General features: G+C 38.5%; 6 protein-coding genes and 1 pseudogene across 11 annotated transcripts in view; 3 read left to right on the forward strand and 4 right to left on the reverse strand.

The window, feature by feature from the left end:
- The window catches only part of LOC126583772 (wall-associated receptor kinase-like 9), a 1,165-nt pseudogene extending 864 nt beyond the window's left edge, over positions 1-301 (forward strand).
- Positions 302-2,861: 2,560 nt separating this feature from the next.
- LOC126582342 (protein DETOXIFICATION 41-like) lies at positions 2,862-5,557 on the forward strand. The gene is made up of 7 exons (XM_050246467.1): positions 2,862-3,271; positions 3,625-4,169; positions 4,292-4,378; positions 4,493-4,788; positions 4,880-4,998; positions 5,088-5,174; positions 5,281-5,557. Exons 1-7 carry the CDS (start codon positions 2,960-2,962, stop codon positions 5,350-5,352), a joined length of 1,518 nt encoding a protein of 505 aa, XP_050102424.1. The 5' UTR covers positions 2,862-2,959; the 3' UTR covers positions 5,353-5,557.
- Positions 5,558-6,885: 1,328 nt separating this feature from the next.
- On the reverse strand, positions 6,886-11,815 carry LOC126582341 (pentatricopeptide repeat-containing protein At3g59040-like). Of its 2 annotated transcripts, none has more exons than XM_050246466.1 (7): positions 11,580-11,815; positions 10,538-10,847; positions 10,129-10,419; positions 9,681-9,929; positions 9,033-9,157; positions 8,796-8,894; positions 6,886-7,821 (listed from the first exon to the last, which is right to left on the reverse strand). In XM_050246466.1, the coding sequence occupies exons 1-7, from the start codon at positions 11,636-11,638 to the stop codon at positions 7,179-7,181; spliced, it is 1,776 nt and encodes a 591-aa protein (XP_050102423.1). In that variant the 5' UTR covers positions 11,639-11,815; the 3' UTR covers positions 6,886-7,178. The 2 variants fall into 2 exon arrangements, with proteins under 2 accessions (XP_050102423.1, XP_050102422.1); XM_050246465.1 differs by having other exon boundaries at positions 10,538-10,850; positions 11,580-11,814.
- Positions 11,816-29,401: 17,586 nt separating this feature from the next.
- LOC126582116 (protein NPG1-like) lies at positions 29,402-34,081 on the forward strand. The gene is made up of 6 exons (XM_050246124.1): positions 29,402-29,696; positions 30,586-30,822; positions 30,981-31,233; positions 31,336-32,546; positions 33,043-33,190; positions 33,453-34,081. Exons 2-6 carry the CDS (start codon positions 30,670-30,672, stop codon positions 33,770-33,772), a joined length of 2,085 nt encoding a protein of 694 aa, XP_050102081.1. The 5' UTR covers positions 29,402-29,696; positions 30,586-30,669; the 3' UTR covers positions 33,773-34,081.
- Positions 34,082-35,169: 1,088 nt separating this feature from the next.
- Positions 35,170-38,719, reverse strand: LOC126582117 (polyamine oxidase 2-like). 3 transcript variants are annotated; one of them, XM_050246127.1, is made up of 10 exons: positions 38,213-38,719; positions 37,961-38,079; positions 37,785-37,873; positions 37,561-37,674; positions 37,083-37,170; positions 36,845-36,930; positions 36,637-36,743; positions 36,385-36,478; positions 35,864-36,293; positions 35,170-35,762 (listed from the first exon to the last, which is right to left on the reverse strand). In XM_050246127.1, the coding sequence occupies exons 1-10, from the start codon at positions 38,250-38,252 to the stop codon at positions 35,457-35,459; spliced, it is 1,473 nt and encodes a 490-aa protein (XP_050102084.1). In that variant the 5' UTR covers positions 38,253-38,719; the 3' UTR covers positions 35,170-35,456. The 3 variants fall into 3 exon arrangements, with proteins under 3 accessions (XP_050102084.1, XP_050102083.1, XP_050102082.1); XM_050246126.1 differs by having other exon boundaries at positions 36,385-36,482; positions 36,641-36,743; positions 36,845-36,926; positions 37,079-37,170; XM_050246125.1 differs by having other exon boundaries at positions 36,385-36,482; positions 36,641-36,743; positions 38,213-38,718.
- Positions 38,720-59,447: 20,728 nt separating this feature from the next.
- LOC126583885 (transcription factor PIF4-like) lies at positions 59,448-63,716 on the reverse strand. 3 transcript variants are annotated; one of them, XM_050248423.1, is made up of 9 exons: positions 63,420-63,716; positions 62,748-62,840; positions 61,766-62,669; positions 61,573-61,677; positions 61,421-61,486; positions 61,264-61,329; positions 60,872-61,177; positions 60,621-60,747; positions 59,448-59,887 (listed from the first exon to the last, which is right to left on the reverse strand). In XM_050248423.1, exons 2-9 carry the CDS (start codon positions 62,816-62,818, stop codon positions 59,883-59,885), a joined length of 1,650 nt encoding a protein of 549 aa, XP_050104380.1. In that variant the 5' UTR covers positions 62,819-62,840; positions 63,420-63,716; the 3' UTR covers positions 59,448-59,882. The 3 variants fall into 3 exon arrangements, with proteins under 3 accessions (XP_050104380.1, XP_050104379.1, XP_050104381.1); XM_050248422.1 differs by having other exon boundaries at positions 63,375-63,716; XM_050248424.1 differs by lacking the exon at positions 63,420-63,716 and adding an exon at positions 63,103-63,364.
- A 4,630-nt stretch (positions 63,717-68,346) lies between these two features.
- LOC126583273 (uncharacterized oxidoreductase At1g06690, chloroplastic) overlaps positions 68,347-70,256 on the reverse strand; it is a 5,030-nt gene continuing 3,120 nt past the window's right edge. Inside the window, exons 7-10 of the mRNA XM_050247606.1 lie at positions 70,093-70,256; positions 69,129-69,211; positions 68,990-69,052; positions 68,347-68,629 (exon numbers count right to left, since the gene is read on the reverse strand). The exon at positions 70,093-70,256 is cut by the window's right edge and continues 4 nt beyond it. Coding sequence (XP_050103563.1) covers positions 68,444-68,629; positions 68,990-69,052; positions 69,129-69,211; positions 70,093-70,256 — 496 coding nt within the window. The 3' untranslated portion in view covers positions 68,347-68,443. The remainder of the gene's footprint in view (positions 68,630-68,989; positions 69,053-69,128; positions 69,212-70,092) is intronic.

Below are 70,256 nucleotides of genomic sequence, written 5' to 3' on the forward strand. Positions count from 1 at the left end.
TGGAAAGAGACGCCCCACGATGAATGAAGTTGCAATGGAGCTGGCGGAGATTCAAAATCCAGTTGATCGTTCTAGTGTGCAGCAAAATTATGAAGAGGTTGAATATGTTATAAAGGAAGTGACTGGTCCTTGGGATGATGTTTCTGCATCAACAGGATCAGCTGTCGACAATATATAGTGCTGCTTCATCAACTGATGTGCTTCCACTATTATCGTCGAATAACGATGAACATGGGCAGCTTTTGAATTACGTCCAAAGTGTCTGTCGTTCAGAAGTGCTTGCTAAAAGTCCAGAACCTACTGGCCCAAAGCTAAAGGACCACCAATCTGTTTTGATTGAGAAACCTGGTCCACCCTAGCTTTTAGCATTTGTGGAAAGCGAGATGACTTTCACAAATCCTTTTTAGCCTCTTTCTTATATTTGTACGTTAATTCTGTTTGACTTGGTGAATTTGGTGGTCAGAATTAAGAGTAAATTGTAATAATATTTCATCAACTTTAATCAAATTAGAGCAATGGTCCCTCAACTAAAAATTCATTACCATTGGTCCCTCAACTTATCAAAATGTGTAGTTATAGTCATTTTCATCAATTTCGTTAAAATTTTGTCAAAATAAGTTATGTTGGAATAACCATTTATATAATTAGGGTCCCTCAACTCATCAAGGTGTGTAATTATGGTCCTTTTTGTCAACTATATCAAAAATTTTGTCAAAACGAGTTATGTTAGAGAGACCATTGCTACAATTAGGTTAGAGTTAAGAGACCATTTCTCTAGTTCAATTAAAATTGAGGGGCCAATGGTAATGGATTTTTCGTTGAGGGATCATTGCTCCAATTAAGTTAAAGTTAAGGGACCATAGCTACAATTTATTCTAGAAATAAAGAGGGATATGTGAGTTCCTTGTATGAAAATCAGTTTCCTTGTGAATGCCCACAATTTTTCTCATCAAGCAAATTCTTTTAATTTTTTTCTGTATTTGTTTAAACTCTAAAGATGATGTTTTGTACCTGTTTTTAATTTTTTCTGTATTTGTTTATTTTTCTGTGGCTGTCCTGCTTATTTTATATCTGTTTCTATTGAACAATCTTTGATTGATCAGAATGAAAATTTTGAAGCCATTTTATAAATGAGGTTTCTTATACATATTTTCCTAATTTTATATTGGAGGCAGATTTGTTACAGTACTTTTTTACACAAAATTTGACACACATTTTGTAGGATCCACTTCGTAATGTATTTCAATAATCCAAACCGTTTATATTTTAGAACATCATTCATGGATCATCCTTGCAAAAAATTAGACATCCGAAGCTATTAAGACATTCATTTGTAGTGAAAAAAAGTGACGAATACAATTTTACAAAGAAACACAAAATTTAATCCAACAATCATATAATTTCAGGTCTGGTTGATTTTGAGTGCACATGATATTTGAAGGAAGACTTAAAAGATACGGCATGCATCATTGAAATATATTACAGAGTGGATCATACAAAAACTTGTGTAAAAAATTATGTAAAAAAAGTGATATCACGTATCTGCCGTTTGTGTGTGTGTGTGTGTAAGCATGATGTTGGATTTGTAAAACCCATTCAATTTGTAGTTATAAATGGAAAAGAAAAGAACATGGAGGTCCTTCCAAAAACTAGTTGGATTTGTAAAACCCATTCAATTTGTAGTTATAAATGGAAAAGAAAAGAACATGGAGGTCCTTCAAAAAACTAGTTGGATTTGGAAAACCCATTCAATTTAAGAATGGCTTGTGAGACCATAATTCAAATATAATTTCTACAAAAATGCTACGGTCAACATGGCATCTAAGATTTCAATGTACACAAGAGCTGTGAAGTGAAGGTGTTAAAGTTACGGCCCCCTTTAAAGCCCTGATCACAACTACTAATTGCCAAACCCTACCTAATCAGAAAGAAAACGCAGTTAAAAAAATTGGGTGCTGACCTTACCATGTACACGTGCTTACTTAACCCACCTTTGGATAGAAGCATCTTCACACCTTTCCTCCAAAAGTTCATTGTCCATCGACCTCCAACACAAATTCAATGCAGTATTCAAAATAAATGGATTTGACTTTAGTAACCCCTTTATTACAAAGTCATATAGTGAATTGCCCTGTTTCGCAATAGCTGGATTGTTTTAGTGGTTGTGTTTTTTCCTTCAATTTACTACGATCTGATTTTAAATTATCCTTTTTTCTTTTAATGTAGATCAATGTAGATATTTTAATAAAAATAAATAAAAAACTTGGTTCCAAATATAACATTTTTTTTACCAAAAATACCCTGTCTTATCGTGAATATTGTATCAATTACTATTAACTCGATACCATATATCAATATTGTATTTATATACTTTCAGTATTAGTGATAAAGTGCATATTAGTGCTCGAAAACAAGGCTAATTTAAAATTTTAGTTGGTGGTTTTGTAAACTAAAGCCAATTTCCCACCAAAAAAAAACTTCAAAAAATTGAAAAAAAAAATACAAGAAAATTGAAATGTCCAGTAACCTAAGGACACTTGTCCTTTCTAAAAAAAAACCTAGTGACACTGGGATCATCTGACAAGTCGCAATGAATTCAAGCTTGTGTTTATTGAACACTGCCTTCGAATGTGAATATTTGGCTTAGTTTAATCCAAAAAAACAAATATTTTTAACTTAGGTTTATGCATGGTTTGGTGTAACTAATTGACAAAAATTAGGTAACTTATTCGCAACTAAACTTCTCTTGCTAAGAAAACACATGTATAAACTGGTAGGCACCAAACAAACATATTGAACGGTAGTTCTACCCCAGTTTCTCCTCTCTCCCTTCTATTTTTCTACAAAATGTGACAGGACATAAATATACATAATCCCACTACTCCTCCCAGGTAAAACACACACTCTCTCTCTCACAGTGTCATAGCAAGTAGTGGTGGCTCAGCCGTCTGAGGTTACCATGGGATCGCAGGAGGAGTACCAACCGCTACTCATCCGGCTTGATTCGTACTCCCAGATACCTAACTTGTCGTCCAGTGCCATTGAAGAGTTTCTGGAGCACAAGCCCGTGGCGGTTCGATGGTGGCCTAAACTGGTGGCTTGGGAGTCGAGGCTCCTCTGGATTTTATCCGGTTCATCTATCGCTGTCTCTATATTCAACTACATGCTCAGCTTTGTGACTCTCATGTTTTGTGGGCACCTGGGTGCCTTGGAGCTTGCTGGGGCCTCTATAGCTAGCGTTGGAATTCAGGGTCTCGCTTATGGTATCATGGTAAGTCCTCTAGTTTAATGTACTTTATAAATAAGGATATTAGCACACTCCAGCATCTAATAATCCCGAAAATGCACTATGGTAACTATTATGTTGCGCAGATAATAGTTCTCTGACTAATTTATGTAGCAAAATTTCATCATGTTTTTTCATACGCTTCAGTATAGTATTTGTGTTTTCCCTTCGCGCATGAAAAACACACAAAGTATTCGATTAGGAGATATGACAGAAACTAAACCGAGAGTGCCCAACTCTCGCTATATTACTCGTGTGGCCGAATTTCATCTCCCTATATTTCTTGTGTGGTTGGATTAACACTTTTTGTGTTCTTAATTCTTGGTTTGGAATCGCAGTTGGGAATGGCAAGTGCTGTCCAAACAGTGTGTGGGCAAGCATATGGAGCCAAACAACTGCCAGCAATGGGAATCATATGCCAAAGGGCAATCATCCTGCATTTGGGAGCAGCAGTACTACTCACATTTGTGTACTGGTGGTCAGGACCAATCCTCATAGCCATCGGCCAAACAGAAGACATAGCAGAGCAGGGCCAAGTATTTGCCAGAGGAATAATCCCACAGCTCTATGCATTTGCCATAAACTGCCCCCAGCAGAGGTTTCTCCAAGCCCAGAACATTGTAAACCCTCTAGCTTACATGTCGTTCGGGGTCTTCCTCGTCCACATTCTGCTCACTTGGGTGGTCGTTTATGTGGTGGACTATGGGCTGATGGGGGCGGCTCTGACACTCAGCCTCTCTTGGTGGCTTCTTGTCATCACATATGGAATTTACATTCTTGTCAGCCCGATGTGTAAGGAGACTTGGACTGGCTTCTCATGGAAGGCTTTTAGGGGCATTTGGCCTTACTTTAAGTTGACTCTTGCCTCCGCTATCATGCTTTGGTAAGTATAAGATTTTGAGAAATATGCAAAAATAGAACCGGTTACACATTTTTTCCACTTTTCACTTTACCATTCACTTAAAATATTTTTTGCTTGCAATTAACTGTTGGGTTTTATGGTAGTTTGGAGATATGGTACAACCAAGGACTAGTGCTGATATCAGGGCTTCTCTCCAATCCTACAATCTCTCTAGACTCCATTTCTATTTGGTACACCTTTTGTTAAAGCAATCCATTTTTTAACCTTTTTACTTTTACCCTTCAACTTGATAATTTTTGTAACTGCTATTTAACTTTACATTTTCTCATGTGATACAATTCCAGCATGAACTACTTGAACTGGGACATGCAATTTATGTTAGGCCTATCCGCGGCAGCCAGTGTTCGTGTTAGTAATGAGCTCGGTGCCGGTCACCCGAAGGTGGCCAAGTTTTCAGTGTTTGTGGTGAACGGGACGAGCATATTGATTAGCATAGTCTTCAGTGCGATTATATTGATATTCCGAGTTGGATTGAGCAAGCTTTTTACAAGCGACGCTGAAGTTATCGCGGCAGTATCTGATTTAACCTCATTGCTCGCCATCTCTGTTTTCTTGAATGGCATTCAACCTATACTCTCAGGTATTGAAAAATGATGGAAGCCGTAGAGAAACAAACTAAGTTTGCAGGCACTATCAGCATCATTTCTAATTCATGTTGTGTGGAATTTTAGGTGTGGCAATCGGAAGCGGATGGCAAGCTGTTGTGGCGTATGTTAACCTGACTTGTTACTATATTATCGGTCTTCCGATTGGATGTGTTCTAGGCTTCAAAACTAGCATGGGAGTTGCAGTGAGTTGAATCTCATCTCACTTTTGCCGGTAAAGTGATTGCTTTGCTTTGTGAGTGATGGAAAATGATGAACTTTTGGTATTTTTCAGGGTATTTGGTGGGGAATGATCATTGGAGTTTTTCTACAAACAGTAACTTTAATTGTTCTCACTGCAAGAACAAACTGGGATTCTGAGGTAATTTAAATTTCAAATTTTGTGGGAAATATAATTATTAAATGAATATATATAGACATGAACTGCATTTGACCAAAACTTCTCACCATTGATCATGCTTTTGTAGGTTGTAAAAGCAGCTGAACGATTGAAGAAATCTGCAAGTGCTGAAAGATTAGACTTGTTGACCGATATATAAGGCTGCCGTGAAGGTTTCTGAACTTCATTTCACCTGCGATTCCTGTTCAAAATCCTTTGATTCGACAGTGCATTGCGGTTCAACGAGAACTAGCATAGATGTTTGTTACGTTTCTTTTTTACCCTGCACACAACTAAGCAGATTATTACCAATTTTGATGATTTAAGGGAAAGAAAAAAGTCCTACTTGTTTGGAGCAGTAAAAATTTCTACCAGGCATAATTTCAGTAGAAGCTGCACTACTCGAATCACATTGTGCTTGTAGTTAAACTGCTACAACATCAAACGGTTCCATTCTGTTCTCCATCCGTCTCACCCCGAATGGTAAAACGAAGGGTGGCCAGAATGCTGAGCCAATACAGTTCACAAGCGGCAAAACGTACTGGCTTAAGCTGGTGATCATCGTCAAGATTGTTTGATTTGGTTTGATACCAGTTGCCTGCATTTCCTCATATTTCTCCATCATCTTCTCGATATTGTTTGTCTTAGCCTATGATCCATGTCAGATGCATTTACATATGCGGATAGCATCGTCGCATAGGAGCAACGATCAGGGTTAAACCTGAAGCAAAAACAAACAAAAACAGGGCTATTTCTACCCTCCTACAAAAGCATGTCTTTAATTATCTGTCGAAGGAGCACACTGTTTTTGCCTTGCGATACTCACATTACGACAGACAACCACCTAATGAATTATGGTTCTATCATGTCGGAAAATTTCAAAAACAACAGAGGAAAACGAAAAAATTCGATCAGTCGGCGATATCGAGCGACCGATAGATGAAGGCAGAATCTCGTGATTAGAACTTCTAACATGGGCAACCAGTCGATCGGCTGGGCCAAAAGCACGAGTAGCACTCTTTGCCGTGGTCATACCGGTCGCTCGACATCGCACGAGTGCCCAGTTCTTTTCTATTCGCATCTAAGCATTGATATTCCGTATATAAAAAGAAATTGGCCAACGGACTAGTTTAAAATTTAAAGGACAACTTTTGAAAAAATAACAAGAGGCGCCATCAATTGGAACGTGCCTCATTAATCTAATGAGGCGCCTAGTGAAATTGTTGTCCATACGTCCTTATTTTATTGGCACGTGACGCCACGTGACAATACATTTGTGCTACGTAATTTCAACACTGGTATGGCTGTCCAACCGGTCACAATCAATTTCAATTTATAATGGAACACTGCCTTCGAATGCGGATACTTGACTATATTTGACTAGGGTTTATGGATGGTTTAGTGTAATTATGAAAAAAAACACAGGTTGCTGCAGCTAAACTTCTCTTGCTAATGTCACGCGTTTATACACTGGTGGTCACCTAACATTTTTGAACGGTGGTTATACCTTACAGTTTTCCTCTTTCAAGACCATCAAATAGTGGTGGCTCAGCCAGCTGAGCCACCACGGTCAGCAAGAATTAGACATTTTGATTAGAAGCTAATCAGATTGTTACAAGGTTTGATGATTTAAAGGAAAGAAGAGAATCCTACTTGCTTCGCAGAATGGAGTGGTAAAAATTTGTACCAGACATTTTGTGTAGAAGCTGCAATACTTGAATCACAAAAATTGTGCTTGTGGTTATACACATTAATTAGGCTGCTACAAGATCGAACGGTTCCATTTTGTTCTCCGTCCATCTCAAAGAGCAAAATGATCAAGGGTGGCCGGAATACAGAGCCAATATAGTTCACAGGCGGCAAAATGGACTCGCTTAAGCTGGTCTGAAACGATACCGCTCCCACGTAGTAATTCTTAACTTATATTCTCGACCAACCATCAAGCCTGAGTAACGTGACAATATCACAAATTAGGATATCCCAACTTTACAAATCTGCAACTGCAAGTAAGCCCTCAAGGTTTTTCTCGTTAACACCGTTGAGATAAACCAGTTCATGTTTTTGCTCAGCATTTGATGAAGTGACCAGTGAAGGACCATCTAATTCATCATCATACTTTTCATTGTCATCCTCATCCTCATCCTCATCCTCATCCTCACTATCATTCTCATCGGTAGGCACCGGATACTTACTAGATCCTTGTTCATTGCTACTCTGATCCAGATTTCCTACAAGTTGGTTAGCTACCTTCTGTTCCTCTGCTGTTTTTGCCAAAGACAAAAGGATATTCTTTGCTTTCTGATCAGGCGGAAGCCTACAGGATTCCATTTCCTGGTACCAAACAACAGCACTGCCAAAATCTCTGTTTTTTCCATATGCATCCATGATTGTTGTCAAGATTGTTTGATTTGGTTTGATACCAGATGCCTGCATTTCCTCATATTTCTCCATCATCTTCTCGATATTACTTGTCTTAGCATACCCTTTGATTAATGTCCCATAAGTGACGACATTGGGTTTAAATGCATCTTGTTTTATTCTTATGAAGAATTTCTCAGCACCCTCCATGTCAGATGCATTTACATATGCTGACAGCATCGTCGTATAAGAGCACAGATCAGGATTAAACCTGAAGCAAAAACAGACAAAAAAAGAGGGATCACTATCCAGATCATAGAGTGTAAACTTTTAGGGATAGGGCTATTTCTGCACTCCTACAAAAGCATGCCTTTGATTATCTGTCGATAGACCACACTGTTGTTTTAGACATACGATACTTGACATTATGACTGAAAACAGCTTAATAAATTTGTGGTTCTAACAAACAGATAGTAGAACCATTAAGTGCATTCAATTACACAGGTATTTCACTCCAGCAAATATGTGTGAAGATAATAGGTGAAGGGAGAGAAGTAATGAAAGGACTGATGGATGCCAATTGAATCCAATAGTAAGGAATGGACTGATGGGTGCCAATTGAATCCAATCTAATGTTGACTGGTTTGTAGAATTCACAATCTGATCTAATAATGATCAGTTTGTGGAAATGCGAGTCAGTTGTTATGCATGCTCGGATACATAAACAGAACAAATTCACCATAAAACAAAATTTTAAGCAAACGGGATGGACACAGGCAACACGTCATATATACATGAAAAATCCTGCTTTCAAATGATATTTAAATATCTTATCAAGTATGAAATACTGACATCATCCAAGTTCCCCCGTTAACACGTAAACATCAGTTAACTATAACTTCCAAGTCCCAGACTTCTAGGTCCTAGAATCTAGGATATGTGAACCTAACAACTAACAGGTCTAACCTAATATGTCAACGTAACCACTTATTTGTAAATTCATTCTGCTCATGATAGAGCTAGACAAGAAAGAGACACTACGTAAATATTTTATAGTTGAAACCTTTTCTTGTACAGTTTTCGTTATTAGGTACTATCCCACAAAGAGTGTGCTAGGTTTTCATTTATAGCAACTAATTAGCACAACAACAATCCTTTGGGAACCAAAACAAGAATATAAGGTTTAGCAAGTGCAACTCATCTTCAACTATAGCATAATCAACATAAAGGTACTGAGAAATATACCTGTCCCTTCTCATGCTTTTAAAAACTGTTCGAGCTTGGTCCACCATTCCTGATACTGCAAATGCGTCAAGCAAAATGTTATAAGCTTTGCGGGTTGGTCTGCAAAAGAAAGAGAATGGTGGCGATTATAGGTTTCATCAATGGTGAGGAATCAATGTCAAAAGTTGAAAATCCATTTTTAAGTTTCAAACACTTCAGCTCCCTGTATCACAAGAAAAAGTAGCATTAACCCTGTACCTGACACCAGCATCAAGCATCTCCTCAAAAACAGCTAAGGCTTCTTCCTCTCTTCTAGCTTTCCCATAAGCACTAATGAGTAAGGCATAACTCACTACATCGGGTCGGAGACCAGCTCTTTGCATCTGCCATTAGAAGTTTCCTTTAATTTCTGATGCATATATTAAGGTCACGGAACTTTAAGTGGGTAGTTTGTACCAATTTCAGCAAAACGAAGTAACGTGATAAGCATGAGAAAGGGAAAAATACAGGACTTTTAAGTCTGCTTTCATCAATAAATTTTGTCAAATCTCTTTCAGAATTATACAGAACATTGATAAGTAACTTTTATGTGTGATTGGGAACCACGTAACATTATTGTTAAATCTGGGTGATGAAAAACGCATCGGTTTTTCATTAAGGTAACTATTTTTTTAAATTAAACAGGATATCATTGCTGCAAGACCGGACATTTTCTATTTCGATCATAGATCAACCAATGATGCTTAAAAAACAGACTAAGGAAACTATTTTTCTTTCTTCAAAACAAACCAGGAAAATATTGCTGTAACCTTATTTTATAATTCTAAAGCATACTCTAATAGGAAGGTTTAGCATGCTCTACCAAGCTGTATGACTAATTATTAAGATATTTTTCCCAAAATTTACCTGGTTATACATCTTGGAGACTTCCTTGTAATTATTTTCAAAAGACATCAAGCTATTATAAGTAACCGTCGATTGTGGAACCCCTCTCTCAGACATCACTGCGAACATCTTCCGAGCTTTATCATAGCTCCCAGCCTTCTTATACATATAAATCATCATGTGGAACATCTTTTGGTCTGGCTTTAAAGGTGATTTTTCCTCATTTAAAAGAGTCTCAAATATTTCTTCAGCTTCCTTGAACTTACATCCCTGTATTTCAAGGTACCATGTGAGGCAGGTAGAAAGACTCCAATGAAAGCATGCATATTGCTCAAATGGCAGCTATATCATAAATATTGAAGATGCCGGCATCATCAAAATGTTGTCAGCACTAGGCTGAAAATTTAGAATTAAGATTTAATCGATGTTTTTAGGGACACTGACAAGTTTGGCTAAAGAAGGTTATTACCTCAACAAATATCTTTAGTATTATTTGATATGTCACAGCAGACGGTTCAGGGCCAGAAGACTGCATCCTTCTAAATATTGCTTCAGCATTGTTATATCGGCCTCCTTTTCCATATGCTTCCATAAGAGCAGTATGAGATATTACACTTGGTGGATAGCCTTTCTCATTCATCAAACTTAAAAGCTTCTCAGCCCTCGTGTAGTGCCCTTGCTTTCCATAAGCTGTTATAAGCATCAGGAAATCCATTTTGCTGAAGTCCCACCAGTTCTGAGTCTGAAGCCATTCGAGAATCTAGAAGACAAAGAACATAAGCAAACAAGTGATTTAATCATCAAATAAAATCAAGTACTTAAAGAAATACGCTCAGCAACCGAATAATTGCACAACAAAAAAGAGCATCTTTACATACCTGGCTGACTAGGTTCCATTTTTTCAGTTGCTTAAATCTAACCAAAGTTCCAAGGACAACATCCTTGGGAATAGTCTTGTCCTTGAGCTTTTCACTTTTGAGCACAGAAACTGCAGAACCTGTCTCCTCAATTTCATTCATAAGTCTCCTCCAGTTCTTCTGCTCGGCTTCATCAGCAGCATCTTTGAAAACTTCTACCTTCTTCCTTTTCTGCAAGAATTTTCTTGGTGCCAGCATGCCCATACAAACAACCCCCACTCTTCCACGCACCCTGACATTGGAACCTATAGAATTTGTGCATTCTTTCAATCTACTGAAGACACAAATTCACACAGTTATTACTGAATATCACAATGAACACATAAATCATCGAAGAGCTCTCAGACTAGTAAGTTCTATGAAAAACATGATTGTCCCCCGTTAATGGCAATCAGAATGTACAAAGTCGATATACATCCACTTGCGCAAATAAGCCAAAGGCCACAGCGCAAAGAATAAACTACTTAACACTGCAATTAGAAAGATATAAAATAATGTAAATGTACTCCTACATCTATTGTATATGCTTGCACTTCTTCGACTTTGAGTATAATAGCAACCCAATTTCACTCAATGAGTTTATGACTCCCTACTTTGATTCCAAAGACATAAAGAACCAGCAAATTCACCTTCAACCCAAGAAATGCAGCAGCGCTAAGACAAATGCAATCATGCAAGACGGGAAAAGTGTAACAGCAAGAAAAAACATACTTTATATCAATCTTTCAGAATTTTGAATCATAATTGAAACTTTAGTTAACCACAGTTCCCTGTTTGGCTGCCTTCATAATTTCATAGCTAAAGCATGCAACTTTCTAAGTAAAAACAACAACCCAGAACCCCAAATTCTCCATGCTATCCCCCTAATTACACAAGAAACCAAACAGGACACTAAAAATTCACTTTACAACCCGAAAAGAAACCCAAATGCTCAAACGTCAGATGGGTTTCTGAGGGTTTTGCAGGGGTTTAACAAAAGGGGATGAAGGAAAAACAAACAAACCTCCAATTATCCAAAGGAGCTGATGAAATAAAGGGCTTTAAGAAAAGGGTTTGAGGCATTTCTCCTCTAGATGTCTCTCAGAAGTAATTGAACCAAAGCTGAGTTTCAATGAAGTTGAAGGGGATTTCTGAAGAAGGTGTGGGAGCAGAAGACAGTCATATTTTTTTGACAAAAATCTTATCTTTTTAGAGCGGGACTGATTGGTAATACTGAGAAAACCTGAAAGTTGTGGACATACACTCACAAACAATTTTAGGCCTCGGACCTCAAGGCTCAAGACCTGTTGGGCTTTGGGTTCTCCGTTTGTTCTAAACCATGATTCTCTCCCGCCCGTCATTTTTTATAATAGGACGGTCGAGATTTAACTAAAAATTAATATTTTTTTGTACTTGTAAACAAAAAATTATTGTTTGAGTTGTATGAATAACGAGTTCAATGTCGTTTAATAACGAGTTCAATGTCGTTTATAAGTGTTTGGCCACAAGCATATTCTTTAAAGAGTAATTTGTCAATTTTCCTCCTAACTTATACCCCACTACCCATATCCCCTTTGCCCTTTATTTTGGTCAATATATTCTTGAGCTATTATAAATAGTCAATATCCTTCACTAGTACATCTCATTAGGGATGGGCAATGGTTATGCGAGCGGGTAACCGCGGTTAATTTACCCATAACCGTTTATGCTCATACCCGTATAAACATTTACCCGTTGGGTAATTGCCTAAACGGTTATACCCATACCCATAACCGTTTATAAACGGTTAACCATACTCATAACCGCATACCCATTTAACCGTAACCGTTTAATACTCGTTTATCCATTTATCCTTTTTAACCCGTTTATCTTTTTTTTTTTTTTTTACCATTACCCTTTTTTCACCCGTCTACATGTTTTTTAACAACTTGAAAATTTAAAAAAAAATTGTCATAATTTTTCAAGGACTTTTATTGCTGCTGCATTATTGAATACATTAAGATGATGCGGTAAACCGGAGAGGGAGTAATCAGCTTATGGATGTGTTAACACATCCAGTGTGTTGTAATCTTTTCACTACTTAAACATGTTAAGAATCTATTCAACTTAATGTATTCATAATTGTGTTGAATTTATTCAACTTAAATGTGTTTCATTCATCCGATTACGCCTAAAACAGCTGGTTCCCGCAGTAACGCTCGGGCGTAATTTTTAGTCATTCCTGTAGTAGTGTTATTGAGAGAATGACCGATAAATTCCTTGCTAATTTATTGGGTGCTAAGTATTATTGGATCAAGAACATGATTTGTGTTAGTTTTACATATATAAAATAAATGGGTAAACGGTTACCCGTTTATAACCGTGGTTAATACTCATAACCGCCCATTTAAATTTCACGGGTAAACGGTTATACCCATAACTGTTTATTTATCTAAATGGTTACCCATAACCATAACCGTTTAATTTAAATGGACGGGTAACCGCGGTTACCCATAACCAATGGGTATTTGCCCATCCCTACATCTCATCTAACTTTTTGTTAAAAGTTTATCTCATCTTGATCATTAATGTTAATTAAATTACACAAAAAGAAATCAATAGTGGGATACAAGTTTACAGAGAAATCGAATAAATAATCTTTATTAAAATCACATCAAGAATTTTAGTTACAAGGACTTCAAACTTTTTTGTCAACTTTTTGGTTCTTTGAAAACGATCTTAGCTATTTTCTATACAGACAATATATTATGCTTTTAGCTATTTTCAAACATTTTAACCTATTTTAAAAACAATTTAAACATAGGTGAAAGATTTTAGGATTACGCTACACTCGTCATTCAGGCCGCCATAGGTTAGCCATAATATTACACAGTGCCTAAAATTACAGATCTAATTAAGCACAGTCATCCTAATCCCATTCAATTCCCCATTTCCCAAATACCCTTCATATAAAAAGAAAATAAAACTTAGTTTGAATCAATGCCCTATAATACTAGTAGGTAGACCTGTAAACGGGTCGGGTTTATTGGGTTTGAGTCGGGTTCAACCCGACCCGTTAAGTTAACGAGTCACCCGAACCTAACCCGTTAAGCTAACGGGTCACCGAACCCGACCCGTTAAGCTAACGGGTCACCCGTTTCACCCGTTAACACCCATTAACAATTATTATTTTTTTTTTTTTGCATAAAGTTTATTTTTTGTTATTAAGACTTTACTAAAATTACTAAAATATCCTCAACTAACGGGTGCTAACGGGTGTTAACGGGTCTAACGGGTTGATCCAAAGTGACCCGTTATTTAACGGGTTGTTGACGGGTTCACCCGTTAGCGACCCGACCCGTTAAGCATCCACCCAAATACAAATATTAACGGGTTGGGTCGGGTTGGGTCCAAAATGTCAGGCCTACTAGTAAGGATGGGCAAATACCCATTGGTTATAGGTAACCGCGGTTACCCGCCCATTTAAATTAAACGGTTACGGTTATGGGTAACCATTTAGATAAATAAACGGTTATGGGTATAACCGTTTACCCGCGAAATTTAAATGGACGGTTATGGGTATTAACCACGGTTATAAACGGGTAACCGTTTACCCATTTATTTTATATATGTAAAACTAACACAAATCATGTTCTTGATCCAATAATACTTAGCACCCAATAAATTAGCAAGGAATTCATCGGTCATTCTCTCAATAAACACTACTACAGGAATGACTAGAAATTACGCCCAAGCGTTACTGCGGGAACCAACTGTTTTAGGCGTAATCGGATGAATAAAACACATTTAAGTTTGTTCGTACCATACTTGACCAATCCCGAAACTACCGAGCACCGGCCAACGCTATACTGTCAAGGACCCAGAAGAGTTCCCCTCCGACCAGGAGGCCAATCACTACTCGACACGTGTCAAGATTAGAAGCCAATCAGAGCGCAGCACGTGTCGACATCAAGAACCAATCATAACATGACACATGTCAATGTGACAAAGCTACAAGTTTTTCTATAAATAGGGGTCATTCCTCCACAATATTGCCTAATGTCATTTTGTGTTAAATCATTCACAAGAACTCACTAAATTGAGAGCTTGATCCTTTGTACTTGTGTAAGCCCTTCACTACTAATAAGAACTCCTCTACTCCGTGGACGTAGCCAATCTGGGTGAACCACGTACATCCTGTGTTTGCTTCTCTGTCTCTATTCATTTACGTACTTATCCTCACTAGTGACCGAAGCAACCAAGCGAAGGTCACAAAACCTGACACTTTCTGTTGTTCCAAGACCTCCGGTTTTGTGCATCAACATTTGGCGCCGTCTGTGGGAAACGACACTTATTCCTACTCTCTTCAGCTGTGTCAAGCTGGTTTCTATCATTCGTACACTTTCTTTTGACCAGGCATCCCTCTCCAACATGGGAAGCGAAGGAAGCCACAGCACACAGAATGACACCCCCCTTGCACATAGTGCGAAACAACGAAAGAAGGAAGGAAAACGAGTTCTTCTTCAAGCTAAAGTCGATGAGTTGGAAGCTCAGAACAACAAGATAGCAATGAAGAATGAGGTCCTCCAGGAGCAATATGAGAAGCTCTTCGAGACACTCCACGAAGCTAGGCAAGCTCAGACACGCGAGCTTGTTGCCCCCGTGGAAGTTAACCATCAACTGGGTGCCCTCCAACATGGAGGGTCACATGCATTCGACATAGATATCCCTGATAGGGAACAGATTACCCCTCGACTTGATAATCAACATGAGGCTTCTCTTAACCCAGTTGCTTCAACCCGAACCATGAGAAGTGGAGGGAGACACCTCTTTACTGAAGGGGCAGAAGGATCGAAAGCCGTCTTTCGCGATTGTCGGGATTTCCTGAAGCAACGTCGAGAGAATTCCATCCATATAAGCTCAAAGATTAATCACCCAAGGATTTCTGAGAGACTCGGTCCCCTGCCACGGCCCAAGCCGGCCACCAATTTGGGGAAGGGGCAACAAGTCCCAGAGAGACATGAGGGTACAGGGGACTCAGAGGTGTTCCGACAGACATACCCTGGAAGCCAGTACAGCGAGTCCAGGGAAAAATCACATGCCCTTGATCAAACCTTCCTAATTCCAAGAGGAGATGGAGATTTACGAAAGAAAGCTCCAGTGACACATAACTCCGCTCAGGACCCCCTTGTCCTACAACTTCTTGAGGAAGTAAACAAGTTGAAGGCTGAACGTCAGGCTGAAATACCTGACTGGAACCAACCCAGGCCTGGCCCTCTTACAAGGAGGATCCTCAACACCCCCCTTCAAGCAAAGACAAAGCAAAAGCTTGGCTTGCAACTTTATACTGGAAAAGAGGACCCGATTGAGCACCTTAACCTCTTTGAGTCCACCATGGCATACCGGATGCACACCGACGAAGAGCGATGTCTTCTCTTCCCCTCCACCCTCTCTGGTGGAGCTCTAAATTGGTATTGTCGTCTTACACCTGAGACGGTAGACTCATTTGAGGAATTGAGGAAACTATTTGTTTCCCAACACATTTTCCAAACCGATCGCTTGCACTCTGCAGATGACTTGTACACTATCCGCCAGAAGCCAGACGAGTCATTACGTATGTATGCTGGCCGCTTCAGCCATGAATACTCCCGGTGTGCCGAAGCAGATGACAAGACTGCCCTCAAAGCCTTCACGGCAGGCCTACGTGATTGTTTCTTTAAATACATGATCAATGCCAATACTTGGAAGACTTACTCTGAGGTGATGGCGCAGGCTTATAACCATGCCTCCGCCGAGGCAAAGACATATCAGGAGAAACCCCCTACAACCATCCTTTATCAACAAGTGGGAGGTGGAAGCCAGACTCACCTAAATGAGAAGACCTCGACTTCCCAAACAGCAGTGGCACCTCCCCATGCCTTGCATAATGCTTCACCGAATCAACAGACATATCAATTTCAAGGCAAGAGGAAGGATTTCCATCCTCACCACTCTCCTTTCAGTAAAAAGAGTAAGGGACACTATCCCGATAACCAAGGGTATCGCCACAATAACGCTCGCCCCCAGGCAGTCAATGCAGTGGGTCAAACCCGCGTCAAGATACCCCCTACCCCAAGGTATGAGACATACACGCCCTTGAATGCCACATGCGCGGCCATTTACCCCAGCATAGCTCACCTGATACCAAAACCAAAGCCGAGGCACCCAGATTACACGCCCCCGAATAACGCGGGCATGTTTTGTTGTTACCATGAGCATAACGGCCATGATAGCGAGAAATGTATCATCCTCCGTGATCGTATTGAAGCTTTGGCACGAGAAGGAAAAATTGATCAATTCCTCCTTCACCCTCAAAGGGATAACCGTAACCAACGCCAGGTGAATGTCATATATTCCATAAGCGGCGGCACACCCATATCTGAATCTTCCAATAGGGCCATGAAAAACAGTGAACGAATTCTGAGGCCTGGTCACCAAGTGTTTCACGTGGAAGACATCAGGGGAGGGAAGTATCAAAAGCCTAACTGGGATCCGATATGTTTCTACCCTGAGGAAGAAAGAGGCATCATCTACCCTCATAACGACCCATTGATCGTGGAGGCTCACATAGCCAACTTTGATGTTCGACGAATCCTCGTAGACACAGGGGCTTCGGTCAATATCATGTTTGCCGAAGCTTTCAGGGCACTCAGTGTAGCTGAACACTTGCTCGATCGCTCGATTTCTCCTCTGATAAGCTTCTCCGGTGATATCGTGCAACCCTTAGGGAGCATACATTTACCCTTTACTATTGGTACAGGCCCTTACACGGCTACCATTACCACTAACTTCCTAGTGGTTGACTGCCCAACGGCATACAATGTCATCTTTGGGCGCACAGGCATCAATGATCTCAAGGCTATGGTATCCACGCATATGCTGTTGATGAAATTTCCAACCCCCCATGGCAACGGCTACATCAGAGGAGATCAGCTTAGTGCACGATCATGTTACAACACTTCAGTTAAGCAACAACACTTGCCCGGACCCAAGGAAACCCTGTCTGTACATGACCAAGTCACAAAGACCAGCCTAGATGAAGCGAACTTGGATCTTCCTGATAGCAACAATCAACCCGATGATCCTCGAGATGACTCTTTCACCCAGCAAGCCCAACCTGCTGAAGAGTTGGAGAAGGTACCTATCTCAAGAGATTATCCAGATCGCATGGTGAAGATTGGCACCACATTGTCACCACCCCTTCGGTTAGCATTGATATCTTTTTTGAAAGAGAACACTGAAGTCTTCGCCTGGTCATACGAGGACATGCCAGGCATCTCTCCCGATGTCATCTGTCATTGTTTGAGTATTGACCCCAAGATCAAGCCGGTGAGACAGAAGCGAAGATCTTATGACGCTGAACGATACGAGGCAATGAAAGCAGAAGTTGAAAAACTCAAAGGCATAGGCTTTGTCCGCGAAGTCAATTACCCGACATGGGTAGCAAATGTGGTCATTGTTAAGAAAAATCCGACCAAAGAAAGTCTTTTGCTTCAAAAGGTCTTGTGGAGAATGTGTGTTGACTACACCGACCTAAACAAAGGGTGTCCGAAAGATAGCTTCCCTCTTCCTCTTATTGACAGACTTATAGACTCTACGGCCGGGTGTGAACTCCTGAGCTTCATGGATGCTTACTCAGGATACAACCAAATCCTCATGAACCCTTCGGATCAAGAACACACAGCCTTCACTACCGACAGAGGACTATACTGCTACAAAGTCATGCCTTTCGGCCTAAAGAATGCAGGAGCGACTTATCAGAGACTAGTCAACTCAATGTTCGCCGAGCAGATTGGGAAGAGCATGGAAGTTTACGTTGATGATATGTTAGTCAAGAGCAAACATGCTGACCAACACATCACCAACCTATATGAAACTTTCACTATTTTGAAGAGGTATCGAATGAGGTTAAACCCCAACAAATGTGCCTTCGGCGTAAGCTCTGGCAAATTCTTAGGTTTCATGATTAGCCAACGAGGCATTGAAGCTAATCCCGAGAAGATCAAAGCAATCCTCGACATGAAGGAACCGGTAACTTCAAAGGACATCCAGAGCCTTACTGGCAAGGTGGCAGCCTTAACCAGGTTCATTTCTAAGGCCACAGACAAATGTGCTCCCTTTTTTAAAGCACTTAAGGGAAGTAGGAAGTACATTACATGGACTGATGAATGTGCCGAGGCATTCAAAAACCTCAAGGAGTACATGAGTAAAGCCCCTCTACTCTCCAAGCCCGAGGTAGGAGACATTCTCATTATCTACCTATCGGTATCAGCTTCAGCCGTAAGTTCCGTTCTCATTCGAAAGGATGGGAATATTGAGCGACCTGTCTACTACGCTAGCAAAGCCTTACAAGATGCGGAGACACGGTACTCTAACATTGAGAAATTGGCTCTGGCATTGGTCATGTCTGCTCGAAAACTCCGCCCTTACTTCCAAGCGCACTCCATCATCGTGCTTACCAATTATCCTCTTCGACAGATACTCCAAAGTCCTGACACTTCAGGGCGAATGATCAAATGGGCAATAGCGTTGGGTGAGTTTGACATCTCCTACCAACCAAAGCCAGCTGAGAAGGGCCAAGCAGTAGCAGATTTCATCGCCGACTTCACATATCCTGTTGACATTGCTTCTACACCTGAAGCAGTAGCTTCATTACCATCGGAAGCTCAGAAAGTAGAATCAACGACCTCAGCATGGAGTCTGTATGTTGATGGCTCATCCAACCAACAGGGCTGTGGAGCGGGACTAGTCTTGACTACGCCCGACAAAGTAGCAATGGAGTATGCTCTTCGTTTCAAATTCAAGGCATCAAACAATGAGGCCGAGTATGAAGCCCTTCTAGCAGGATTACGTTTGGCCAAACACCTTGGGGTTAAACAAATTGATATTTTCAGTGACTCCCAATTAGTGGTCAACCAGGTTACCAACAACTTTGATGCTAAGGACAGCTCCATGGCAGCATATCTTGCGCAAACACAACTTTTGCTCAAGCACTTCCACTACCAGATCACCCAAGTTCCTCGAGCGGCAAACAGTCATGCAGACGCCCTGGCTCGCCTCGCCTCAGCTGTGGAAGACAAGATTGGAAGAAAAATTCATGTCGAACTGTTGGCAACACCAAGCACCATGGCCGCAGAAGTATGCAACTTACAACGGGGGGATAGTTGGATCACCTCGATCTATAATTTCCTTGCTCATGGCACCCTCCCAAATGATAAAGTCCAGGCTAAGCAAATTCGATACAAGTCTACCCGCTACCTGATCATCAATGATCAACTCTATAAGCGAGGTTTTAGCCTGCCATACTTAAGGTGTCTTACGCCTGCCGAGGCGGAAATCGTCCTTCGGGAAATACATGAGGGAGTCTGTGGAGATCATGCTGGATCTCGGTCCCTAGCACACAAGACTTTTCGCCAAGGATATTACTGGCCAACACTCCACCAGGATGCCATCAAAGTATCCCGCTCATGTGACAAATGTCAACGATATGCGGCTATTCCTCATTCCCCTCCAGAGCCTCTTACTCCTATGATCAGCCCTTGGCCCTTCGCCCAGTGGGGACTTGATTTGATCGGCCCAATGCCGGCAGGGAAGGGCAAAGTCTGTTACGCAGTCGTTGCAGTGGACTACTTCACAAAGTGGGCCGAAGTAGAACCCTTGGCAACCATTACTGAGGCAAAGATAGAAGACTTCGTGTGGAAGAACATCCTTTGTAGATTCGGCATTCCCAATGCGATAGTCACTGACAATGGGCGACAGTTTGACAACAAGAAGTTCAGGTTGTTCTGCTCTAAGTTCAACATCAACTTATGCTTTGCCTCTCCAGCTCATCCCCAGTCTAATGGACAAGTTGAGGCCATCAACAAAATAATCAAGCGCACTTTGAAAACCAGCTTGGACAAAGCTAAAGGCTGTTGGCCAGAATTTGTACCCCAAGTTCTTTGGTCATATCGCACTTCATATCGGACTTCAACAGGAGAAACTCCATTCTCACTTGCCTTTGGCACAGAGGCGGTTGTCCCTGTTGAGCTCGAGCAAGCAACATTCCGAGTCCAGAACTACATTCAAAGTGAAAATGACAAACAACTCACCCTCAACTTGGATTTAGTCGAGGAACACAGAAACCAAGCTCACTTGAGGAATGTCGCCTACAAGCAGCGCATCTCCAACTATTATGACTCTAGGGTCAAGCCTCGTTCTTTCAAAATAGGAGACTGGGTCTTAAAGAAAAGATTACTCTGCGACAGAGTCCCGAGTGAAGGCACACTTAGTCCAAACTGGGATGGACCGTATGAAGTCATTGGCATCAGTCGCCCTGGCTCTTACACACTTAGAAGCTCCGATGGCAAGACCCTTGGCCATCCATGGAACGCTGATCACTTGAAGTACTACTACAAATAGACTCACGATGTACAAGTGTTGAGCTATAGCCGTTCGGCATCCTATGTAATGAAGGCCATTTGGCAATGAATTCAATAAAGAGGTAATTTAGCCAACTCAGCCCTCACTCTTTTACATTCATAGCAAGCGATGCCGGAACCCTTCTCAATCAGAAAGCAATCTGTCTTCCACAGTCACTACAAAACAAGCAAATGAAGACCGTGTCAAGCGCCAAAAAAAAAAAAAAAAAAAACAACTTCATCCAAAAAACTTCACCCGAAAAGCTTCACCTCCAAAGCTTCACCCACAAAGCTTCACCTAAAAAGCTTCACCCAAAAAGCTTCACCCAAAAAGCTTCACCATCAAAGCTTCACCTAAAAAGCTTCACCCAAACAGCTTCACCTAAAAAGCTTCACCCAAAAAGCTTCACCATCAAAGCTTCACCTAAAAAAGCTTCACCCAAAAAGCTTCACCCGAAAAGCTTCACCTAAAAAGCTTCACCCAAAAAGCTTCACCCGAAAAGCTTCACCTAAAAAGCTTCACCCACAAAGCTTCACCTAAAAAGCTTCACCCAACAAGCTTCACCCGAAAAGCTTCACCTCCAAAGCTTCACCCACAAAGCTTCAACACCAAAGCTTCACCTACAAAGCTTCAACACAAAACCTTGCTCCAAATAAACAAATTTTGTTCACAAAACCCAAGATGCCCTTGAACTTGTACAAAAACACTTGGGTAAACATAAACATTTTTTGTTTTACACCCACAAGGGCCCAAAATTTTCCTTCTTATTTATTCACTTATATATGTTCCCAAACATATTATAATAGATCCAACAACAAGCCAAAGTCCCAAATTTCATAATGGACAAAAGTACAAGCAATTCATCAATAATGAAGGTGCTACAAAAATTGGAATCTGCCCCAAAATAGAAATCCAACCCAAGAGACTTTTTCTCTCTCTCCCTCTTCCGCCTCCTTTCATCTATCAAATTTCTGCAACCTCTGCTCTTCTCCAATGGAGCTGAATTTTGGACACCCTATAGTTCTTGAGCATATGAACAACTTTCAAGAAGGAACCATTTCTGTTTGAGCGACGGAAATTAAAGTGTTGAAGCTCCAAACATGATAGTCGGCTTCTTGCAGATTTCGAAGCTGTTGTGATGTTTCGAAGATCTGGAAATATTTAACCGTTAGTTCATCCTGAATTTTTGATATGTTATGAAAGAGTCGATGAGGAACAACTTCAATGAAGAAAGCATACCGATCTGAACAAGAGAAAATGGAGTTTCGAAGCTCACAACAAATCTGACGGGTTGACAGACAAATAATAACCAGTCATTCATCATACCTGAATTTCTTGAGTTATACAGCTCCGAGGGATCTCAAATTTGGATATGTTGTAGTTCACAAGCTGAGGAACAACTTCAATGAAGAAAGCATACCGATCTGAACAAGAGAAAATGGAGTTTCGAAGCTCACAACAAATCTGACGGGTTGACAGAAAAATAATAACCAGTCATTCATCATACCTGAGTTTCTTGAGTTATACAGCTCCGAGGGATCTCAAATTTGGATATGTTGTAGTTCACAAGCTGAGGAACAACTTCAATGAAGAAAGCATGCTGATCTGAGCAAGAGAAAATAGAGTTTCAAAGCTCACAACAAATCTGACGGGTTGACAGACAAATGATAAACAGTCACTCATCATACCTGGATTTCTGGAGTTGTACTGCTCCGATGGCTCTCCAATTTGGATATGTTGTAGTTAAGGAATTAACGAACAACTTTCATGAAGACAACTTTGTGATTCGACCTACAGATGATGGTGTTATGTTGAAAAACAATTCCGGTTGTTAGGGGAAATGAAAAACAATTCCACCAAAGAAACATCATTATGATGTTTCATCATTATGGTGTTTTCATCATTATGATGCTTTCATCATTGTGATGCTTCCATCATTGTGATGCTTCCATTATGATGTTAATGCACCAACGGTTACACCTTCTGCAATTCCACTTATTCGGGCCTAGCAACCTTCATCAACAAAATCTATGAAGAAAAAGTCCGGGGCTACCACTTAGAAAACAAAAGAATGAAGTTTTGGTACTTACGACATGGACTATTAGCAAGACACCTCATTCGTCAACTCCCTCGACTAGAGACTTGGGGGACTCCCACCATATGCTACTACGCCTTGGTACTCAAAAGTTCGTGACTACTCAGTGACTTGGATTTTTCAAGTCTCCAACCGAGAAGTTTTCCTCACTCGGGAAATTAAGGGAACACTACCTCAAACTACATGCTTCACTCACAAAGCTTCAACAATACAGGTTTCAACAAAAGCAAAAATTCAAAGAACTTTATGAAGAAGGCTTTGGTGTATTTAACACAATATGTTGAAATGAAGCAAAGCTTATTTATTAATATTTTCGATAAGCCACAAATATGTACATATACATGAGTCAAAATAAACAAACAAAAGGGAGCCTTCACAAAGGTTGCTTAGGGGAAGTTTCAGCAGTCGGTAGAGCCCCAGAAAGAGAAAGCACCGGAGGGTGGTTATCCGGAGCCTCAGTACTTGACAAAACCCCAGAAGGAGGAGGCATTGGAGGTTCATCATTTGAAGCTTCATTACCAGGTACAGCCCCAGAGGACGAAGGCAATAAATGCCTTTGGAACAAACCCACAAACCGCTGATGATCAAGTAAAACCTTACCATCAGATTCCTTCATCTGGTCAAGCTTCCTCTTCATGTTTGTAGCATAGTCATGGGCGAGTCGGTGCAACTGCTTATTCTCATGCTTGAGCCCTCTAATCTCCTGTTTGAGACTCATCACTTCAGCAGCCAATGATTCAACTTGGCGGGTTCTAGCAAATAGGCGTTGGGCCATATTAGACACAGAACCTGCACACTGAACACTAAAAGCCAGAGAGTCCTTAACAGCCAACTCATCAGACCGTTTGGAAAGTAGTCTGTTATCTTTGGGAGTGAGAAGGTTCCTGCCCACCACTGCAGCGGTCATATCATTCTTCATCACAGAATCCCCAACGGTAAGAGGACCAGTAGGGGATATGAAGGATGGGCGCCATATGTTGTCTGGAGAAGGCATGGCTGTCTCTTCTCCAAGGTTCAAGTCAAAACGACGGTCGGAGGGTCCAGACATTTTCAAATGTGTTGAAGAAGGAAGAGGTCAGACAAATCAAGATCTTAGAAGTGCAAGAAATGAGCTTCTACTGGTAGAGATTCAAGTGTGCTGTGGAACTTAATGCCAGCCTCTATAAAAATCTGCACTCGACGGAGCTTCAGAAATCGAAGAGGCGTTTGCTTTCTCAAAAGCTGGGCTGCTCAGAGACCACGAGGGCCGATCTCAGAAATCGAAGAGGCGAATGCTTTCTCAAAAGCTGGGCTGCTCAGAGACCACGAGGGCCGATCTCAGAAATCGAAGAAGCACCTGCTTTTTCAGCCTCGTCAGCACCTGTCACATGCACAATCAGCTTTGCGGAAATTACGGGCACTCTGTCGAAGATTTCTGGTGAAGTAGAAAGCACGTGAATATTACTGATCAATCACCGCTCTCCATATGCACCATCAACTCCTCGGGTACCACATATAACTTTGTCAAAGATCTCTGACAAAGTTTAGGCACGAGAATTTCGAAGTTCCAGCTACCCTACTATTACCCATAAGGGTAAAGGAACAGCACCACTGCTTGACAACTGGAAAGTCCCTATGTGTGTCGACCTCCGTGTTTTGCGGCAAGACAGGTTGGCAAGAACGTCCAACCTTTACTCACATTCGAGAAAAGACTCCCAACATAATTACTTTCTCAAAAACCGGAGTAGCACCACTTTCCGAATCTCGAGAGTCAGATCCTCGACGGGATTGCTTGTTCGAAAACCGAAGAGGCACAACTCTCAGAACTTCGAGAGCCAGATTTCCTTAGATAAAGCTTGTCTGTAATCTTCACACGTAATATCAGCTTTCCAGATACCACATACCACTTTTTCAAAGTGCTCTGACAAAATTAAAACACGTGAAGCTGGCAGCTCCCACTACATTGCTGTGACCAAGAAGGGTCAAGGAATAGCATTACTACTTGTTATTGGGAAATCCCTATATACATTGACCTCCCTCCTCAACGGACAGGCAAACCTGCAAAAATGCTCAACCCTTTCTCGCATTCGAAAAGGCACCCTTAACATAACCTCTCGAAATACTCAGCTTTATTTCCCCCCGATAATACCTCAGCAAATAAGCCACACCAAGAACAAGAGTATCTCATATCATCAGGGTTGAAAGCAAGAGTATCCCATATCATGCTTTCTTCCTGTCTTTGTCTTTGTCCTTGTCCACACCTGCAGGACAAGGAGAAAGAGAGCAGTCAGTCGGAACCTGAAATCAAACCTCCAATTTGGAACTGACTGCCTAGAGCCTTTACCTGGTTGCTTACTTAGCATTGCTCTCGAGTACTCATCCTCAACTGCTGTCAAGGTCACGAATTCCACCGGCAAATACCTCATGACAGTTGATCAGATATTGGCTCTTTACACTGAAGCTGCCAAGCGTGGATGAGTCACTATGAAGGAATGTTCTGAAGGACCATTTAAATGCAAAGGTTGCACACCACTTCTGCCATGCAAAAGATTGAAGCAGAAGGTTAAACGGTGAGCTGAAACAGATCACTACAGCACGACACCTTTCCATACCACATTCATTATTCCGTCAACAGCAAAAGTATCCCATATCATCAAGGTCGAACATACTCTAGATTTGATGGACTTGTTTTGACCCTCAAATTTTTGAGTCGGCCTTATACTCTGAAGGGCACCAGAAAACCCTCCAGCACAGTTCAAGAATAAGCCTGTGGAAAGTTACTTCTTCAAAAGCAAAAGTATCTCATATCATCTCTTATCCATTTGCTTCTCCTTATCCTGGCAGTTGAATGAGAGACAAGGAGAATGAGAACAATCAACCGGAAGCCGAAGTCAAACCTCTGATCCTGGGTTGCTTACTTGGAAGTTTGACTGCTTACCTTGTCTGTCACCTCTTTCGGCAGATCTCCTAGCTCGGCGACTTGGGAGACTCCTACTATAGGGTTTGTATCACACTTGACTAAGCCCGAAACTACAACTAAACTTCAAGTGAAATTGATACATTACCTTGTGCGTCAACATCAGCTAAATACACCATTCCCGGATGGAGGAAAGGTACTTCCAGAGAAGGGCAGATGAAGATCAGACCACACTTCGGTACTTAGAAGTTTCGTGATTACTCAAGGGATTGGATCTTACAAGTCCCCAACCGAGGAGTTTCCCTCACTCGGGAACTTAGGGGAGCACTGTTCGTACCATACTTGACCAATCCCGAAACTACCGAGCACCGGCCAACGCTATACTGTCAAGGACCCAGAAGAGTTCCCCTCCGACCAGGAGGCCAATCACTACTCGACACGTGTCAAGATTAGAAGCCAATCAGAGCGCAGCACGTGTCGACATCAAGAACCAATCATAACATGACACATGTCAATGTGACAAAGCTACAAGTTTTTCTATAAATAGGGGTCATTCCCCCACAATATTGCCTAATGCCATTTTGTGTTAAATCATTCACAAGAACTCACTAAATTGAGAGCTTGATCCTTTGTACTTGTGTAAGCCCTTCACTACTAATAAGAACTCCTCTACTCCGTGGACGTAGCCAATCTGGGTGAACCACGTACATCCTGTGTTTGCTTCTCTGTCTCTATTCATTTACGTACTTATCCTCACTAGTGACCGAAGCAACCAAGCGAAGGTCACAAAACCTGACACTTTCTGTTGTTCCAAGACCTCCGGTTTTCGGTTTTGTGCATCAACAAAGTTGAATAAATTCAACACAATTATGAATACATTAAGTTGAATAGATTCTTAACATGTTTAAGTAGTGAAAAGATTACAACACACTGGATGTGTTAACACATCCATAAGCTGATGACTCCTTCTCCGGTTTACCGCATCATCTTAATGTATTCAACAATGCAGCAGCAATAAAAGTCCTTGAAAAATTATGACAATTTTTTTTAAATTTTCAAGTTGTTAAAAAACATGTAGACGGGTGAAAAAAAGGGTAATGGTAAAAAATAAAAAGAAGATAAACGGGTTAAAAATGATAAATGGGTAAACGAGTATTAAACGGTTACGGTTAAATGGGTATGCGGTTATGGGTATGGTTAACCGTTTATAAACGGTTATGGGTATGAGTATAACCGTTTAGGCAATTACCCAAAGGGTAAACGGTTATGCGGGTATGAGCATAAACGGTTATGGGTAAATTAACCGCGGTTACCCGCCCGCATAACCATTGCCCATCCCTAAATATTAGTGCCCGCTCATAACCATGGACGGAGCCAATGAAGGTTCACTGGGAGCAGATGCTCCCACTCAAGTAATTTGTTTGTTTAGTTGCAAACTACAATTATATAATATACACGGGTTATCTTTGAAGAAAATATATGTATCTAATATCCAACATACATTCATTTTACTTATATTTCATATCAAATATTATATGAGCAATAGTGCTCTTGTTCTGTTATTCAAACCGAAAAAAACCCTCTCTCGCCTATTATGTACTTATATATTTCTCATCACTTTGCCACTTTCCATTACTATATTGAAATTTTTGTAACATTGGAATTGTGATACATCATCATTTGAAACCATCATTAATATCATATTGCGTATAACCATACTATAATAAGGTTTTCTTAGTTGTTTTCGGTTGCCCCCACTAGAAGAAATTTCTGTCATCCTCCCCGATCATAACTTGGATTTTTTTAATAAATTCGATAGTATTAACCGCACGAAGTGTAGGAGAGTGAGCTAAACTTTTCATTGGATTAGCTATAATAATTTTATTCAAATTTACATTTGACGAAAATCAAATAAAAAAAATACCGATACATCGTAATAACAAGTGGTATTAAAATTTGGGGTAAATTACATAGTAGCCCCTTAGGTTTGAGGTCTATTACAACCTCATACAACATCTTTAAAACATTTCACTTTCATACCTCACGTTCTATTTTATTTCAAAATAATACATCCGTTACATTTTTCATCCATTGATCCGTTAAGTGCTAACGTGGCTGCCACATTTGTGCCACGTGGCTGCCAAATGTGTGCCACGTGGCAAAAAAAAAAATTTTTAATTTTTTTTAAAAACCTAAATCTTCTAAATTAAAAAAATTTCAAAAAAAAAAAAAAGCAAAACCCTAACACCCCATCGCCCCACCCCTGCAACCCACAAACAACCCTTCATCCATTCTCTCTCCAAGGCCGACTTCCCCGCAAACCCCCCCCACGCCATCGCAAACTCGTTAGCAACCCATCTTCCCCAACCTTCGTCTCTTCCCTCTCCTCCCTCCAAGCTCTGCGACTCCTGCAAGATCTCCTCCTCCCGATTCATTCTCTGCCTACCCTGCGACGCCATAATCCACGGCGCATTTGGATGTGCGACGCCATGAATTCGTGAAATACCAACCCACATCTTATTCTCCCCAGCTTTTTCTCCAGTAACTCCACAACATCTGTAAGCTTCCCAACGCGGATTTTAAAAACCCCTGCACCAAAATAAAACCTATATCTCAAAATCCAAAGCTCGCCTCCAATTTTGGCCTCGTCGTCGTGCACTACGTTTCGTCGATCCCCCATGCCCATACGTTGGAGTGGAACAAGCCGGTGTCGTACTCAAAGGTCGGTGATGGCCACAAACCACCATGGACCCAAGCCCTCAATTCCTGTCTGCGGTCGGGGAAAGTGACGGAGAGGGAGAACTTGAGGTTTTGGTGGTGACGGGAGAGGACGAAGGTCGGGGAAGTGAAGAGGGATGAGAGGGAGAAGGTGGGGGGTTACGGGGGAGGTGGGGGTGGGGTGGGCGTTGCGGGGGAGTTGAAGATGGTGGAAGAGAGGGAGGTGGGTCGGGGGAAGTTTGGGGTTACGGGGGAGGTGGGGGTGGGGTGGGGGTTGCGGGGGAGTTGAAGATGGTGGAGGAGAGGGAGGTGGGTCGGGGGAAGTTGGGTTATGGGTTAGGTTTTGTTTTGGTTGCCTTTTGCCTCTTTTTTTTTTTTTTAATTTAGAAGATTCAGGTTTTAAAAAAAAAAAAAATTATTATTTTTTGCCACGTGGCACACATTTGGCTGCCACGTGGCACAAATGTGGTAGCCACGTCAGCACTTAACGGATCAATGGATGAAAAATGTAACGGATGTATTATTTTGAAATAAAATAGAACGTGAGGTATGAAAGTGAAATGTTTTAAAGATGTTGTATGAGGTTGTAATAGACCTCAAACCTAAGGGGCTACTATGTAATTTACCCTAAAATTTGATAAAAGATTATAGGGAACCATCCATTTTTAACACTGTTCATTGTTTTCCATAAAAACCAATTTTAAACTTGAGATTTACCCCCAAGAATGAAATAAAATAATAAAGACAGAAGGGGAAGGTGGAGAAGAAGAAGAAGAAGAACGTTTATTTTTATGTCGCAGCCGCAGATAACCCCATTAAATGCATAATACTTTAACATTCTCTCAGATCACACACGCATCCTCTCCGCCTCACAAACGCCCTGAATTTTCTCACTTACCAAACACACCGCTTCCGCTGATTCTCCCCCACTGGTCGCGTTCCGTCGCGGGAATTCGATATTCAGCTGCGTCGTTTTCGGCGAGCCGTGATCTGAATCTGGTACGACAGGGAAGGTGAGCAATTATTAGGAACTGGGGATTTTGAAAGGTGTTTGGTTGGTGAGAAAATTGACAGAGGAAACGAAATAAAATGGAATGGCAGTGCGATGAAATTGTGAAAGGTTGTGTTTTTCAGATGGGGTTCTTTTGGTATTTCGAAATGGCGGTGCCAACTAAATGGATATTGACAGAAAATGTTGCTTTTTGGGCCCTGGATTATGAAAGCTTGTAAATTTATGATTTTTGATAACTTTTCGTCTCAAATTATTACATTTTCTTAGCAACCAAATGATAATTTGACTTTACTTCTTTCTTTCACCTTAATTGGATTGCATTGGATCTGTAGATTGGTAATTTTCCTTTGGCATTGTTCGTTACGTAAAACTGTAGATTATATAGATATTAGTAATGTAGTGCTTAACCATCTGTTTCTCTGCTGAGGAATTTTGGGAAATGGAATAGCTTCTAGTCATATGCATTTGGGCTTAGCTGAGATGAAATGTGTTCCAGGTTAGATAGGGAAAACCTAAGATCAGTTTTTTCTTCGGCTTCCAATACCCTCCCCTCAAAGTTTTGGTATAATTTTCAGTTTAACTAGAACAATTTCCCCCACATTTTCCTGCTATCTTTTGTGTTTTTGCTTCCTGGGATGCAATGCTAACTTGGTCGAGTGGCGTGAAGGTTGTAATGCATTGTAAGGTTTTGTTTCAATTAAGTGAAAGCTTACAGTTTACAGCTTGTGACATTTTTGCTATGCAAGTTAATGTAGATGTACATATGGAATTAGTACACATGCACAGAATGTGTGAGGGAAGCTGGATGTTTTTACACAAATTATGTTTTATACTTCAATTGATTTTCTTGTTTGACTTTATAAGAACCGCGGCATTTGTATGTTTGTCAGCTAAGTGTTGAATGGATCAGAGACCGGGACAAAGGTGAAATTTGTGAACAAAGGGTGAGGGAGCAGATAGTTGTGAACCAATCTATGGAGTCTGGAGAGTATGAGGAAGGCATGGAGGTTGAATTCTCTGCAAATGGGAATTCCATGAAAGCAACAGAGGTTCAGGCCAAGCTTGATGAAGGAAATATTCAGGAGGCAGAGTCTTCATTACGAGAAGGGCTATCACTCAATTTCGAGGTTAGTTTATGCCATCATTGATAGGTGTCAAAAAGAAACCATCTTTTCCATAAGTTTATCTCTTTCTGTACGACTATTAGCACCAATCAGAGTAGTGCTTTGATGATTGATTATGACTTATCCAAGATGAAAAAACACTCATTTCTGATAATCTACAGGAAGCAAGAGCCCTTCTTGGAAAGCTGGAGTATCAAAGAGGTAACCTAGAAGGTGCACTTCGTGTGTTTGATGGCATTGATCTTCAAGCTGCCATAGAGCGATTGCAACCTAATCTTGCTGAGAAAACACCTTCTAAGAAGGGCCGATCTCGTTCTGACTCACAGCATACAGTCCCACAGCATGCTGCTACTCTCGTTCTTGATGCCATATACTTAAAAGCCAAGTCTCTACAAAAGCTTGGGAGATTAAAAGGTTTGCTATTGTTCCAGTAATTTATGTGACGGTTTTCCATTATCTTTTACCTTTTTAAGTTTGAATTCAAGTAAATTGGAATCTTGTTTTATGTGTTTGCAGAAGCTGCTAATGAATGCAACAATGTTCTTGATGCCGTGGAAAAAATATTCCATCAGGGCATACCTGATGCACAAGTAGATGGCAGATTACAAGAGACAGTCAGCCAATCTGTGGAGCTTCTTCCTGAGCTTTGGAAGCAAGCTGGCTACCCTCAAGAAGCAATATCTGCTTATAGACGTGCCCTACTTAGTCAATGGAACCTTGACAACGACCGTTGTGCAAGAATTCAGAAAGGGTTTGCTGTGTTTTTGCTGTACAGTGGAGTAGAGGCTGGTCCACCCAGTTTAGGTGCTCAGGTTGAAGGTTCATATGTCCCTAAAAATAATCTGGAGGAGGCTATTCTGCTTTTGATGATCCTTTTGAGAAAATTGTCCCTAGGTAAAACCAAATGGGATTCATCATTGATGGAACATCTAACGTTTGCTTTATCTTTATGCAACCAAACTTTTGTTTTAGCCAAGCAACTTGAAGAAATCATGCCTGGAGTATATCACCGTGTTGATCGTTGGAATTCTTTAGCCCTTTGTTATTGTGGAGCAGGACAGAACCAAGAGGCTTTGAACCTATTAAGGAAGTCTTTGCACAAACATGAACGACCAGAGGAACTGATGGCATTGTTATTGGCCGCCAAAATCTGCAGTGAGGATTCCTATGTTGCAGCTGAGGGAGTGGGATATGCACAAAGGGCTATTAGCAATGCTCAGGGGTTGGATGAACATTTAAAGGGTGTAGGACTTCGCTTGTTGGGTCTTTGTTTGGGGAAGCAAGCAAAAGTTTCTTCCTCTGACTTTGAGAGGTCACGTCTTCAGTCTGAAGCACTGAAATCACTAAATGAGGCCATTAATTTGGAGCCGAACAATTCAGATTTGGCTTTCGAGTTGGGTGTTCACTACGCTGAGCACCGAAATCTAGATACTGCTTTGTGCTATGCAAAAAAGTTCATTGATCAAACAGGAGGCTGCCTAATAAAGGGTTGGAGGTTGCTTGCTCTTGTTTTGTCTGCTCAACAGCGATTTTCAGAAGCTCATGTGGTCACTGATGCTGCTTTAGATGAGACCGCAAAATGGGAACAAGGGCCACTTCTCAGGCTTAAAGCAAAGCTAAAAATCTCCCAATCGTTACCCATGGATGCAATTGAAACTTATCGTAACCTTCTTGCTTTGGTTCAAGCTCAAAGGAAATCCTTTGGGCCTCTCAGAATTAGTCTTCAGGTTAACATTCTGACCACTGCTTTACGTTCTTCACTTCGTATCAAAATAGAGTCTATCCAGATTCCTCCTAAATATAAGAGTCCTCCCTAAGCTATTATTTGTAGTGGTGGGAAAATGGTATTATATTGTGAATCTGCAATATTTGGGAGGAAGTTCAGAAATTTGATCTGATTGTTTCATTCACGTAGTTTTTTATTTCAGATATTGGGGTTGGTATGTGAACGCTGGATTAAGTTGCTTTATCTGAAGATATCGGTTGGGTTGGGGGTAGGGGTGCTTAAAGGTCGTTATGAGTTTGATTTACAAGGGGGGGCTAGTTCTGCACTTTAAAAGATGGACAAACTTTAAAATATACCAAGATGTGTGGCACTGTCTAGTAACTGGGAAACGAGTAATTGTTGCCATTCGATTAACATTTACTTGTTCCTCTTTCGTTTTCAAATTCATTTCTCAACAAGTTGTTCCTTCCTATGTTTTTGTTCGCCTTTTTATATAGGTTGAGGATGATAAAGTCAATGAATTTGAGGTTTGGCATGGATTATCAGACTTATACTCTAGCCTTTCATATTGGAAGGATGCTGAAATTTGTTTGAGTAAAGCCAGAGAGCTGAAGCAACACTCTGCAGAAACGCTGCATGCGGAAGGTAAGAACTAAACTCGTGTGCTATAATTAATGGATTTCTAAGGCATTTCTATTCTATTTCCTAGAAAGTGATGCATGAAAATCTCCAAAGTGTCTTTCAAGGGTGAGTTTTAATCATGAAGGAACTAAATAGTGTGACAGAACTTTCAAACACTTCCAACACTAGGGGACCTAACGTGGCACAGAAGCCGTATACCTTCATAGAAATGTAATGTGATCATTTGATTTGCATTATGTTGACTGTTAAGTTACATCATGTGTAGGTGTCATCTTTGAAGGACGGGGACAAATTCAGGAAGCTCTAGCCACTTATATCGATTGTCTTCTGCTAGAACCCTGTTATGTTCCGTGCAAGATTTTGATTGCCGCTCTTCTGTCAAAGATGGGATCAACAGCATTGCCTGTGGCAAGGAGCTTGCTCTCGGATGCATTAAGGATCGATCCTAGCAATCGAAAGGCTTGGTATTACTTGGGAATGATTCACAGAGATGATGGACGAATAGGGGATGCCATAGACTGCTTCCAGGCAGCTTCCATGCTTGAAGAATCTGATCCTATTGAAAGCTTCAGCTCTGTTCTCTGATGTCTCCCTCTGAAAGAGCCACTCGGGGAACTCGGAATCTGCTTAACTTTCATCTCATTCATCTGTTGAAGGGAAACATTTTTTTGAGCGTATTACGAGAAGAAACGAAAGCAAGGGAAGCAGAAGCTCGTTTGATTTTTGTGCATTGGAGAAGTGAAAGTATAGGAGATTTTTTCTTTTCTTTTATTCTTTGTTTTGTTTTCATTTTTGGAGGGCTGGTTTTTAGCAATACTTTTGCTCAGCTGTGTAAATGTATGTGGTTTAACTGAGCAAAGTATTTATCTAAATGAAATTCACACATTCATTTTATTGAGTTGTATCAATTGTATCTTCTCATGCTCTCAGTTTTGGAGGGCAGGTGTTACGCAACCGGCACACCGTTATGTAGCGTTACAAATTCATTTTACAGAACGCATATTTTTTATTTTATTTTATCAAATATTATATTCTAAGTTCATATAGTATCAACAATATTGTCAACGTATATTGTAGCACGTGGATTAATAACACCTCCCGGTAGTGCCACCAGGCACCACGCCAACAGTCCTATGTTCTCCATCCTCAACTCCATCTCCACTATTTATTTATCGTATACATACAATTTTTCTCCAAGGAATGTATTTCGAGGGTGATATAAACAATAATTTGGGTTTGGAAGTGGGTATTTGAGGCTTTGCGTCCACCCCAGATGGATAAGAAATGCAAGTGGGAAGAGGGCCCAGCAAGCTGCAGCAACACGTGAAGGGGGAAGTGGTGGTCCCGCGGGTCAAAAGCAACTTGACCGCGAGAGATTCGCTGTGGGTGGGCTCACAACAAGCCCAGTTTCTATGATTGAGATCGGTAGAGCCATTGTCATCCAAAGCTGTCATGCCTCCTGGGTTGTATGATTCTTGTGGCGAGCCCAACTACATCTTTTTGTAAATCCAACGGCTCAAAATCAATTCTAACGGTAATAAAAAAAAAATCTAAGGAAAACTATGAAAAGAGCTTGAAAACTTTGAGTTTTAATGATAAGGACAAAATAAAGGGTAAAGTGAATAGTACCATGATTGACTTTTTAGTGTAAAAATGTGGTTTTTCGTTAAAGTAAACAGTACCGGGTGCTTTTCGTTAAAGTTCCCAAAAATCTAACGGTTTAAATATAAATTTAAACGGTCAAAATAATACTATTAATTAGTTTTAAAATCAGATATACCCATTGCGTTTGACCATTAATAATAATATTAATTAATATTACTTTAATATATTTTTTGTATTGATTTGGAAGGAAAAGCTGCAGCAGCCAAATGAGAAAATCAACGAACGCTGAGCGGCTGATAAGTTGTAGTATTCAAATTCTACTTTGTAATTTGGGTAACGGATATCACAATTAAACGGAGGCCACCTAAATATCACAATTTATTTATAATATTCCGTTACCTATTTTATTCTTAGGCTGTATTTTATAATAATAATAATAATATAATAATTCAGTGATCGTCCAATGATTGTGCAAATACTGATATGCCACTCACATGAGACCTGCAAACACAAAACACCACTGCTTGATCCACAGGGAAAACAGTAATTTTCCACACCCTTTCCCAGCCACCCCAATCGAAATGGCGAGTTTATGTGAGCCAGTCTGACGTGAACGTATCTTCAAGACTTGGGTTCATGCAGCCGGAGGATGGCGGCCGGGAAGTTACAGGCGGGAGATAAGAAGCGGTATAGACATGGCCTCCTCGCCCATGACTGGCTCGAACAAATCCAACTCCCCATAACGCTCAAGAACTCTCATCCTGCAGTCTTCGGCTGCCATTGCTCCAGTAGCGAATGCACCGTGCACTGAGCCTGGGAAGTCCACACTTGTTGCCTCCCCGGCAAAAAATAGGGTATCCACCGGGACCCTTAGCTTCTCGTACAGATCATGCGGTTTGCCTACCATGTCGTAGCTATAAGACCCGAGCGTGTTAACATCGCTACCCCAGCGAGAAACAAGATGCTGAATCTGCAAAGTTGGAAAGGGATCAATTAAGTTAGGGTTCAAAGATTGAAAGAGACTAAATCGCATTTCAGTGTCTGATATGGAGTTTTGAAAACAAGAATTACCGGAGTAGAAGCATCTGGAAGGATCTTCTTGAGTTGCGTAAAAGCAAAATTAGCAGCCTCTTCATCAGACATTTTCTCTATGTCTTTAGCCAGCTGCCCTGCAGGCATATAAACAAGCACAGAGTGACCGGTTGCCTTGTGAAGATTTAGAAAGTAGCTGCAGCAATAAGATGTGTCAGCAACCACTCCTAAGAACTCCACGTTTGGCCAAAACACATTTTCAAAGTGCAATACGATTTTATTCTCAATTCCCACTCCGAGGTCTTCAATGGCTGCTTCCTTCCAATCGGGTAGCTTTGGCTCAAACGTTATGCTCTTTGCTTTAAGCACACCGAGAGGAACAGCAACAACAGCAGCATCTGCAACAAACGTTCTCCCATCCTCTACTGTTACCTTCACCCCATTATATCGCCTTGTTATTTTTTTGACCCTGAGAATAGGAATGTACAATGCTTGTTAGTTTAGCTGCATGCAGATTGCCGAACATATATAAAACAACATGAATAAAAAAATATGCATACCTGTGGCTCAAGCGTACATCGAGACCCTTGGCAAGGGTGTTAATAACAGGGAGGTAACCCCTGACCATCAGACCATGACCACCAGGGAGCAGTTCTTCCTATATTAGAGAATAAAAAACTTTAATTAAATCACCTAGGTTATAAACTCGTTAATGCAAAAATTCGGATTAACGTACACTGACATAATAATTTACAGTTGAATTAAGACTCAGAAAGGCAATGCGTTTATTAGTAATCTGATGGATGAGAAACTTGCCTGATCCCAGCATTTAAGTGAAATTGTATCAGCATCTGCAGCAAACCAACCTTCCATTCTGCACAAATACCACTGCAGTACCTTATGCGCAACTCCTTCCAACCTGTCCAACATAAAGCATAACACTTTCCCTAAACTATTTCTAGACCAACAAGACGTAAACAACTGAAACAACGTAATTAAATATGATTTTAAATTATGTACCTTAATTCTGGTTTCCTTTCAAAAACAATTGAGAAAGCACGGGCAATGGGCATGTCCTCACTAAATTCCTGTCTTACCGCGTCTGTCTGCATTAAGGAAACAAAAGCATATCAAAGAATGGCCAAAATGGCAAGACACTATTTAAGGTTTAAGATAAAATCAAAGAAACAATAAGAGTATTTCAAAAACCCAAGTCTACAGCTTTAGAAAAATAAAATATACACATCAGATGACTTGCCTCTTTCAAAATGTTCTCAAATACTTCGCCAACTTTCGTGACCAAATCTTGAGGAACTTGATTCCCATCCATATCAAAGAGTGCATAGCTGCAAAGAACACAAGAATATCTCCATGATGTCAGACATGCGCTGGGGAGAAAGAAATCAACTTCAAAGAAAAGAGAAAGCAATGTATTACCATCACAAATATTTAAACACACTTGAACGTATCAACCGTATATATATTACATTGTAGACTGCTGGTAATACTGTAAATTGTCGACGGCATACCTTGGTAATATACTAGAATGTAGGAGTATAAAGCGACAAAACAATTTAGACCCAAAAACAAAGAACCAAGCACTGTAAAACTAAAGCAATGCTCACCGACAACCCAAAATTGAACAACATTTAAAATTCACATCATTTCAATACAGCCACTCATTTCAATACAACACCTACATAAAGGGAGTATCAGTTTGAGGAAGATATTAGTACCTTTCCAAGTCATGGTCATATAACACAGAGTTATCTCCACTCGTACGGTATAAGGGTAACCCCAGTCTCCCAATCAATGGTGCCAATGGATTCTCTTTGCATACTCCGTGCAACCTGAAGCATCAAACAACAAAATTTAGGCTTCTAAATTCAAGTCATCCGAATTCAAAATTCAGGCGAATCGAATCCCTATTACAAGCAGGCAATCCACATTCTTGGCTTACCATGATGCACCCAAATCAATGGGGAAACCGAATGAGTAATCGGTGCAAACTCGACCGCCAAGTCTATCTCGAGACTCCAACAGCACAACCTGACCATCAAAATTCAAAATTCAACAAAACCCATAACTGCAAATTTCAATGTGCAAAACACTGAGCTGGGATTTCCATCTGGGTACCTGAATTGAAGCATCGTGGAGAGCACGTGCGGCTGAAACACCCGCCATGCCGCCGCCTATAACTATTACAGACGGAGACGGCGCCGATCGCTGCCTCTTCTCACCATTTGAGCAAAGAGCTGAATTTGCAAAAGAAAAATACCAAACAAATTAATTTTACAAATAATCCAGGATTACCAAAGCAGTAAAACCATTAAAAGAAACGAACTTTTAAACCCCACATGGAAATTAAAAAGGTAAATGTGAACGGACCTCTTCGCAATTGGTGATTACTCTTGCTTCCAGACGCCATGGTGATTCAAATCGAAATTGGTATTGGAATTAAAATTAAAATTGGGATTAAAATTAAAATTAGATAATAATAATAATAAAGGATCGAGGGCTTTCTTCTCGAATTTAAGAATGGTAAGAGGCAATTGAGGGGAGTAATGGGGAATGAAGAGCAAGAGACACGTAATGAAGTGATTGGAATTGGAATTGGAATTCAATGTCCTCTTTGAAAAACCGAGCTCTCCCAACCAGCTCATGCGACTTTCTTGTTACCAAACGATTTCTCAAACAGCTGCGATCGCCGATCGGATTCCGATTTCCGGCGAGATATCGAGCGCAATCGAACAATGGAGAGATCGGGGGGAGGGGGGGTGAAAGTCGGGATTTTTGGCCGCGGATTTGGGTGCAAACTGGAATTTAGTGGGTTTTGTGAGAAATTGGTGAAAACGACACGTGAATTCTGGAGAGAGAGAGAGATTTGATTTCCACCGCCCTGGTTGCCGTGGGTATATATAGACAGCTAGGCCAGCCCCAACAGGTTAAGGAGATAAAAGTATTCTCTACTCGCTGGGGTATCTGGATGTGTACTCGCTTCAGGATTGTGCCGCGTGGAGATGATATTTTGGAAATTATAGGGACTGATTTCAAATTTTCGCGCAAAAATGGATTTTCCCGAGTAGGGTTAAATGTGGCAACAACTGAAAAGAAAGTGAAGCGTCAATTGTCGTACCGTGTACGGTATTCAACCTGTTTTTTTTTAACAAATAATATTATTCACTTTAAGAAAGAAATTGTGGATTTAATTTATTTTTTATTTTTATTTTTTGTTCTTTTTTTAAGTTTATCCAAGTTTTTTCTTACAAAAAAATAAAAAATAAAAAAAATCTAATAATTTTATTTAATGAAAATGACTAAAAATTTAATATGATAAGTAAAAGGCTTTTTATATTAGCACCCCACAAAATGTTGAATGTACCCCACATCAAAATTTAGGGGTGTGATATCCACACACCCCATTTTACTTCTCACACACCTTTTTAATTTTCGGCTGTCGGATCAGATGAATTGAAGAAGATCAACGGATATAAATTATCAAGGGGTGTGTGAGAAGTAAAATGGGGTGTGTAGATAGCACACCCCTAAAATTTAATATTAAATGACTTATTTATCCCACTATACAATGACAATTTTGACCTTATTAGATTTTACAAAATTCTAAATACACTCCAAATCACTTTTAGCGTATTATTTATCTTTTCAACTGTCATAACACTCTCACCCTCTATTGTTGAACAAAACTCTAACCAATAAAACTACAAACATGTTGATTGAGAAAAATTGTTTTTGACGAATGGAAAGGCCTAAATTGGTGATCGTATCCAGAAACAGATCAAAGAGCAAAACCAATGAGGACTTGTTGGTGGAAATGTCTGAGAAAATTGGGTTTGAAGTTGAAGTTCTTAGACCTAATTCGAGCACTGAGTTGGCAAAGATTTATTGGGTTCTTAATTTGAGTGATGTCGTGATAGGGGTTCAAGGTGCTACAATGACACATTTTCTGTTCATGAGACCTGGCTCTATGTTGATCCAAGTGATTCCTCTTGGAACTAGTTGGGCAGCTGAGGCATAATTTGGGGAACCTGCAAGAAAGCTTGATTTAAACTACATCGGCTACAAAATTCTTCCCATAGAGAGCTCGTTGTACAAAAAGTATGGTAATTAAAGATGATCATGTTCTTAAAAATCCAGCAATGAAGCCATTACTGATGTTATCCTACTTAACGATGGTAAACATCTGTCAATGCAAACTATACTAAGACGATTTCAAAACATTCGACAAACTAAACGTCCAAATGATTCGAAATATTTCTACAAACTAAACGTTCAAATGGTTAGATTCAGTCCCTGAAAATTAAAAATGAGTGTTATAAGATTTGAGAAATGTGAGGTGTATAGAAAACGTGGGGTGTATGTACAAAATATAAGGTGTATATTGAGAATGCGGGGTGTGGGGGTATTATGGGAAAGTATGTGGGGTGTATTAAGATAATTTTTAAGTGAAAAAAAAATGTGAGGTGTATTAAGTATGTGTGGGTTTATTCAATAATTTGTGGGGTGTTAATATAATAAGCCTAAGTAAAAAACATAAAATAGGTTAACAGGCAAATCTCGCGCATCTCTACTTTTCTCTCTCTCTCTCTCTCCTTTATCTTTTCCTCTCCCTCTCTTCACCCATCACCATCATCTCTCTCTTTTCTTTCACTCGTTACAAACATCATCTCTCTTCTTTTTCACACATCAATATCATATCTCTCTTCTCTTTAATGTCACTCCTTCCTTCTATCCCTTTCCTTTTTTATTTATTTTGTGAGAAAATTGTAGAAATAGTCATTCAACTTTAATTCAATTGGAGCAATAATTCTTCAACTAAAAATTCATGATAATTGGTCTCTTAACTTATCAAAAACGTGCAAATATGGTCATTTTTGTCTACTCCATCAGAATTCCATCAAAATGAGCCGTGTTGAAATGACCGATACTACAACTGAGTTAAAGTTTAGGTACCATTACTCCAATTATGTTAAAGTTGAGGGATCATTTCTCCAATTGGGTTAAAGTTGAGGGACCATTACTACAAATTTTCTCATTTGCTTTTCCATATTTGTCTTTTGATTCAACCTCACGTGTGTAGCACGTTACTCATTTTAACGGAAGTTCTAATGAAATTGATGGAAAGTTGATGAGAGGTGGCTGGGAGGAGAGAGGGGAGAGAGAAGATAGAGAGGTGGATGGAAGGAGAAATGAGAGAGAGAAATAAAGAGAGAGGGTGGCGATGGGTGGAAAATGAGAGAGGGAGGGAGAGAAAAATGAGTCTTATTGGGCCAGTTTTATTGAGCTGTTTAATTTGAGTTTTGTCATAACTATTAAACAAAGTTATTAAGATGCTTTTGGTTAAGATTCAAATTTTTGAAGTCATTTTCATTAGTATTCCTTCATAAGAAAAAAGTTAACAAACATATTTCACGTAGAACTCGGTCCAGTGAATTGTGCTACGATGGATATAATTTATGTAATTTATCAAAAATATAAAAAATGAGATTCAAACTTAAGGGTAGATGATAAATCATAAAACACACTGCTACAACCAACTTGGGTAAACAGTAAATCCATATTTAAGAGATGTATTAATGCCAACAGGATCCTCTCCAGATCCTTTTGGTGAGAATCTTGAAATTCGTAAATCGTGTCAGTTCATCGTACATCATGCGGTCAGTTTTTGTCAGGTATTATTTGTATTCAATTTTAAATAAAAATATTTAAAATGATTTCTGATCGCACGATGTACAATGAACGGATATGATTCACGAATTTCTAGGATCCTCACAAAGAGGATCCGGCGAGGACCTAGATTTGTATTAATGTACCACTTTTGTGGGCTTTGTCAAAACACATTGAGCTGTAAATAAAGTTATATTTACGTGTCAAATTAATTGTTTGCACGCATCTTTTAAGAGAATGATAGGAGTTGGGTTAATATTGAATAATAAGAAAACATGGGTAGTATTATAAGGGGGTGTTTGTTTTCCTTCACTAAAGTTCCCTGGACTGGACTGGACTAAGGCTTAGTCCAGTCCCATGTTTGTTCCCCATGGGGCTTAGAGTTAATGAGATTAGCTCTCACTCGCCCCGACTAAAACAGGGCCTAGCCAGCCTTAGCAAAGCCCCCAAAAACCATGGGATTGCTAATCCCGTCTCCAAACTTGCGTAGAACGATCGCATGCAGCAAGGCTTATGAACTGCAAATCTGCAAAAATGCTTCTGGGCGACTTTGTTTGCCAACCCATGTCCAGATCTGAAACCCAGCCCCACCCACAGCCTAAATCTCAACACCAAAATTCAAAAACATATATGCAAAGTGATGATAAACAACAATCCCAATAGCAAAATTCTTCCTTATTCTCGAAAATTCCCAGAAAATTTCCAATTTTTTTTCCTTTTCCCCAAAAAATTTCGGAAATAATGGATAGAGAAGGGGAGAGAGTAGCTTTGGGACAAAGAGATATGGAGAGATAGAGAGGGAGAGGAGAGTAGCATGGGGACGATTTGCAAGAAGAATGATTTGAAGGATGTTGTGTTGCAGGAAAAAAGATGGAGAAAGGAAGTGATGGGGACAAAATTAAAGAGGAAGAAAAGGGAAGAACTCTCTAGAGAGAAAGGTGGTGCGTGTACTTTGGAAATAAAAAGGAAAAAACTTGATTTAGTAATAAAATATTATTGAATGAATAATAAAATATTATTAGATGTGTATTATATAATATAATATTATAATTATTAGTTATCATGTTTTTTAGTCTGACACTACATCAAATGCATCACTAAATCAATCCAACTTAGTCTAGTCTAAGTTAGTTTAACTTAGTCCCTGAAACTAGTCCAGTCTGAGATAGTCCGGTGCAACAAACGCACCCTAAAGGGCTAATCAGATGATTTTCCTTCTCAATTGAATCTTTATCATTTTGTCACACTCGCATCATCAAAACAACTTGAACTTTGAGAGGTAGTTTGGCTTATTTGAAGAAGTATCTTCGAAACTTGTACACACAAGGACAAATCTTCCACAGACCAAGAAGTGTAAACTTGTGGGAATTCCCGAATAGATACAATAGGCACGAAATGTAAAAATATGTTGCATGTAAAATTTCTACAATATAACATATTTGTAGACAAATACACTCGTGGTATTGACATTACACTCCACTTCCTATTTGGTGATATTTATATAAAAATAAATGTGGTCATCTCAAGCCTCATCCAGTGGCGGAGCCAAGATTTTTTGTGAGGATGGGCCTCTTACAAAGGTTCTTAAAAAACGATGCATCAAAGGTAATTAAAATTCCAAAATATATATGCATCGATAATATTTCATTCACAAAAATTTTACGAACGATCTTAACTCTCTTGTAAGTGTAGAATAGAGAGGAAACAATAGAGAATTAAAGAAATTTGAGACTTATTTATTGACGACATTTCGGATTTGGATGATAAAATGTATGAGATTTCAAAAAGAAAGGGGAATAGTTTTGGAGTCTGACTGCATTGTAAAAGAGGACTGTTTCTTAATTTTTATGACTAAAACTGAACTATTACTCTTCAAAGAAAGGTGAATTGTTGCTTTGATTTTAAATGCTATTAATTTGTATTAGGGAGATAGATAAAATATTAAATTCAATTGTGAAATGGACCGATGGGGTTATGTTTGGAATTTGAAAAGCAAGGCTTCAAGCAAATGAAAGATGCATAATTTCCAAATACACAAAAGTCAGGATAGGCCTCGGCCATCCCAGTCTCATGGTGCCTCCGCCAGTGGCCTCATCTGATGTTTTATTTCAACCGTCAAACATGCAAACTGGTGGAACCAACTAATTCATAAATATTAATATTGATGTGAGTGGAATCTTTAGATCTTACGATAATGACGTCTCAAATTCTTATTAATTATTTTCTAACTTCTAGGATAATCTAGCTAGTCATTTTTAATTATAGTGTCACACATAGGACTTCCATCGCCACTATTTTCACTTAACTGGTCTTCCAATAACAATAAACTAGAGTTAAATGAATAATGTAAAATTAAAAGATTAAATAAATGCCGATGTTGAAATGAAAAGTCATATCTAATTACTATTTTTAATTGGGTATTTAAATTCACGTGGGTCGTAACTTGAAAACGAAAAATACTAGAGAAAATACGTTTTTATATCACCTTGATCATGCAGATATATATTACATTAGTGTTGTATAGTTTTTTAAGCGTTATAAAAGTTTGTATGTTCTAAAATGATGAAATGAATTAAAGGTTTGTATGTTCTAAAGAGCAAGAATGATATGAGGTAAAAGTTGTTATCAAATCGGATCATATACCTTGAATGATGAAATGAACTAAAGGTTGGAAGTAATACCAATTAATTAATTATTAGGGTTTGTTAGTCAATAACAAAGACATGTAGAGAGGATACGTATTTGATCACCAAACCATGCATTAAGAAGAAGAAAGAAAAAAAACTTGGCTTCTTAAAGTTGAGGAGGAGTTCCTCCTCAAAATACTTTGTGGCCTCTTTACAGAATTTCATTTTATGATCGAGATCGTTCATATTATAAATCACTATAAAAAGAATATGCATTAAAACTAAGATCATTTCGTCAATAATTGTAACAAATAGATAGACCATTCGTAATGCTTTTATTGAATCCGTCTATCAGTTTCCATACAGTTCGATGACAAAAATCTTAGTTTAATTGATTTTAAAAAATATGATATTTATATATTAATTTAGGGTAAATTTTCGTTTGACCCCTAAACTATAATCCCAGTTGAAATTGAGCTCCTAAACTATTTTTTTTTCATAAATTAACCCCCTAAACTATGTAAAATCAGTCAATTAATCCCTTGTCATTAGAATGCGAAATCAATTCCGTCAAATTCAAGGGAAAATTAGTCCTTTCATGATTAATTGTTACTTGTCAGCTATAACCACCAATAAAATTTTGACACATGGACACAAAATAATCCAAAAACATATAGCATAATGAGAAAATATTAAAAATGAAAATAAAAACCAACACATTATTTTGTTTTCACATGTTATAATTTTATTGGTGGTTATAGTTGACAAGTAAGAATTAATGAAGGAAATACTAATTTTCCTTTGAATTTGACGAAATAGTGGATGAAATATACTAATAAGGGGTCAATTGACTGATTTCAAATAATTCAAAGGTTTAATTACCAAAAAAATAGTCCATGTGTTAATTTCAATTGGAGTAATAGTTCAAGAGGTCATATGACAGTTTACCCAATAATTTATGATATGAATGACGTCAATTATAAATACAAAATTCTATAAATTGATCACGATGTATCTTAAAGTTCCTCCTAACCCTTGAGGAGTCAAATCTTTATTTAAAAAAAAGGGTAAAAGACTGTTTACTACTCTTATGTTTCGTGGTTTTCAACATTTAGTACATCAAGTTTTTTTCATCTCAGATTCATACCTAAAATGTAAATTTTGGGACAGTCTCATACATCCATTAGTCAAACTGTTAAATATGCCGTTAATTGTGACATGGCGCCCATGTGGACAATGACTGGGTGTCACGTGTCATCCACGTTTTTTTTTCTTCTTTCTTCTTCCTTCTTCTTCTTCTTCCTTCGACTGCAACTTCTTCTTTTTTTCTTCCTCCTTCTTCTTCCTTCCTCCTTCTTCCTTCCCCTCCTTCCCCTTCTTCTTTCTTCTTCCTTCTCCTTCTCCTTCTCCTTCTTCCACCGAATCTGGGGAAGTTTTTTTTTTTCTTCTTCTTCTTTTTCTTCTTCCTCCGAATCTGCCCAAATTCAGTTTTTTTTTTCTTTTTTCTTTTTTCTTCTTTCTTCTTCTTCCTCATTCTTCCTCATTCTTCCTCTTCTTCTTCCTCCGACTGCAACTTTTTTTTTTCTTCTTCCTCCTTCTTCCCCTTCTTCTCCTTCTTCCTTCCTCCCTCTTCCTTCCCCTTCTTCTCCTTCTTCCTTTTTCTTCCTTCTCCTTCTCCTTCTTCTTCTTCCTGCTCTGAATCTGGGGAAGTTTTTTTTGCTTCTTCTTCTTCTTCTTCTTCTTCTTCTTCTTCTTCTTCTTCTTCTTCTTCTTCCGAATCTGCCCAGATTCAGTTTTTTTTTTCTTTTTTCTTCTTTCTTCTTCTTCCTCCTTCTTCCTCCGACTGCAACTTTTTTTTTCTTTTTTCTTCCTCCTTCTCCTTCTTCCTTCTTCTTCCTTCTTCTTCTTCCTCAAAAAAAAAAAAAAAAATCCTTCATCTTCCCCAGATTCGGAGGAAGAAGAAGAAGAAGGAAGAATGGGAAGGAAGAAGGAGAAGAAGGGGAAGGAAGAAGGAGGAAGGAAGAAGAAGGAAGAAAGAGGAAGGCAGAAGGAGAAGAAGGAGGAAGAAAAAAAAAAGTTGTAGTCGGAGGAAGAAAAAGGAAGAAAAAGGAAGAAGAAGGAAGGAGAAGAAAAATGAAAAAAAAAATAGAAAGAATCTGGGCAGATTCGGAGGAAGAAGAAGAAGAAGAAGAAGAAGGAAGGAGGAAGAAGAAGAAGAAGAAGAAGAAGAAGAAGAAGAAGAAGGAGAAGGAGAAGGAGAAGGAAGAAGGAAGAAGGAAGAAGGAAGAAGGGGAAGAAGGGGAAGGAAGAAGAAGAAGGAAGAAAAAAAAAGTTGCAGTCGGATGAAGAAGAAAGAAAAAAAACGTGGATGACACGTAGCGCCCAGTCATTGTTCACATGGGCACCACGTCACAATTAACAGGAGATTTAACAGTTTGACTAACAGATGTATGAGACTGTCCCAAAATTTACATTTTAGGTATGAATCTAAGACGAAAAAAACTTGATATACTAAATGTTGAAAACCACGAAAAATGAAAGTAGTAAACAATCTTTTATCCTAAAAAAAATAAAAAGTATTTGATCGCCAAACCGTCTTATGTATCATGAGTGACAACTCTATAATTATAGGCCCCGCTTATATTATTATTATGAAAACCACCAAGTTGGACCACTCCCTAAGTCTAACCATAGAGAAAATGAAACGTAACTGAAACCGATAGGTGTTGGCCGCCCTTTTTAGTAATTTTTCTCTGCCTCAGCAGTCGGCATCACATGAGTGGCTTTTCAGAAACAAAAGGAGCCCCAAATCCAACTATCCTACCACCCGGCAAGTTCATCATCGTTTTTAAGTGGTAAAAAATATATGATATTCATTTAACTTTTACTGATGAAACGGAGATGACTCTTTCTACCGGATTACATCAATATTCTACAGATAAATATTGAGGAGACTTTTTCAAAAATGATTTTTCATGAACTCTATTTTACCTCATGTCTTTGATATAATATTTTATAATGTTATGATGAAAATTAACGTTAAGTTGTGACGTATCAGAAAATATCACTTTGAGAGTCTTCTTAGCATTTCTCATGTTCTACGTACAAGGAGTCTCTTTCCACGTAAAACTACAACTAGTGATTGAGGACTTGCAGCCAATTATCAATCCCAACAATTAAATATATTTATAGGGTGGAAAACACTAAATTTATATAACTATATATAGTCAAAGAAAATAAAGAAAGCAAGATAGCAATAATCGAAGAGAAACCAAGTTGCTAATGGAGGGTGATTAGGCATGACAAATGCTTATGCAGTGTGACGTAGGTTGATGGAAGTAATTCTAAAGCCTAAATCCTAAATCAATCGTCACATGTTGTCTATAATATATGAACTCAAAATATGATATCTTTAGCATTTTTCATCAAGATTTAATAGAATTTACCGAACAGGTGGAGATTTAAGAGATGGCCGGAGGGCAATCGACAAGAGGAGTTATACATGAGGCTAGCTCAAACAGTACTAGCTAAAATACGTGGAGCATTTCTAACAGTACTAGCTAAATTTCTTTTATTGAAACTAGACATATGACCCGCGTATCATCTGTCCATATCTAAACTATTTATTAAGGGAAGAGCCATGTTAACTACTTTTCTAAAATTCTTATCATGTAGTCATTTTTCTAATATATTTTTCGTTTAGGGAATTGCTATTAATACTCTAAAAATCTCATTCTACATTCCAAACTTTCTATATTAAGAAAGAAAAATACACTTATGAGAAGTGCACAATAAGATTTTTAGAATGTCAATAACACTTCCCTTTGCTTATTTTATATATTAGGGACATTTCGTATAGTTTTTTTTATCAGGGCTATCTATGTCAATTACTAAAATTTTCACAATATCAATAAGTTATCTTAACTGTTTAGCATATGTACATTGCTCATAATCCCATAACTTCTGGTTAGATTTTTTTTTTTTTTAAACAAACTATATTATTTATACTAAGAAGGTGATGGGCAGGCTATGCCTGGACTACCAATTATATTGTTCAAATTCGTCTTTGGCGATAATTGAATCTAAGACCTCTCACTTACAAATGAAGAATAATATCATTAAACCGTAGTACTAAGTGACTCCTTTTAGTTAGATTTTCATTAATACAAAAAATCCTTTGGTTAATAAGAAAAATTAGAAGAGATCGACAATTCATAATCCAATAATAAAATAATACTTTTGAATTTGAAACATACACCCCTTCCTTTTGAGGATTAAAAAACCAAAACAAAAAACAAAACAAAAAAATCAAAAGCCCAAAGGAGTAACATACAAAGGGTTAGATCTTTTCAATGTAGTTTTAATTACTAGCAACCTAATTTTGCAGAATTGGAGCAAATGCCAAATGGTTTTCCTTACCTAATTACGTACCAAATGTTTCAGCTCATATGATTTCTTGGTGATCCTACCGACCAATGCTTTGCACAAGGATTATCAGCCACAAACTTTTACATAACTAATAAACAATGATTAAATTAGATTAATCCATTCAATATTGCTCTTTCATTACTCAGGCCGGTCAGCACCGACCACCTTTTTTTAAAGCCCTCAAAGGCTCAAACGCCATTTCTGTGCAGAGGTTGAAATGTCAAGGGGAAAGGGACGTTCACATTCATGAGGATTATGCATGGGGGCACTTGACCAACCACGTGTTGAAAATACATAAATAATTCGTGTTTAATTGTTGTCGCAAAATTGTCTTCCTATGGGGGTGTAAACTTCACGTAAATGTCTTACTTTCCACTCCACTTGAGGATTTGTCAAGCCAGAGGCTTGGGGACATAAGTCAGTGACTTGGGGACACGTGCACCCTTTCATTTCCTGACGTTTGTTTTGTTTTTCTTTCTCTCCCCAAATGGAGTTTATTCAGGCTTTTGAGCCCGTGACTCAGTCTTTTCCTCTGTTGTTTTTCTTCATGAAAAATTATTTGGTGTTCCTGAATATAGATGATAAGGTTGAATTCATTCGATTTTTAAAAAATATTACTAATCTTTAACTTTTGATGAATCTTTCATTGGTAATCGTGAATGATCCTTAATTTTTTCGATCTTGATTCCGTAGGAGCAAGTAAGAAAGATTGAGAAATAGAATCATCTGATTTGATTCATTTTCAATAACTATGATATGATAGATAAAATCAACGCTAGTAAGAAGTCCTATTGAAGCCAAGAAATATGAGGCTGCCTTTTCTAAGCTAATTAAAGTTTAGCAAAGTTAGGTCCTCTAACCCTATGTTTTGCTTAAAATCAGGATTATATTGAGTAACCATACTTAAGGAGCTTCAATTTTCAAACACCAAGGAACATAGAGAAATATAAAGAAATGAAAAACAAGTCCCTATGTGGTGACTTAGTTAAGTTATGCTCATATTTAAGTATTCCATTGCTTATCTTTGAGTAATCTTTCATTTTAATCCTTCCCCCAAAATCTTCTTTTTAAATTTATCATTTTCTCTAACTTTTCTACTCTTGATTTGGTGGACTTCGCTACCACTTGCCCATGTGTTAGCTTTTGTTCAACTTTGTCCAGTCAGGACTCTTTATTGTTATTATCTGATTCTTATTCACTATTAGTGGGATTGTTGAATTTCTCTTATATGCCCATTTGTCTACAAATTCATCGTGACTACTGACTAGATGTGTTGAGTTATATGGCTGTGCAATTTCGATTCGTAGTGGTAGTCATGACTTGGATTTATGCGCTTTGGTTTCCAACCTATTTTTGGATACCAATCTAATGTTCCATATTAACCACACGTTTTTCATATCCTCTCGTCGTTCTTGTTTTTATCATCTAACCTAACGCAATGGACAGTCCACCCCTAAATGATAAGGTCATTGCCCTTCACACACCCTTAAATGTAGTTTTCGTTCTCACAAGATGATATGAAAAACGTGGAACTGAAAGGTCATGACCCACATGCACGTTACCTTCATGCACGGTGTACGTATACTATGCCCTACTTGCAAGATGATATGAGAAGGGGTCAGATAATAAGGCAACCTCTTTTGTAAGCATCCTATTCGTTAAGGGTTGAAAAAGCCTCTAAGAAAACTTTATCTTGTAAAGTTAATAGGATTCTTTTTAAAGGAAGAACAATCTAAAGGGCACGATAACTGTTGATGCTAAACATTGCATCAACTAGGTTAACGCTATAAAATTACACAATCACAAAAAGTAACACGACCGGTTTGTCGCGGTCCACCCAACTCCATTGGAGCATCAGGCTACGTTTAGAAGTTAATACACAACATGTTATAATATATTTTGTGAAGATTATATTACTTATTGGTTTGAATCCCACACAAGCATTTCTCTTTTTGGCATATTTGTTAAGGAAACAAAAATATTCACAAAAGGCATTAGCACGCACTAAAATGAGTTGTCTTAACTTATAGTAAAAATTTGATTTAAGAAATCAATTCATGGTAAATCTTTTTACGACGTTAGATTGTGTGAGGATTTTAGTTTAAGTTTCACATATGATCCTCATAATCTCATGGTCGCTGTTCTCTATGAGAACATTTTTGTACAAGTGATATTGAGAGGAGAAAAAAAATCAAATCTTGAACTTTGGATTAACCTCTTTTTGTAGTAGATTGATAGGGTTAGTATGTCAAAAAGTTAGTCGTTACGGAGAGGAGAATGTATAGGCGTGATTGTTTTCACCATGCAGTAAAACGCCATCTTCAAATAGTGTAACCTATAGATTGGTAAAATTACAAGATACAAGCTCCTTGCTAAAGTTGAATGGTAAAAATTTAAGATGGATAAAATAGAGTAAATTGTCGATTTGGTCCTTTAATTATATTCCGAGTAAAAAATTCATCCATAAACTAAGTCTTTAAACTCATTAAAAACTACAGATTTCATCTTTACTATAAGAATAAAAGCTATTCAATTCAAATTATCATTAATTTAAGTCAAGTGACTTGCACATGAAAATAATTGGCATGCACCGTTGGAAAAATGAATGAGCTCTCCAAGTCTCTATTAGGCTTTTAATGTGGCATTCGAAGTGGACTTAGGCCCAGTCCAATTGGCTGGGCTAGCCATTCCAACAATGAGTCTCTAGACATTGATTTCCACGGTAAAATCGCCAAATTTCCAATGACCAAATTTCCATCAACGAAAGCAAAGAACCAAAGAAACTGAAGGCATGTTTGGTATTCAATTTGTATTTTTAACTTAAAAACAGTTTTTGAGTTTCAAGCTAAGAATCTTTATTTGGTAAAACTATTTTTAGAAATTGAGCTCAAAACCAAATTGAAAAACAGCCTATATTAAAAACACAAAAAGTTAGAGTCTATTTGGTACTCTACTTGAATCCAACTTTTTAAATTCAAAAATAATTTTCAAGTTTTAGGCCTTAAAAACTTATTTGGTAAGACTATTTTCAAAAACTAAATTCAAGACTAACTAAAAAAATATAGTCTATTCTTTAAAAACATAAAAAGTAACTTTTTAAAGTTTTTAAACTTAAATTCTCATTTCTTTTCTCTCCCTCCTCCCCTCTCACTCCAAATCTATCTCTCTTTTCTTCTTTCTCTTTCCTTTTTTTTTACCATTTTTGGCTCTCCTCCAATCCATTTTCTTCATTCTCTCGGTTCTTTTTCTTACTCCTCTTCCTATCTATCTCGTCTGATCCTCTCCCTTCTTTATCTTTCCTTCAATTATCTCTTACTTTCTTTTCTACACTTTCCTCTTTCTCCCTCTCATGCGACCATCTCTTTTTAGATCTCTTTGTTTAGTTTAAGGAGGGTGTATTCAATTGAGAATTTGAGAGATTTTAATGGATTTATAAATCTATGGATTTTTATGGAGTTTAATTGATTTGTAGAGATTCTATGTAAAATTTTGATTCAATTCCTTCGAAATCTCTTGGGGGAAGGTGAGATTTGTGGATGCTCAAAATACACTACGAAATATCTTCAATTCCCTCTAATTCCTCAACTTTCTCAAATTCTTTAAAATCAAATTCTAATTGAATACACCTGGAATGTTATAAACTTCTTTAAAATTCTAATTGAATACACCCGGATTTCTAAGGATTTTCATAATCTATCTTAAAATCTTGATTGAATACACATTGAATTTCAGAGAATCACTTAATTTCCAGATTGAATACCCCTAGATTCATTAAAAGAATTAAAATCCCTCAAAATCTTAATTGAATACACTCCCCTAAGTTGTAAGATTTAAAATTTTTAAATCACAAACCAAACAAGTTTTTGAGTCTTAAAGAAAATTGTTTTCAAGAAATGTTGTTAAAAAATGTTTTGAGAAATGATAAAAAATATATGATACCATACAGCCCTTAGTTTTTCAGAGTTTTCAGGCTCAACACTCTCCACTCTCTCTCTCTCCTCTCTTCCTTCTCTGTCCCGATCTCTTCTCTTTCATCTCTCTCTACTCTAATACCACATCCTATCTCTCCCCTCTTTCTCTCTCCTCTCTCTACTCTCACGACAGATCCTCTCTTTCTTACCTCCGTCAGCGCCACCAATGAATTGATGGGTGAATTTTTTTTCTTTTTAAAAAAAATGTGAATATAAAAACAATTTTAAATTTTATACCAAATAAGTTTTGAGTCTTATTGAAAATTGTTCTTAAAAATGGTCTTAAGAAGTATTTTTTAAAATGATGAAATTTTTTAGTAGGATACCAAACAGGCCTTAACTACTTTTTTCGGAGAAAAAAAGACCCTTAACTACTAATGCTATGATTAAGGAAACCATTTAATATTGCTTAAAAATAAATAAATAAAAGCACTTAACCAAATTAAGGCTGCAGTTTTGAAGAAAATCTAAAGAGACTCCACCAATGACACAATGTTATTGTGCCAGCAGTTAATGGGCTAGTTGAGCACCTTCTTATGTAGGCCCAATGTGAGATTTGCTATTTTAAAAACCAAACACAAAAACATTTTGTTTGCAAATGCAAGTCATGTAACTTAATGAATATTTTCTATTGCACATTGAAGTTATACATTTGATAGATTCTCTAAGGTTAAATGATCTAACGGCCTTTATTTAGACGTATAACTTAAATGTGTACTTTTGATGTTCATTAAAAAAGTCTCATTTTGTCTGATTCTTCTTCCCGTTCTATTGTATTATGGTGCCCAAGTTAGAGCTCGGAGCCCAATTTTGCAAATGTTGGATTTTGTTGTTTCCAAGCTTACGTCTCATGGGCTTCTCTTCAATTCTTCCAGTCATTTATTCTACATTATAAACAAAACTTACTGACATACTATTAGGGTGGTGGATTCCATGACATTAATTTTTGTGATTATATAATTATTAATTGATCGTAGGTACAAAATATATATGTCTACCCATATAACTATTCAAATTGAAATAGTAATCTTAAGTAACAAACAAAAAACTTCATTTTGTCATCAATCAAAGATTAGGTGGTATAGAACACCAATGATTGATAGGGAAAACAAATTAATTCATAACGATTTAAACATGGTTGTTAAAATCTTTGAAGTGCGGTATAACGATGTTGATGATTAATGCCACGCACATGACTACTGGATATTAATTTTTATGTCGATCCAACTTGGATAAGACAGAAGCTGGGAAAAAAGATGTTCGTGAAAGTTGGCTGGGCAAGTTTTGCTAGAAATGGGACCAATTAGTGATGCCGATCAGTCTTCGTCCACCTTTCCAACATCAAGAAAAAGATATGCAGTGGGGACGACCGAGAGAGATATTAGTAAATAAGAGAAGCTGCCATTTGCCACTAGCTTCAAATGGTTCATGTATCATCTCTTGTGGTTATCTGTTTATATGGCCAGATCTTTTGGTGGAGGTCCTGTTTGGATTAATATTTGAATATTGTGCTTAGTAGAAGGGAAACCCAAAGGCACTAAATCAAGTCACATTTGCCCGAAGCCTAACCTTGAAGCCTGAGTGCCGGTTCAAAGACTTCTAAACCAAGACACAAGCCACGTGTCTATAATGGAAGTGACAAGTGATGGAGACTAACCTACTATCAGCCAAAAATCACTTTTTAGTGGCACTTCAAGTAAAACGATGATGACTCACTACCCTTCAAAAGCTTTCGGGCAAGAGTAGAACTAAGGGCAGTCAAGCCAAACTGCCTATAAAAGGGGAGGCAAGCATCTGAGATAAGGACACTCAACCAATCAAACAAACAAACATACAAACTCTGCTCTTAAGCCAGATTTGCATCCAGAAAGCTGAAATCAACCCAGATTCAGTCCTTTTAGCAATAGTTTCCTTAGAAAAGCTATCTTTTGTCTAGTATAAAAGCTCTGCTACCTCCCTTAGTGTTGTAGTATCGATTCCCTCGTGTAAACCTGTTTACCACCATCCCTTTTTAGTGTACAACCCCTATAAATTCAAAGAGAAGTGGCTGCAAGAGGTTCAACCTTGCCAGACAAGGTGAAATCTTGCCTGAGTCTCTTTGTTTGTCCTCTAAATTAGTAGATTTGTTGTTTAATGCACTCTTTAGCATGTATTCAAGTCATTTCCGCTTGTCTTCTATTTTAAGAGTCTCATTTGCATCTGAATCTGGTTAACTTAATAGATTTGTTTTCATTAAGAGCAACTTGGAATCAAACAAGTGACTTAAAGGGCCCTAGACTCCCTCCATTCGAACATACAAGATCATGAACTAAAATACTTTGTTTACAAGGCAAGAAAAAGAACTTAATGCAAACTTAACCCATCTCCGACAATCCTTTGATAACAAGAAGTTTGAGTAACTGGGGGCGCAAGTAATCACTTAAAACACACTTATTTTGCATCTACTATATTGAGATAGTAGTGGCATGCCTAGCACTTTGTTAATTTTGATTGCGAGCCTCAAGGCCTATACCTAAGCCCTACAAAGGCACCTTTCAAAATTAACTTTATACTCTTCTTGTAGAACACCAACAAGCAAGAGCCTGACTACTAAACATCAAAGTGCCAATCCCTTGGGGAGCTGTGCTGAGGTCTAGAGACCTTCTCCAAAGAAATCTTTGCCCAAATAGACCCCATCGGTACAATGTAACAATTGGGAGGCAATAAGAGTCATGGGATGATGACGGTGGTTGTGGTGGTAGTGAGGCGTTGCTATTTCATATTTGCATGTGAGTTACATCAATGGGAAACTGACCATGATGACAGGACCACCCTCAAACCCTCATCTCAAAAGACATAAAATAGGGTACAAGTTGGGGGAAGTGAGAACAAATTGAAAAGGTTGTACTAAACTTCGGAGTATGACATGAATATGATGTATGAGATGTGTAGTCAGGAATCAACTAGTCATAAATGGCGTTATATAGTATACGGTTGCATACTAAAAAAAAACTAAATCATAGCAGTTAACATTTACATGTACTGCGTTTGTTGATCATATTGACGATTATAATAGCTTTGATGGAGATAAAACTGGCTCATATAAGCGACTTTCACACAAATTTACTCTTTATGCAAGATGCGATTAGTAAGTGTACTACGTTTAGTTTTACATTTTATTCTACTCTGTGATTAGTGTACGTTAGTTCTCAACTTCTCATTTTCCTTTTCCTCCAAGTGAGCTTTTCAGGAACTTGAAAAGATGACAATGAACTCCACCCACTTGGTGGAATGTAATGCTATTATCCCATGCATGTCGGAGAAAGCAGAAATCCTTTCTTGCTGGAAAGGGGAATGGAATTTTGATCAATTATTTTATAGATTATAATGATGATGGGAGACAAATGTCAATTATGCACGTCCACATAAGTAATTGTTATATAATATTGTACTTCTAACTAGAACTGCACTAGTTAGTCTAAGTACCAGAACCCTAATCCTTAAATCCTAATAGGCGTTTACGCTGCAGATGTACGTAGTTTCCCGTTGCTGATGAGTGCAAGTGATTGATGGCATTGCATGAGCCAAAGTGAACCCACCATATATAAGATGTACCAAAGCGTAAGTTAATCGGCCATCGATGCATGCGAAGCCCACATCGCATAAATAATACGACGATCGTTATCCATTTAAGTAGGTAACTACACTTAACATATTTCTCCAAAATACTAAACATATACTACTTTGTGGTAATGTTCTAAAAATCGACCAAGATAGCTTCTAGACATTAGGCAGTGACCAGCCTCAATTAGGGCCTAGGTGTAGGCGATATGCAACCGCATTTCTGGCCATCCCACTAAGGAGACAATAACTTTGTGGTGGCTGTCGACTTGAATCCAAAATGCTAAAAATGCAGAAGCACAAAGTTGTATAATTGACACTATGACAAGTGTCCAATTCAAATCTCTCAAACGTAGAAGGCAATTAACTTGGATCCCAAGTCAAATAATGCAATAAAAGGATAAGTCGTGCAAGCCAAGTGCATGATCCTGGAGTTTGATGACTATGTAACATGGAAGTTTACAGATAAAAAGGTAGCCAATATCAGCCGGAAGTAGTTGTGTCACACTAATTGTGAATTGAAATGCATAGTACCAATTAAATTCTTTTTATTTTTTGGTTGTATTTAACTTTTAGTTTAAATTGTTTACGTAGGGATCAAACTATTTGGATTCCACCAATTATTTATTATTTTCTTAATCCCTGATCTATTACTGACTTCATCAACATCCAACCATATCTTTAAATTGTACCATCACAATTTCAATTAAATTACTTTTTGCATGAATACATCTTATTAAGTAGTATAACTCAATCTGCTCAAATATCTGTCTTAAGGTTCCAACTAAATAAAAGTATACGTTATAGTGACAACTCAACCAACATGCAACATGAATTAGAGCTCCAGCAGCCACAAAGATTCAAGAATTTACCTTGGTTGCTTCAATGTATCCTCAATCTCCAATTTACGTCTCCACTAATTACAATTAACTCAAATCTAGCTCTGTAGATAGGGGCAGATGCATTAAGGGGCAGAGGGGTCAGTTGACCCCTCGAACTTAAGTGAATATTCAGGGATAACTTAAGTACTGACCCTTCGAACTTCGGTGAATGTCTATAGATGACTTAGGTGTTGCCCTTTAAAGGTTGGAGTTGCCCTTCATATATGCCTTTCAACTGCTTGATAAAATGCATTAGAGAGGTGTTGCTCCTTTACAGTCTAGTCCTAATATTATTTACCTCTGGCTTGTTTGTTGGTTGTGATTACAATGGTAGGCAAAAAAAAAGAACCAAGTAAAAAACTATCCAAAAATGCAAGGTAAATGAAATGGTGATCTCAGAGAATAACAAAACATCATCATTCTTGGACAAACATATTAATGAGATGCAATAATATCAAACATTGTTAGTGTGTTCAAGATAAGTGTGTTTCTTTGTTAAGCATTGACATGGGAGCAACCTTGGAACATGTTAGTTGCCCACGTAAATGAGGCATTAACATGTGTGTAGTATGTCTTTTCCAAATGACTTCAGACCTACCAAGACTCGATGAAATGACGATATACATGTTATTTCTGTTAAAAAAAATTACACGCTGCCCATACTATTCTTATTAACCCCCCTAATATTATTTCCTGGATTCGCTACTGTCTAAAGAGCACCCTCATCCGACCGCACCAGGGCTGTTCGTTGGTGCTTCGGAAGCCAGAATCAAGGGCTCTAAGGAAAGAAAGCTAAAGATGAGAGAGAGGGCTGACCCCCAAGAAGGATGGAATAGCACCCCCAAGAGGAAAATAAGGCCCCGAATTCTCCAGCTTCCCTTCCTTTTCTCTCATTTTTGTATTTTTTTTTCTCCAGCTTTTTACCCTCCTTTCTAGAGCATCTACCTCTCTCCTTTCATTTTGTTTTTATTTTTTTTATTATAAATTTTGGTTCCACATGAGTATCCAGAAACCATAACTTAAAATCAAAATGGCACTTTGGTAAATCTTCCAACAATGAAGGTTAAAATAATCACTTTGATCATAAATTGAATTACAAAGTCTAAATGGTAATCGTGTCATTGTCGAGTCAAATAATTAAAGGGTATCACAAGTTGGCTTTGGTTGTATTTTGATTCCAAGACCGCTGTAATTGACTAAGAGACCAAGATATATAAAGCTTGAGATAGGTTATTGATGCTCAACTTTGAAAACAACATGCAATAATTTCACAAGAGAGAATCGAACTCAGGATTTCGGAGTGCAAATGTTGAATGCTCTTTATGAACTGAGCAACAAGTCTCTTGAAACATATTATAATTAGCATGTGTTCGAACTAGGGATGGACAACGGTTATGGCTGACGGTAACCGCGGTTATTTATCCATAACCGTTTATTCTCATACCCGTATAACCGTTTATCCGTTGAGTAATTGTCTAACAGTTATACCCATACCCATAACCGTTTATAAACGGTTAACCATACTCATAATCGTGTACCTATTTAATCGTAACCGTTTAGTACCCGTTTACCCATTTATCATTTTTAAACTCGTTTATCCTTTCTTTTTTACCATTTACTCATTTTTCACCCGTCTACGTGTTTTTTACCAACTTGAAAATTAAAAAAGAAAAAATTGTCATAATTTTCTTTTTCTAACAATTAAACACCGTTATAGGTACATTTATCATACATTTCCGCATTTTAATTTTTTAAGTCCTTGTACCATTCCAATAATTGAAATAATATTTTACAGACAATATTTTTAACTGTTAGCAATGAAGATAATATAAAATTTGCTAAGTATTCTTGGGTTACGAAAACTGTTAAAATACAGTATTCTTGGGTTATTTAACTTGGAATGTCAAATATTAACATAATATATATAATGGACCATGCAATTTAAAGTGGTTAAGGAAAGTTATATTATATTAGCTATAGAAGTCATGCACTATAGTCAATAGCATTGATCTAAGTTTTGTTTGATAAGGAACATGGTTTGTGTTAATTTTACATATATAAAATAAATGGGTAAATGGTTACCTGTTTATAACCGCGATTAATACTTATAACCTCTCATTTAAATTTTGCGGGTAAACGGTTATACCCATAACCGTTTATTTATCTAAACGGTTATCCATAACCGTAACCATAAAATTTAAATGGAAGGGTAAGGTTACCCATAACCGATGGGTATTTGTCCAACTGTAAGTACAACATTGAATTTACCAAAAAACAAAATTTAAAGGTACAAAAGAAAGAAAAGCTTATGTGATCATTCAACTTTATTTATTTATTCATTTGAGTTTTCCAGTTTCTCCATATATCTGCAGCGACAGACAAGCTCCTCACAGGCAAAGCATAAGCATAACGGCGCAAACAAAGAAAACACTTGAAGAAACATATATCAGTTTCCATTAAAATTTTGAGGCATCCTTTAACAAGAGGAACATCGATGAGCAGCAATAATATGCCCGTGTTTATACATTTTTATGGGGCATGAAATACTATCTTCCTTTCTTCCCAGAGTAAAAAAAACTCAACTCAGAAAGCTACACAACTAGTCTTGTGTCCGCTTGTAAGGTTTCAGAACCAGTTTAATGCCGGATTGAGATGTTTGAACTCTTGCAGTAGTTGTTCATTGGCATACACATACGAGAGTGACTCTTCGAATTATCTAAATGGTAAGATCATGCGATCTGCGTGAGCAAAAAATGTTCCAATATAATTCAACAACTTCTGCCACCAATTATATGATCTTGTTTTATAAGCCAGCTAGGGCCGGGGGACCATCTATAGAGATGAGATAAGTATGCATCCTCTCTCATTAACCTGTTAACATCAGAAAAAAAGCAGTGTGTCCACTGAAATTAGTATGACAGTGACACTTATGGCATCAATGATTCAACCAACCAAACTACTTTTAACATATTATCAGTAAAAATGAAGAGCTAGAAGAAGAATTCAATTCAGTGAGACGCGCCCATGTGTTTCCGAACAGATTTGTCCATCGGTAATGGAGATCACATTGGTTGGAATATAGGCCGATACGTCTCCGGCTTGTGTTTCAATGACGGGTAAGGCGGTCAAGCTACCTGCACCTGTCTGGTCCGATCGTTTAGCGGACGGGAATGCAAATAGAAAACATCGCCTGGGGTGTAAAGTTTTTTTTTTTTTTTTTTTTCTTAAATCTCAGCAATTAGTGTGAAACCATTAATTATATATTGTAATTTATTTTGTCAAGTCTCCGACGTGAGATTCTTACATTCTTCAACAGATATGAGCTGCTATACTGCGCAACAAGAATATATGCGGCCAACCCCTTTAGAGAGAAGTAACAAGTTTGTGACCATTCACTTTCTTGAGAGATGGCAATGAAGATAAGGTGGGAAATGAACACAAAAAATTAAACCGAATTCACCACACAGCCCCTGATTTTGACAGCCACTTGCTAGGGTTCACAGAACTTATTTAAACAAATTATTCCTTTTAAGTTTGAAAAAGAAGTTATGCATGCTTCTTGTATAAAAAGTGATTATACGTTAAGTGCTTTTAAGTGACTTACTCATTTTTCCACTTAAAGGGTCATTAGTTGCAGCTCTTCCACCGAAAGGTCCACTGCTGAGACCATTTGGTGCCATCATCTGATTCTGTTGTAGAGGTTGGGAGCCAAATCTGAACATATTCATTGGCTACACAAAAATTTCAATATGATAGAAATGAAAATCGTTTGAGTTAGATAATTAACGACAACAAATTTTTGAGTCTAACAAGACACCGATGACTAATAATTTACTCAAGACTAAGAAGACAAACCTGAGACATAGTCTGCATGTGATGGAAGTTCATGAGACGCATGTATTGTTCCTGAAAAGAGGGATTTTGCATCTGGTTGTGGTAATCAATGGGATTCAAGACCGGTGGTTGGCACATTACAGTCTGGTTTGCTGCTGGAGCCATATTCATGCACTGATCAACGAGCGGATGCCTAGGTAAATGCATCGGATTGTGCATAGAAGGCAAGGCCGGCGGTCCCATTCCCATTCCCATTCCCATTCGGGAAATATAGTGCTGCATGCCCGGAAACATCATTGGTGCCATCCCGCTTCCCATCCACATTACCTGAATCAACAAGAAAAATTGTTAGTAGCTTGAGCTACGTACAAACAATATAGGACCAATTTCGGTTTTATGAGGGGACGTTGTACCTGCAGTTGCATCTGAAGTGACTTCAAGTACTCAATTGCCTCATCTAACATTGATGCTTTATCTGTCTGAAAAATCAAGGATCAAATCAGTAAAAGATATTTATAACTAGATAATAATTAAGAAACAATTAAAGGGGTTGTAAGAAAGTAAATTCACCTTGTTAGAATGAGGTATAAGCTCTTGCAATGCTCTCATTTTCTCGTTAATCCGATCTCTCCGTTTCTGCACAAATGGACAAGTTATTAGAAAGAAACAAAAAGTGACAAATTCCGAAACTTTGTAATGCTAGGAAACTTAAAAAATTCTACCCTTTCTGAGAGGTTATGGACTTCAGCAGCACGACTCCTCCTGGTCGATCCTGATCGATGCGCTGACTTACTTCTCGCAGCTGAAGCTGATTCAAGTTCAGCAGCCTAAAACATAAGTAAAATCCTATTAATCGCGGCAAAAATCATTATTACAAGTCATGTGTTGGAAAGAGGGTTTTAATTAACTTTTTACCTCACTTTGGCACTCCGAGTCTTCTGCCTCTCTACCCTTTCTCTTGTTGCTATTGACAACATTAGACTGGTTTCCTCCTCTTCCAAAACTACTACCAGAACCGCCAGAAGACGAAGTAAGCGTTGGATCAAGCGTATCCGTTTTCCCTGTCTCGCTCTGAGGCATTATCTTATGAACGTTGTCGTAGAAATGTCCAGCCGATAAACCAGTAGTTCCATCACAATTGCTTGAAGCCCTGCTCACATCAAGGTCATTTAGAACTTGGTTGCTACCAACGTAACTCGAACCAACCGTCATCACAGAACACTCCCTAACCTCCGCTTGCGCTAAATTTCCGGACTCTTTCCCTCCTAACTGTCCTCTAGAAGATCCTGCTGAAACCTTTCCCGGGGTTGCAAATTGCGAAAAATTAACTATTTTCCCCAAGCCTCCTTGATTTTGGTTCTGCTGATCAGTTGAATTAATGTATTGATATCTTGGAGGAGGCATTGGATTTTCAGGGTATTCCACACCAGCGGAGGACTTGCCATTAGGCCGCGGTGAGTTGGAAACAAGACGCGCGGTGTCAGAAGCATCAAACTTCACAACCTTCTCTCCCTCAAACTGTTTGATTGGTTTGTCAAGCTCAATTGGATCACAGGAAGGCAATTCAGAGAAAAAATGGGAACAAAACTCTTTGTCGAAAGAATCCTCAAGCGGGTAGTGGATAAGTGAAACGGTGTCATCATCTTGAATCAGATTACTTGAATTCCCATACAACCCCCCAGACCTTATTGATTGCTGATCATGTTTCTGAACTTGTCTCGATTGATCATTCGGATTAAAACTTGGTTTTCGATGCGTTTGGCTGTTCAAAACTACTTGCCCATTTCTCCACAAGAGCTCTACAAGTTCATGGTCTGGCCTGTAAAATATTTCCCCCCAATCAAGATAGCTCAACTGGAAGGCGAAAACTTTGAGAATAAGTAAAGAGAATACAGACCCTATATGTTTCTTCTGGTTGGTCAAGGGGAGATCAGACTCAAAGTTCCACTCGGGAATGCAAGAATTCATGTCTCTGAGCAGACAGAAATTGCTGCAAAACAAAGAAAGAAGACAGATTTAGAGATGATGGCAAATGATTAATACTACTATAATTAAAAAAATGCTGCATACTAAATATGGAACCAATCCTAAGTCCTAACCCCAAATATATAACTACAAAATTTAATATCATGTTTACTAGACCACATAAAGTTTGTGGATTAAAAAATTCAGAACCCAAATCAGACTCTTCATCATTAAAGTATTGATTAACATAAAAAATCATTAAAAATTGAGAATAAAATAATCCCTACCATAAAAATAGGCAAAAGATGGAGAAACTTCAATAGGAAAGTTGCAGTTGGAAATAGAGACATCATTCACCACTTAAAAGGAAAATATTATTAAGAAAAATAAGATAAGAAAGAATAAAGAAGATTATGACATGAAATTTTTTCTGCTTTTCTACAAAAGTAGAAGCCCAAAAAGCAAAAAGGAATTCTTTTATTGCATAGAGCAATACAAACCCAGAAGGGAAATGAGAAATAAAAGAAAACCCAAAGCAGAAAATTGAATAGAAAAGCACCCCTGATCAAAAGCACGGCTCTTGAACTGGAAACTGAAGGCTTACAGTACAAGCTCTAAACTGCTGTTGTCAAAAGCACTTCTTTTTCTCTCTCCCCCTCTCTTTGTGGTTGTGAGGTGAGCTTGGAGGGCAACAGGAAACTGGGAAACCGACCAAATTAATGAGACTTTTACAGCAGTTAGAGTTAAGACAGGGGCTTGTTGTCAGTGAGAGCAAGGATTGGCTAGTGACACAGAAAGCTACGTATTTCTACAGAAACCCATGCCATCAGGCCACGTGGCAGTTACCCAGTTGTGCTATGCTGAAAACTTGTGGCTAGGTCAGTTACTTGTAGAATGCAGGATGGTTTGGAAAATGGATGACTGGGATTGGTTATTTGAAGGCAGCCAAAATCTAGAACTTGAAGGGCAATCGATCTGTGATATGATAATGTGTAAGGGTGGTGCCACGTGTGCATTGGCAATAATATTTTATTGGACAATGATGAGGGACAAGATTGTCAGAGGCAAAGTTTTTGTTGACAGCTTGGCCTAAGTTGGCAAATTTTTAGATTGCTGGATGATGCAATTGCAAATCTGCACTTATCTTATTCTTATCTCCATGGAAGTTAGAAGCAAGGAAAAATAAAACCTACAAAGTCAACTTTTTTCTATTTTTTTAAAATCAGTTTCAGCTTTGAGTTCCATCTAAGAGTTCGAAAAAGAATTAGTCAAACGATATATGGGTCTGGTATAAGGCCAATTTTTGAATATAATCACGTGAAGAGTATTATAGAAATATATGATATCGGTTTGCATGGTACAATATCTGTGTAAGAGGAGGAAAGGTGTACCGAGAAGAATAAAATTAAAGATGGTATACCTTGAAGTTTGTCTGTATAAGCACCCCCCAACCCCCAATATATGTAATCAAGAATTTAGATTCGTTAGTCATTTTCTAAGTCACCCATCACATGAATTGTCATAAGTACATACATAATAAGTGATATAGAGTGATGAGGAATCAGAAATATATCACTGATTGCACCAAAGTTTTTCTACCTTGGAAGCCAGCAATTGCCATAAATATTGGAGGTAGCAGACCTATTGATCCAAGCCAAAATTTTATGGAGGATGGTGGCCAGTCGAATCTGCTAACAGATCATGTTTTATATTTTCATGTGAATCAACACAAGGACAAAACAGATTTCCACTTTAAAAACCTCAGCTAAAGGCAAGGTCCAAGTCTTTGGAGAAAACTGTTGGATTTTGGAGCAAAATCTTGTAGCTAATGTTCGCTTTCATTTGTAGGTAGTGCTTGTTGGCTAGAATTTTGTGTATGTAAGTTTATGCACAAGGCTACTAAGTACTCACAAAGGAGGTAGACACAGTTTTTTTTTTTTTTTAAAAATGAGTAGACGCGTATCATGTTTACTTATAGAAAACAGAAATTAAAATAATTTCGATTATTGACTACCATCTACTACTTGGAATTTTAGGAATCAGATCAACTGGAGGGACTAGGGATGGGCAAAATACCCATAGGTATGGGTAACCGCGGTTACCCGCCCATTTAAAGTTAATGGTTATGGTTATGGGTAACCGTTTAAACAAATAAACGGTTATGAGTATAACCGTTTATCCATGAAATTTAAATGGGCGGTTATGGGTATTATCCGCGGTTATAACGGGTATCCATCGGTTATGGGTAATATTCATGGTTATAATAGGTATCCATTTACCCATTTAATTTAATATATGTAAAATTAAAAACCCTCAGAGTTACAACAAAAATGATCAAATAGCAGAAAAAAGAAAGGGGAAGAAATCGAGGAAGGCGGGCCGTTTCAAATTAGAAATTTTACGGAAGCGAAGGTGTTGGACGGAATCAGGAGGAGAAATACTTACCATTGCGGAAGAGGACTTTGTGTTGTGTTGTGCTCCTCTTGCTCGGGCTGTATTTATATCTGCTCAAGGGGTTGCAGTGTCGGTTTGTACACTTGATTATTCTTAAGCATGATGGGGTTGTACTTTGTCATTAAAATGATTTTTTTTTAATGGGCCACTGGTGGCAAACTACAGTTATCTATCATTTCCGGGTCCAAAGAAGCTATGGAGAATTTCATCATGTTCATGGTCACAGTCAAATAGACTCACCAGCTCGGAGCATCAAACTTGAGACCTCCCACATCTTTTGTTTATTGGGGAACTGCAGTCCGTGTTCTTACCACTGGGCCACTTGGTCTTCCATGCTGGCTTACCACCAATTGTCCTCCTTTTTGAAAAAGAAATAAATAAAAATCCAAATTTTGATAACCGCTGCATCGGTGCTTTACACATTAAAATTGATGATCATTATAATTTTGATTAAAGGTTGTTTTGAGGCAAACATTTAGTTGGTGTTGTAAAGTCGTTGATAATGTGTATCAAGAAAAAAAAACATATCTAGAAAGGCTTTATGGACATACTTGATCAGAATGTCAAGCCACGGTTTAAGTTGCTCTTATTTACTAGGTATAGTCTCGGTAGTAAAATGAAATCGCTAGTGCAAGTGCGGTGAGTGATGTTGGCAAAAATCAGACGGACGAAAAAAAAGGGTAAATGGGTAAAAAAAGGATAAACGGGCGAAAAAATGGGTAAACGGGTAAATGCTTATGGTTAAATGGGTAAATGGTTATGGGTAAATGGATACACGGTTATGGGTATGGATAACCGTTTATAAACGGTTATGGTTATGGGTATAACCATTTATGTAATTACCCAACGGGCCAACGGTTATGCGGGTATGAACATAAACGGTTATGGGTAAAATAACCGCGGTTACCCGCCCACATAACCATTGCCCATCCCTAGGAGGGACTAATTGATTTCCTTCCCCTTCCTTCTTTCTTGGCCCTAATTCATTACTTCCCATTTTTAAGTACGTAAAAAACATGCTACTAATGAAACACAGTTTGACTTTTTAAATGTAAGGAGTCACTCATTTTTACATGTAAGGAGTCACTCATCCAATTTACAAAAAAAAAAAAAAAATACTTGAACACACGTAACATTGTGTGGAATGTAAAAAGTAATGCTCCCTTACAAGTAATGAGTAATGGTCTCATAGAGACTATTAGGGTGTGTTTGTTTGACCGGATTAAGGGGGACTGGACTGGACTAGATTAATTGTTTGTCCAGTCTTATGTTTGTTGTCCACACTGGACTAGTTTTAATGGGACTAATGGGGACTCGCCCCGACTGAACGCTTCATTAAACATTCTTAGCGAGACCCCTCAATTTCAAGCGGACTGCTAGTCCCGTTCTTTCCCCCGCCATTGATCCCTCGATGTCTCCCTTCTCCTTCACTGCTTTGCCCTCTCCCTTCTCCTTCGCACCTTCGCCACTCCCTTCTCCTTCGCACCTTCGTCCACTCCCTTGGGCCTTTACTATCCCACCCAAAAGCCTAAACCCATACCTCAAACAAAAACTGAAAAACAATCCACTGATTCCCTTTCTTTCTTCTTCGTTCAATTCACTCTCTCCTTTTCTCTCAGCAAAATTGCCATGGTTGCAACCACCAGACAACCATCACCAGAAGCTCGATGTCGATCTCCGCATTCGCGCGCGACCCAGACGCAAGTCGGGACCGAAAGCGTACCAAATGCTCAAGCACTTGCGAATCCCCACACAAATTCAAAACAAAAAGGAAAAATCACTACAAAACCCTAAGATTTTCCGAGAAATTCAGAGGAGGCACTGGGTGGAGAGCTCCGATGAATCCTCCGCGTGAATCTTCTACATAAGGAAAAGAGGGAGAAGTTAGGGATAAGTGGACGGAGGAAAAAAGGGAGACGGGTGGGGGGGGGGGGAGACAGTAGCCGGAAGAAAATAGGGAAAAGTATGGAGAGAGAGAGGAAGAATATTCTGGAAAAATGGTGAAACAGAATAAAAAGAGGGAGATGAGAGGGAGAATGGTGGAGGAAAAGATGAATAGGCTACAGAGATATAATTTTAGGAAAAAATAAAAAAAAAGATTTTGGCCTTCACGGAAGGAATATGATTCTAGAAACAAATAAAAAAAAAAGGTCGTACCCAGTGCACAAGGCTCCCGCTTTACGCAGGGTCTGAGAGAGGTGAATGTCGGCTAGCCTTACCCCCATTTATGGAGAGGTTGCTCCCAAGTCTCGAACCCGAGACCTACATTGCACCAAACGCTTCACTAAGCTAGTCCAGTTTAATCTAGTCTAAGTCAGTCCAGCTTAGTCCTTGAAGCTAGTCCAGTTCGAAATAGTCCGGTGCAACAAACGCACTCTTATTGTCCGACTTGTACGTAAGAAGCCAATTATTTTCTGACTCCATCGATTGAGGATCCAAAGTTTATGAACTTGACATTCATGTCACTTTGTTCTCAGAGGCCTGCTGCTGTCCATCTATGAACCTGCAGGCTATGATGTTTTCAGTACAGGAGTAGCAGGCCTATCATTTAGCTGCTATACTTTAATATCAAGTTAGAACCTTCCTTCCACTCTTTTTTTTTTTTTTTTTCTCAATGTAAAAATGTAAAGAAGTTAACAAAATGTTGATCTGATTTAATTATGATCGTTTAAACAAAAATATATTGGAGATGAGAAAAATTTGAAAGGGAGAGAATCCTACTTCATTTAGGAGAAAGGCTAGTTAATGCGTACTGTACCTATGTGCTTTTTTTCTTCATCGTCCAAGTTATATGTTTGAGATCTTGGATTTATTTTTCCATTTACAAGCAAATGTCTTTAGTTAAGTATTTATACGATAGTGTTTCAACTTATTGTTAAAGTCAAACTACATTATTTTCTTCCTTGTAAGTCATAACTACTCGTATCGGAAGACGAAAAACAGAGAACTGTCGATAGATGTTTGTTCTCCGCCCGTATCGTGTCCGTCTGAACAAACACTTACGAACTTGTTCTAAGACCACAATGACAGTATATGACTACGATTACTAGTTACATCAATGGTCAGCCTGCAATCACTTTTAAATTAGATATGTCAAATTTGCATTAGATGTGAAGATGCGTATACATATTTCTTGTATAGAAGAATTTACAGCCCAGATGCTTGTATAAGAATTTATAATTTTTCAACAGGGAAACCAGTAACAGGTTTTATCTTTGTAGCCAAAGCGCGCAATTCGGCTACTTCTTCACTGTTGAGCCTCCATCCAAGGGCACCTGCGAATTCTGCAGCCTGTTCTCCGTTTTTGGCTCCCGGGATTGGCACAACGTTGTCCTGGGCTATCAGCCAGTTTAGGACTACCTGTTAACAGGAACCCGACTCGCATTAAACCCCAACACCTATTTCTACATTTCAGAATTCTTGCCTGATATATCAATATGTGGTTTTATGATCTTATATCGAGAACATGAAACTACCAAGAGTTGGACCACATGTATATAAAACAGTGAAACAAAGAGCTGCTTTCAGCATGAACTGGAAGTTGCAACAGTATCTATGATGCATTTGATACTCGTATTCAAGGGTCCAAAATGAATGAACTACTAAAATACAGATCTTTTGGGGATAATTTTTCAGCCATGCTTCACACAGAAATGAAAACTTTAGGGCTTCTAATTGAAAAGGATAAAAGCTAGTTAAATTTAAAGAGCATCAACAAACCTGTGTGTTTGTTTTACTGTACTTTTCTCCTATTTCCTTGATCCGGTTCAGCAGAGGTTGGAGCTGCAGATAACAGCAGTATTTTAGCAAAAAAAAATGGAACTTAAAGTGTAGCGGCATTCAAAGTATTGATTATGACCTTTGTAAGAAATTCAGGAGTATAAATTTGTCCTCGGGGGCCACTTGGGGGATTTTCAGGTGTATACTTTCCTGTAAGAGCACCTGCATATGTATAAATAGTAGAAATGTCAATCTTCTCATCTCTTTTATCTCTGGATCGGACAGGCAAAACGTGACTGCTGTGACAACCAATCTAGCAAGATCTGCGTTTAAAGGCCATAATCGTTGTAACCGGAGTTGTGAAGAGATTACAAGTACTAATATAATATCCGAACAGACATCTTTTATCAAGAATCCCTATGTTTTTTTTGTTTGTTTTAGAATAACTACGTCCCTTTTGTATCGTTAAAAACTGTTTAATTTCTTAACCAAAAACAAGATGTTTGGAATTTTTTGTAAGGTATTTATTGGTTTGGTGAAAATATGAGTGCAAGTGTAGAACAACAAATAGACAACACCTCCTATTGCTAATAAGATATTTCACCCTTTACCATGCAAGACCGCCATTCGCCAACTATCCAGCGACAGTTGAATTCAACAAAAAGAAAAATACAAGCAAGATGTTGAAAAGATAAAGCACATTAATGCACAAGATATACAGAATTTTATGTGCTTCACTGTTTCATTTAGGCATATAGTTGGAAGGTGATAGCCTGAAAGGTGAATCTTTATGTGCACAACTTAAGTCCATAACTATCATGAAACATAAAATAAATACGATCGTAAAGTTGGAAGTTAAGAACTGCTTGACAAGGAATGCTCGAAAATTCAAAATTCAGATTAAAAGGCCGACTGAGAAAAGCGAGTAGGTCTGCCTTCCCCTAAGTTCTAACTTAGCAAGGATTAAGTTCACGCAGAGAGGTCTTGAATACTGTAAAATAAGAAGATATTATATCTTCTAGAAATTCTTTTATTAATTCGTAAGCTAACATATATGAGTGACGATAAGAACATGGTAAGAAAACACAAGGTTCCAACTTCACCTTGAGCAATAGGTGAATAGGCAATCAAAGTTATCCCAAGTTCATCACAGGTAGACTTAACTCCGTTCTCCTCTGGTGCCCTGTATATGAGGCTGTAATTCACTTGATTTGATGCTAGTGGGATACCTCTCTTTTGAAGTTTCGTGTGTGCCTCACGCAATCGC

This window comes from Malus sylvestris, chromosome 9 (assembly GCF_916048215.2).
Source record: "Malus sylvestris chromosome 9, drMalSylv7.2, whole genome shotgun sequence".
Lineage (NCBI taxonomy): Eukaryota > Viridiplantae > Streptophyta > Magnoliopsida > Rosales > Rosaceae > Malus > Malus sylvestris.

Bases quoted from the DNA above. Each gene is read 5' to 3' on its own strand.
- LOC126582341 (XM_050246465.1), bottom strand. From the start codon at position 11,638: ATGCCTCAAACCCTTTTCTTAAAGCCCTTTATTTCATCAGCTCCTTTG. The intron at 9,930-10,128 runs GTAATAACCTTC...CTTGAAATACAG, and splicing joins TACTAAAGATATTTGTTGAG to GGATGTAAGTTCAAGGAAGC. The intron at 9,158-9,680 runs GTAAATTTTGGG...TTCTAATGGCAG, and splicing joins TCTCCAAGATGTATAACCAG to ATGCAAAGAGCTGGTCTCCG.
- LOC126582116 (XM_050246124.1), top strand. From the start codon at position 30,670: ATGGAGTCTGGAGAGTATGAGGAAGGCATGGAGGTTGAATTCTCTGCA. The intron at 30,823-30,980 runs GTTAGTTTATGC...GATAATCTACAG, and splicing joins GGCTATCACTCAATTTCGAG to GAAGCAAGAGCCCTTCTTGG. The intron at 32,547-33,042 runs GTTAACATTCTG...CTTTTTATATAG, and splicing joins CTCTCAGAATTAGTCTTCAG to GTTGAGGATGATAAAGTCAA.
- LOC126583885 (XM_050248423.1), bottom strand. From the start codon at position 62,818: ATGAATTCTTGCATTCCCGAGTGGAACTTTGAGTCTGATCTCCCCTTG. The intron at 62,670-62,747 runs GTCTGTATTCTC...AATATTTTACAG, and splicing joins AACCAGAAGAAACATATAGG to GCCAGACCATGAACTTGTAG. The intron at 61,487-61,572 runs GTAGAATTTTTT...CCATTTGTGCAG, and splicing joins TCCATAACCTCTCAGAAAGG to AAACGGAGAGATCGGATTAA.
- LOC126582117 (XM_050246127.1), bottom strand. From the start codon at position 38,252: ATGGCGTCTGGAAGCAAGAGTAATCACCAATTGCGAAGAG. The intron at 37,874-37,960 runs GTACCCAGATGG...TTTGATGGTCAG, and splicing joins TCCACGATGCTTCAATTCAG to GTTGTGCTGTTGGAGTCTCG. The intron at 36,294-36,384 runs GTATGCATATTT...TCCTATTCTCAG, and splicing joins GATGTACGCTTGAGCCACAG to GGTCAAAAAAATAACAAGGC.
- LOC126582342 (XM_050246467.1), top strand. From the start codon at position 2,960: ATGGGATCGCAGGAGGAGTACCAACCGCTACTCATCCGGCTTGATTCG. The intron at 4,170-4,291 runs GTAAGTATAAGA...GTTTTATGGTAG, and splicing joins GCCTCCGCTATCATGCTTTG to TTTGGAGATATGGTACAACC. The intron at 4,999-5,087 runs GTGAGTTGAATC...GGTATTTTTCAG, and splicing joins AAACTAGCATGGGAGTTGCA to GGTATTTGGTGGGGAATGAT.